Source organism: Pholcus phalangioides, unplaced genomic scaffold (assembly GCF_987345545.1).
Source record: "Pholcus phalangioides strain wild (caught in Gottingen) unplaced genomic scaffold, Ppha-v1.0 ptg000008l_1, whole genome shotgun sequence".
In the NCBI taxonomy this organism is placed as follows: domain Eukaryota; kingdom Metazoa; phylum Arthropoda; class Arachnida; order Araneae; family Pholcidae; genus Pholcus; species Pholcus phalangioides.
Window position 1 is genome coordinate 60,530,117 of NW_028301601.1, and position 72,089 is coordinate 60,602,205.

The 72,089-nt window shown below is 35.9% G+C and overlaps 1 protein-coding gene across 2 annotated transcripts; it reads right to left on the reverse strand.

The window, feature by feature from the left end:
* Positions 1-7,789: 7,789 nt before the first annotated feature.
* LOC149084692 (uncharacterized) lies at positions 7,790-31,352 on the reverse strand. 2 transcript variants are annotated; one of them, XM_089235114.1, is made up of 5 exons: positions 30,932-31,351; positions 28,397-28,529; positions 15,209-15,351; positions 10,851-10,995; positions 7,790-10,157 (listed from the first exon to the last, which is right to left on the reverse strand). In XM_089235114.1, exons 1-5 carry the CDS (start codon positions 31,008-31,010, stop codon positions 9,896-9,898), a joined length of 762 nt encoding a protein of 253 aa, XP_089091240.1. In that variant the 5' UTR covers positions 31,011-31,351; the 3' UTR covers positions 7,790-9,895. The 2 variants fall into 2 exon arrangements, with proteins under 2 accessions (XP_089091240.1, XP_089091241.1); XM_089235115.1 differs by having other exon boundaries at positions 10,021-10,157; positions 10,870-10,995; positions 30,932-31,352.
* Positions 31,353-72,089: the final 40,737 nt, after the last annotated feature.

Consider the following 72,089-nt stretch of genomic DNA (forward strand, 5'->3'; position numbering starts at 1 on the left):
AGAGCACTGAGCACCTTAATGCTAACTCCGAAGGGTAGTTTTTTTTGCCAAGTCAAAGTCAAGTGCGTCTGACCTATGCTGAATTTTGTAGGGATAATGTGTAGGTGATTACGGAGCATGAATATCAATCATATTTGAATCACAAAAATTTGCGAGTACACTACCATCTTGATTTGTTGTGATGCTATTGAAAAGTTGGCTGTTGGAGTACACCACATAAAATTATGTATTTATTCCCGTTGTCTGTAAATATGCTCTTTAATAAAGGGATATCAAGTCGATAAATATCGTGGTGGCTTGTAGAAGGAACAAATTACCATCGGTTGTTGATTCTGGTGATGCATCCTAATGGCGATGGCCTTACATGTTAAGAATTAAGGAAGACCAGCTGTCTTAGTATGGGACCAGTAGGTCCAATTGTCCATTGCTGAGGTCATTCTTGAAGAATGTTCGCAACTCACAGTATAGGGGGAAAACGTTTCTTCATGGCTCTCATGAACTTGCTGATTTTGTTTACCGCCTACGACGTCGACTTATCGAGTCACGTCGGTGAATCTTACAATGGACTGAGTGGTTGCTTCCTTGTTTTTATCTTGGAAGTCTATGAAATCAATCTCTTTTTCCATTTGAGGGTCATTTTCACCCGAAGCGGTGAAAGAAACGGTGTTAGGTTTCCACCAGGGCCAACCCTAAAATTAGCTTCTGTGTCCCAGACCACATCGAGAGCACTTGATCGCGTGTTGGGAACAATTTTGAACCCTGTGTTTTTGTGCGCAAATGCCAAAGATTGCAGAATTTTAAAGCAGGTCCAGGCCAAATCTCTTATATTTTCAGCACATTAACTTTCCCGGGCCGGAGCCTCATCAAGTCCTCTAGCAAATATTTTTATGATTTTATGTTCTCGTATATAATAAATAGATATTATACTATCTATCTTCTTGTTCTTAGACAAAAAAATACGACTATTTGCGTTGGTGTTAATCTCCATTGATTTTTGTTTTATATTGAATTATAGGAAAAATCTCTCTCAATAACAATTGTAAGCACAAATTTCCAGAGGAACATATTTCAGTCATGATTTTTTACAGCCACCAGTAGATGGCGCAACCAGAAAATGTTTTCCATTACTACCAAAACATCCATGCCAGGAAGAAAAAGAAAACCCTTCAAAAACATCCTTATATGTAACGGATAACCAACCACTCATAAAGCAATTATGAGTGAAACCCTTTATACTCATAAACCCTTTGACTACTGGCCAATCATGTAATATAGTACTTTGAAGTACCACCTTGAATAATTTGAACTGACTAATTTTTTGAAAAACATTTTTTTGTCTTTCATTTGAACAAAAACAACCTGCCAAATAATTTATATAATAAATCCCCGTCATGGCTCTCCTTTCACTTTATTTTCACCCGTTGCACCCTTAAGACATCCCATATGGTCCACTGATTCAAATAGCAATAACACAGGCATAAGATGCCTCCGTAACCACTTTTCCAGGTAATCTGAACTGTTTTTCGCTGTGTACAATGTGGAGGACTTTACACCGACTGCATTTTAAACAACATAAGCTTTTATATGGTTAAGCGGGGTGATGTAGCAAATTCTAGACTTCTTTGAAAGTGATTTAAAAAAATAAGTCAGTTCAATCATAGCCCTTGATGCATTGAAATGTGATGTCAGGCGGGCAAACTCCTTAGATTGAAGAAATTGTATATTCATAATTGGAATAATTATTATTGGATCATACAGGGTAATTCAAAACTCGTGGGCAGAAACTTCAGTGGAATGATAGAAATTATCTAAACAAGCGTCATGGTCGTGATGGAAGTGATAAACCGCTAGACGGCACTGCCACTAGATACATAAAGCGTTGAGTGAAATCAGTGAAATCGTTCAAATGATTGTTTTTCCTCGATCTGGCATGTGTCTTGTCGGAAAACATTCCCAGTACAATCTTCAGGCTTTCAGAGCACCATCGTCTGCCGCAATGCACATAAAATGCATGTCCGCCTATTCATCCCTTCTGCAATTCGTAATAGAAATGAGAATGTGTTTCAAAGTCAGTGTTTCATGATTCCAGCGTTAAGCTTCACCAATTGGATTACGAATATTCGTTTGGAAGGGAAATTGTTTCTTTCATTGTGTTTTAACTCTTTGAAGTTTTCCCCCACGATTTCTGAATCACCCCGTAATTGCAACTGGAATAAATTGCAAAACGATTTCGACAACTTTTACATCTTAAACTTGAAGTTCGGGGCAACTAAATCCACTAGACATAGGTGACAAAATAAAAGGAAAAAATATATATACGTATATATTTAAAGAGATGGAAGTTAAAAAAAACAATTCATTACATAATAAACTAAGAAATTCGTAAGCTTTTGTTGCATGAGAAATGGATTGCTGGAAAGTATCCAAGCCTATCGCTGGAGACGAATGTGTCTGCATACGTAGGTATAGCCGACGTACGCACCGCGATAAAGACTTGAATTAGAGGTTGAGAGACATCTGGAAACGATTTTCCGACCCAGTAAACCGAATTTTTCGGAATAAATATTTTTTCTCACTCTACCGAGAAGAATAATAACTAAAAACTATTCAGAAATCCAACGCCTATAAAGTTTATGAAGTTTTCTACAGAAAAATTGAAAGTCAGAACACTATGGTGTTATTTCCTGGCTGAAATTTCCCACATTATTTAAAAGAGAGTAAAAAAAGAAAGAATAATACTCAGAAGAAACTCAACCAACCTTGAATTTTACTTCGTTAAATTTTTAAAACAAATATATTGTCGAATTTTGTTCCAAAATGAGAAATAATTAATGAAATATCTCTTGTTTTAAAGCTAAAACTCCCATTAGTGTTTCTTCGACGTTAAAAATTACTTTTCAAGGTCTATTTTAAAAGAAACAAACTTGAGAAAAATGATTTTGTTTGCCTTGAAAACTCGCATTTACGGAAGAAATACTTCTCAGCAAATGGAAAACAATGAATCATTTTACTTAAAAAATTCAAATGAATTATATATTATCAATTCATTGACAATAGGTTCTTTACACCTACATCTACTTATATTTCATATATTCAAAATTATTTAATGTCATGGATTAATGCTCGTTTTGTTGTCGTTGGAGGGAATTTTGTTCCATAAAATATGGAACGTAAATTGAAATCAACGATCCAATAGTATCCATCAGAGAGAACTTAGAAAACATCAAATTCTCACGATATTCGAACATTAAAGCCGCAGATACATAGCGATGTAAGGATTGAAAAAATTGCTTTTGTCTTTTATAAAATGCAGATTTTTCATTTGAGTAAACTGGAAATACTTGAAGAAAAGAAGAAATTAGAGCCAAAAATAAATGATGTAATTTTAGAAAGAAAGAAATGAGTTTGAAAAGTAAACAAATGAGTATAATTTTTTCCTCAGAGCATATGTTTCGGACATTCAAGACATTAAGATAATGGATATTATTAGATATTTACCGTGTTTTTATGTACCGTGTGTTTTTAGACCATCCTCAATGCCCTCTTCTTTTTCCTTGTACCGCAAGTCTTCTCCGCATTTCTTCTTCTGAAAAGCCCAGGTTGCGATCACCGGCCTCGCTTGCCACTGGGCGCACGTGCAATTATTTCACCCCGGTCATTGAGTTCAGGGTATCCATTTTCAGTCAAATGGCGTGTACGTTACATCGACTTGATAGCTGCCCACATCGGGGAGAACGACGCGAGCGATTTGATACACGCGAACACATTGGGGGCCAGTGATAGAAATACTTTGCTAATTTTTCCCGACACCACCCTGCCTCATTTAAGGTAACGGAAGTAAGTTGCTTTGCATCAGTCCGGGGTTATGAGCGATTCCATCTTACTACTATCTTTAAGAAGAGAGTCCAGCACGATACAAAAAGAAAAAAAAATCAAATTAAATTTCATCTAATGAAAAATTCAAATCCTTCAATTTCTGTTTTCATTAAAATAAGATGAATATTTATTTCAGTACAACGAATTCCGGTCTGTTAAGAACTTGTGCTTGAAATTGCTTTTTTACCAAGACGGATATTGTTCGTCAATGTGAAACAGAATACTGAATAAATAACGTTGAAAGCACAAGAGTTGCCCATAATCGGTCTTGTTGTTGCTACCGTTCAGGCGCTCATTTTATTGTATCGAAGGGAAAAAGAATGTGTGATCAAACCGATATTCTAACTACAAAATCAATCAACATCCTCCATTTTCTCTTGTATTACGAAAAGAGTATCGTTATCGACATGCGATCCTTATCGTTAGTCGCTTGATATGAATTCCGTTGCACGGACATGATGAATGAGTCCCAGTTATAGTAGTTAATTTGATAATATCAATCTTCTTCTTTTATATTTTTATACATAAGAAATATTGGATATTCTCCTGCGATATCGAACCCACGAACATTTTCCCATTCATTTATGTACATGATGTTCCCAATTTTTTTTACCCATGAAACATCACAGTATACTCAGTCCGTAAATCAAGTTTGTAATGATGTGTTTCGTTTGGAAGAGGCCAAAGAAAATTTGTGTTTTTTTTTGTTTTGTTTTCGGGAGGAAAGGCAAAAAGTTTCGTAATGACGACTGTTGCTTGGTGAATGTTTCATAGTAAAATATAAAAAAAATAATCGCCATAGTTGCCAACGATACCCCAAAACAAAACGAGAAAATATTCGAAGAAAACGGACGTTAATAAGAAAACTCGACGAGAATAATGTTTGAGATTTAAGTGTTTGTATATGTTACTGACAAAGCTTGAAATTGACCAATTCGGACATTAGCTGAAGCCCTGGCCAAAGTCCGACAGCAAAAGACATGATTCGGGATCATCGTTAAATTGGCGTATTTTAACCACAGCCACGATGCGGTAATCATTTTTTTCTCTCCAAAGTTTGTGCAGAAAAAACTATATGCATATTTATAATTACTTTTATATAGTTTCTTCTCTCGAATATCCTTTTTTTTTCGCTCGTCACTTGGTTCTAATTCAATACAGCTGATATATACAGGGTAATTCAGAAAAGATGGGTAAACTTTAAGAGGTGAAAGTCCACACTAAATACACAAACAATTGTCATCAAAGAATGTACGGTCTAACATTATACGCAAACGTAATAACGCAAAAACATAAAATGTATTAATTGCCTATTTATTCCACATAAATATTGTAATTTATCTAAAACATCATACCGTGTACTAATACAAATATATTTGTGTCTCATCCTAAAATAAACATTTCACTATTGAACGTAACGTTCTTAATAATTGAACTACTACTAAAAATGTGTATAAAAATGCAATCCTCTATTTTCAGCCTGGATATCAATAAATTAATGTATAGAAGCAAAATAAGCAAGTGTTATGGTTTCGAGATAAATCACGTCTTCTAAAAAGATAAGACAAGAAAAGCTTATTACCTGAAGAAAAACAGAAATTCCCGTAAAAAATGAGGAAAAGCTCTTGACATCGAATAAAAATAAGAATATTTCTGATAAATATCTTGAGCTGGACGAATATATCCATAAATAAATAATTCCTTGCGATAGTTTCAGAGAGCCATTAAAAAATTCATGGACAAGGAGGGGTATTTGGAACGTGGGAATGTCTCCCGTGTCATGTTCTTGTCGTGTGTGTGTTGGCGCTTCGTCACTGATTTTGAAAGATTGCCATGTTCCCTAAACACAGCGATTGGGTTAAAGAAAATGAGGCTATCGTTTTTCATACCATAATGACTCCTGTGTCATTGCACCAGATGACGAGGAGGATAACGAGGCAAATCAGCAGCAGACACGATAAATGTTCAAAATTCGACGGACTGACAGATGCCAAGTTTTATTTCTCATGAATTCGATTTCTTTCATGATAGAGAGACAGATAGAACAACTCACAACCCTGGGCTGATACAAAGCATCTTATTTTCGTTACCTGAAAAGAGGCAGAGTTGTGTCGGAAATGTTAGCAAAGATTTATAGTGGTGTCTCCCCTTGCCCCGTGCTCGCAAGGGGCCATTCAAGTATTACGTAAGCAGATTTTTAGCCATTTTTGGCCCCCTCCAGCAAAACACTGACCCCCGTCCCCCCTCGTCAGCAGCTTATAATATTTCATATCTTAGAAAAGGGTGGTTGGTGACGTAAGCAACCTTCAAACCCCCCCCCCCCTCCCCTCCTTGTCATCAAGAGTCAGCAAATCCGAAACCCCCCTCCCTCCCTCGATGCTGACGTTCGCCAACAATTCACCACTAGAAAATTCAATGCCAACAATGTACGGCCATGTAATTCGCCGCAAAGAAAATTCACCGCCATGAAATTGGTATGTGCAACATAAGCGGCACAATTGAGACTTGACAAATGTGACTGAAACTGATTAAAGAATGCTATAAATTGAGCATCCTAAAAATTTAGTGAACCAGATGAGGAAGTAAAATACGTCACTGCACAGGTGAGCAGATGAGCCTTAATACTAGAGCCTAGACTCTCTCTCATTAGTTATGAATATTAACATTCAATTAAAGCGACAACGCAACCGTAAAATTCGACAACAAACAATCAATTTGTAAAAGTTATGCCAGAAACTCACCTCCAAACTCATTGCAACTTTTCTAGTTTGTGTGCAAACACAATATTTCATGAATATTTCATGAATTCTACATTAAAGGAGATAAATAGAAGAGCTCGCATCAGGATTATTTTCATCGTAAATGCAAATGAAAATGTTCGTCTGAGCAGAAGGAAAGTTTCGATTCGAAAAATAATCGGCGCAGTTTCGATATCCAGACGCCGTTTTATACTGAGCTTCATTAACAAGCAGTTTTTTGGAACATCTAATTAAGGCCCTCGTTAATCGTTTTTATATGCATATCACACGATCATTCATTACTATTTTCAATTAATCAGAGCAAAACAACGCGATCGAAGCTTCGGACTCGTGAAACACTATCATCATCACTACGAATCACATTGTAACGAAGGAAACAAACAAGCAAATGAAAAACCGCCAATTGTTTAATTCTAATACCGTAATTAGTGATTACGCGCAAGATTCGATCATTGGCCGATGATTGTTTCCGTTTTTGAAGGAAATGTTTCCGCTCCATGTGTGATCTTAATTATTAATTAATACGTGTAGTAATCTTTGCAACATTCTGTTGAATATTTGCGAGATAATAATAAGAGAAATTCACAGTGAGAAACTCATTTTAATCTCCCCCCCCCAACCTTCTATTGTCATTATTCTGAATTATTTTCCCCCTTAATTCTCTTTCAGATAATATCAAAATTATGATAGTGTGTGTGACAAATTATTTCGAAATGACAAACAAGTTCAATAAGTTGTTTCAATGATTTTTTTTCAATACATTATGAAGACGGATAGTGTCGTTAAGGTAGATTGAAATAAAACTTACTATTTTCTATCTCGATAGCATTACTGCGATTTCCATTCGTTGTGAATTTAACGAACCCTAAAGGGAGTTTTTTGGTTACTTATGATTGATGGCAATGAGCGACGAAGCAATACGTCACTTATGGCGGAACACTAAACTAATTTTTGATTATGGGTGTGTGTTTCTATCTCTTATAGTTTCATTGCTTTATTTTTCCTCGTGGTTGAAGGCAATTAAAAAAATGTCTCCTAAGTGTCAAATCATTTTTTTAATTGAACTTTCACCATCTTTTGTGAATTGAACATTCAAGATGACCCTTTTCGGGATGAATAATCAATGATGAATTTTCAGATTGTCCAATAACACATGAGGCAACAAATAACATTATTTTATTTTTTCTTATCGGTATATTACTCGTGAATATACAGCACGTTGTGTCGTTAGTGTCATCAGTGAATGATAGGGAATAAACCTAAAAGCACGAACGTAATACATCAACTGCAAGGAAAAAACTTATACAATTTACATGCTAAGATATATTTTGGAAAGACAAAATTCGATTCCCCGCAGGTGCAGTTGAATTTTCTCTCTTTCCAAAATATATTTTCACATCAGCCAGCTGTTAAAAACCTGTGTATGGATAAAGGAGTGACATCACCCTCGGATGGATATTTCAGTCTCATATTAACAGATTCTGCGTAATAACGGAACATATTCGCAACATAACATTTGAATGGAAATTTATTCACTGATCGAAGAAATTAGAATTCCTGATTTTTGTCAATACAAGGAATATTTTAAGCGATCAAATAAGAAAAAACACCCTTCAAAAAATTGCATCGAAACAAATAAACAGTTATGTAAAGTTTATAATATTGAACTGTTATGTTTTTACTACTGAATTTTTGTTTATAAGTTATGTTTATAAAGTTGAGATAAAATAAAACAAATCCTAATTTTTTTCAATTAATATACATGTATATATGTTTAAATTTCTATTATTTACATTTTCAAATATATGACAGTTTTTGTTTTAGTTAGTGAACGAACTACATTTTTAATGGTACGCAGCGTCTGGTCGAATATTCAAGTGTGACCCACCGGTGATGCAAGCCGCCCGATGAGACAGTCCAGTGCGACACACCGGTGATGCACACCGTCGTGAACGTGTTAAACGGCAGCACAACGGCTTCAAGGAGTGTCGCTGTCTATATTTCATTATCGAAAGCAAAAGTAGTATACACTTCAGTTTCGGTGTTAACATGAGTATCGTGTTGAAAAATGTATCATGAATGACATATCTCAGTTATGAAAAAAAATTGTCACACTAGAGTAACCAAGAGATATTACCAAAACAATAAATACACATATAAAAAATATTGTTCTTCAGCCGCTGTGGTGGTCGAGTGGTTATAGTGCCGGACTCGTGATGCGAGGATCCGGGTTCGAACCCCACAGTGGTGGTCGGCTGAAGTTGGTTTTCTGTGGTTCCCAACTTCAAGGCGCAAATGCGAGCCGATCTCCCCGTTAAAAAGTCTCGCCACAGAGAGCAACAGTCCTACAACGGTAAATCATTCAACCATAACACTTCACTCATAGTTAGAAAAAAAAACTGAGGGCAGATGACAGCACTACACATAACAAGCATTACACAGAAACAAAAAAAACTTTACGTCAGGTTGCACTACACGTACAAGCACATTCCCGCATGTACCGATTCGTTGGGGGGTTCCGCGGGGGGGGGGGGGTGGTGCATGTGTGGTGTAGCAGTAGTAGGTAGGGCCTCCAAAAAATGGCCCGGGGATCCATGATGTTCTTAAGTCAGCCACCTCGTTGGGCAATTTGCCTGTTGTGGCGTCGTATTTGTATTTCACATTCTTAGTGAAGAAAATCGTAATGTCGTGCGAAACGCGAAGTGGTTGTTCATTTTCAGTATTTCTCAGCCTCCAGTGGCTTACCATGACATGTATGGAAACAACAAAAACTTCACGTCAGGTTTCACTACACGTACACGCACATTCCCGCATGTACCGATTTGTTGGGGGGTTCCGGGGGGGGGGGGTGTAGTATAGTAGTAGTAGTAGGTAGGGCTTCCAAAAAATGGCTCGGGGATCCATGATGTTCTTAAGTCAACCACCTCGTTGGGCAATTTGCCTGTTGTGGCTTTGTGTATTTGTATTTGAAACTTCTACTGCTACTCTGTTATTGTAATGGTTCTCAAACTGTGCATCACGTTAATTAACTAAGGGATAAGAATGCACAAACCAATTTAATACCAATAAATGGAGCGAAGAAAAATGAGTCGTAAATAAAACTCGTATCGAAAGGTGGTCGCGCTTAAAAATTCGGAGAACCACCGTGTTATTGTATGTGAGGAGCAATATGGAAATTTCATGTAAGAAGCATATCAACATTCTTTTCTCTTCGGGGAGTAAAGAAAAAATTTTAAATTCGTACATCTATTTTATGACATTCACGTTACATCGTTTAAAAACAATCCAACAGTCCATAAAACGACAGTGGAAAATGACAAATATTCCGCCAACTCCCTGTTAGTGATCAGAACACGCGATGAGGACAGACACGAGTCCGTACCGTAAGTATAGTGAGCGCAATGTTCGTGGATAAGCGGACTCGATATGCGATCCATGTGACGCCCCACGTATTCGCCGGCTTCCATTCCACAGTCGATCATAACATTGAAGCTTTTGCATTGCACAAATTCACTGAAAGCACTGAGGGGAAAAGTAAAACACATATTAATTCCCAAAAAGGAACATTAATTTTTACAGAAAAAAAAATTAGTCACAAGTATTTAAGATCGCCATCAAATAGTGTTAAACATCCTATATTCAATAACTTAATAACTCACATGATTGACCAGTCACCAGTGATCTCTCGAAGAGACGACAAGAGAATGGTTCGAAGGCAGAATACGGTTCACTGAAATTTATCACTTAATGTGGAATAATTATGTCCATCTTGTAACCCTTCAGTGTGCTAAAATATTGGAGTTTTTTTTTAAAATTACGTTACCTTCACGTATTTCCAAGGGATCAGCAAGATCCATCCAGGGAATTTGTTAGTGTTAGGTTAGTAGACACCCAAACCGCGATTCGAGCCCAGACCTGCACAGGGAGAAGCTAGTTCCCCACTCGACTGCCAGGTGGCACTTGTTGCTGTTTTCCCCCTGTTTGCAGAATAATTTCGTTTATACCCGCGTATCAAATCACATATTGACATACAAAATGGTGGCCAAAGAGGGGATGTCTACAACAAAGCTGAGTGGGTAAGAGTCAGCTGAGAGTTTTTAGAGAACCACGTCTGTGTAGTTTCATGGTGCCAAAGATGAACCGTATCCCGCATTAAACCTAACCATTCACGAATGATTCAATAACGAAGGGGTGCTTGTGTGAAGTGATTCTCACCAGCAAAATTCTCTCAAACCTTGATCGACGTTTTTCCTCTTCTCGTCCACAGTTTCAGATAGCTCCAGGAGGTGCCGGTACTTAGGAGCGCATTTGTCTTCGGACAGCGATATGTTCTTATAACAAGGAGCGTGCTTCAAGTAAACTGCAAGGAATTTAAAAAAAAAATTGTACCAAAATATAGCTAATAAAGTATACGCAGATAGTGTAACAAGCTACTCGCTAGCTTGTTATATAATTTGTAGAATTATTAATTAATAATTAATTCACCCTAAAATCACTTAATTTTAATGAAGTCTTTTAGAATATAATTATATTTATTACGTCAGACATGTCTGGGAATACGTTCGGACCTTCATTAAGAAATGAGCAAATCCCTGTACAGAAATAGGTGAGGCACCTATATGCACAGGTGTTGCTCCTTGTGCAGATTCTTAGAATTGACCGTTTCGTTTGGGCAGTGGTATCTTGAGAATGAGTGCCAGACGGATTTTATGAGTGGTATTTGGACATCGAGTTCTCACGGTACCTTCTCAAAACTTCTGTTTGAGAAGAGACTTGTGGTCTCTTCTCTCTTTGAGAAGAGAAATGTGGGTGCCCAGCACGCTTCCGCTCCTAAAACTGCAGAAAACCAACTTCAAGTCGCCAACTCCCATCTTATAGAACATTTTTTTTTTCTGTCCAAGTTCGTATTATCTCGATATACATCAGCTTTATCATCATACTAGATTAAAGTGTATATTATTAACCTCAAACTTTTCCAAAGAAACCTGAATAGAGGTAACTAACCAAAGCCACCAACCCTTACCCTTAACGGGTATCGTACCTCCAAAGAGTACTCTCAGAACTATTTATTAAGCCCCAATATGAACATTTGGGAATCTATACAAACAAATCCTCTAACTCCAAACAGGTGATGATTCTTTTCTCTTAATACTTTCTTGTCTCTTTTGTACACAGCCAATGTCTTCCAATGGAACCGATATCCGGGAAAAGTGGGAGAAAATCACTATTGGAGATATTGGAGCAGTTTTTATTCTTTTCACAAAACGCTCTCATTGTAAGCGTATACCGACATTATAGTGAGCGATCGAATTGTCTCAATGCACAAAAAAGAAGAAAAGATAGGTGGTTATGTAACCGTTTAATTGAATTTGTCCAAAGAAAGGTATCTCTAATTGGGTTTTATCGGATTCAAAAGTAGAAATGTTAGATCTTTCGGCCATGACACATTAATTTTTCGTTTCAGGAGAATCTATATTTATTTTTCCTCTTTTATTTAGTCATCTAATATCTGTGTTTTCTTCCAATTGCTTTCAATTTCGGGAAATATTTCCTGACTCTCGATAAGGCCTGAGGAAATCCTGGCTTTATTTTTATCGAATAAATTTCTTGAAATGATTGAAACTATAAACATTTTATTCGAGAAGAATTGTTTTTGTGGGAAATAAAATAAAACGTGTTTAAATTAATAAAGTACTTTACTCACAAAAACTATTAGATGTCGCTTCGATACGTCTGTAAAAATGTTTTTATTTGCATTTAAATGCTCGAAATAACGTGTACGGTGTATGTGTTTTATCTCAGGAAATCTATGAATAGAATTAATGATTATTTTTTTATAATATGACTGTGAATAAACGGAATAGCTTACCTCCGGGGGTCGCGGATTCTAGTGCAATCGGCACATTTGAAAAGAAATACGATGAACATGTTGGAGTAAATCACTATCCATCCTTATATAAGACAACCATAAATATTTTTATGGGCATTGTATCATGTATATATAGTTTTAGTTTTTATGATTGAATTTTCAATTGGGTGCTGTATTTTAGAAATATATGACATCCATATCCGTTATGGGCATCTTTTTCGTCAATCGCTTCGTTAGGCATTTTGAATACTGTGGCCTTGTATTTGAGGGTCGACAGAAAGTAAAATAAGTAAATAGGAGAAACAATTTGAGGACCAACAAAAAATGCATACAATAAATGGGCGAAATAACTTGGAGGCAGTTACAAATAAATGAATGGGAAAAGAAATTCGAGGAATAGCAAAAGATAAATAAATGAAATAATCTCTATATATAAAATTGATATTCTGTCTGTGTGTATGTTCCATATACAAATCTACAATTTTGTATTTATCGTCGCCAAATTTTGCACATATACCAAACAGAACCCGACTTGAACGATAGGCTACTTTAAAATTTCATCAGAGCAGGGCAAATTCCCAAGATGGGCAAAATACTGCCGGACAACAATGGTTCCCGACCTCAACAATCACTTTCGGAATGTTTACTTTGGTTATCGCTGTTCCCTAATACTGCATTTCAGACATGCATATGCCTTTACAGTGGTTTGCCACTTCTTTAATGCTCTGCCAGTATTATGTACAATCACTTTGTGGGTCAGACAAAGGATGATCCCCATAGAAATCAGTGTTAAAATTGACCGTTTTACAGTAGAAATGCAGAAATTTGGTAGAGGTTTTCCACCACATCAATAATTTTTAAAATTTTACCGAATTCTCGAGTTTTGAGATATTGAGTTGGCTTACAGATACGAAGCCGAGAAAATTAAATATAAAATAATTAGCCGGACCTGCGTTTTGAGTTGGATATTCATGCAGGAACAGGGATTTCAACTTTTTATTTATATCTTCTCTAGCATGAAAATTAATGTCTCCATACTGTTTTTTAATATTCAACTGCATAAATTCATATAGTTTAGGATGATATAAAGGTGGAGCCAATATAAAGATGATATAATATATATTAAACCTAAACCTATGTAGCCGCTATATGAATTCGGTGGAAGTAAGGGTACCGGTACAAAATTCCCACAAATTTGCGAGAACCAGTCTTTGACGAACGCTGACGTAGAAGATCGTCACGTATCCGCAGCAAGTTGCATAACACTCGTCCCTTATTCTTCGGGAATCAACATTCTTTCAGGAGAAAAATGATCGTCACACAAAGGATTTCGTAAACGAGGTAACATCCCCTCGAGGAAATGTTTGAATACATCCAAAGCTGATTTCGGAAGAATACATTTTGAACGTTATTTTATAATCTGCAATCTGATCTTGAAGTTTGAACCTGCTTTATGGCATTCTTTGATGGTTCCTGTTATTTTTTTTTTCTTTTCAGGAAAAGTTTCGGAGAACAAGGAAAAAAACTTCTGTTAATTTCTGAGGCTTCGTGTTTCGTCTTTAAGAGGCTTAAAACTAAAGAAAATAAGGAGGAGGGTCTTATAAGTGTTAATGAAGGGCGAAATGTGTGCTTAAGCGAGATAAAGTTCGCTTTTCTTCGAGAAAATCCACCACCAAGAGAGGAAAAAATGGCTCGCGATCGCTCTTAGGGTACTTTCATCTGTAATCTGAAGAATCTTTCCTTAATTAAGGGAACGATATCTACTCCACTTTGAAAGAAAAAGAAAGATGAAAAAAGATGCCTTCACACATCGATTCTACTCATTTTCTTCTTTGCTATTACTTCAAATTAGAACACGGGGTGAAGAAAGACACTCCGGGTGAAAATTAGGAAAAAATCCTCTATTTTTAGGAAAGCGTGATCCACTATTGTTTCAACACTGAAGTGCTATAGGAGTTCCTCCCCCCCCCCATCCGTCGTTTTTTTGCTACTCCCATTGTGGTCGTTCCACATTCGCTCTAATTTCTGCTGCATTGAACATGCTTGACTTGCGATGATGATGTGGTTTACTTGAAAAATAAATTAGAAATAAGGTAATTATTTTTACTTGGAGACGATCGGCTTCATTAGTGGTTCTCGAACTTTTCTCAACCGCGGGCTCCCCCGCCCACTCGTTTGCGGCTCCACAGAACAGTTTGGTACATATTTTCACGTATAAGAGAATCACTTCAATAGGCACAATAGACACAGAAACCAATATCTCCAGCTCTCCCCGATGCCACTGAAAAATGTTGGTGACGCCCCTCGGAGCCGCGACACACACTTTGAGAAACGCTTCTCAATTAGCCAATTAAGTCGTGCAATTCGGAAGAAACGGGGGAAAACAGTGCGCCATTGGTAAGCCATCTCTCTTTCAAATTTTATAGTATTGTAATAAGTTATGCTGTAATTTTTTTCACATTAGAGTAATGGATGTAGGGTTGCGTTGAGAGAGCATCATTGTTTTCATACGGCATGGGTGTGTAGATTAGGAAAATGCTTTGAGTAACAAAAGTAGTATATTGCCCGTATTTTTGATAATACGTGAAACAATTGTTCCGCCCCCCCCCCACCACACACGCTTCCCCCCCTGAAATTTGTATGACGAGCTGTCACTGTGGTCACCTTGCGAAAAACTATGGGAAAAGTCGAATTTCATGCTTACGTTCTTGAGTTGGCCCAGGAGTGCAGAGATCGACGAGAACTTGCCTCGCTCCTGCGACCACGTGGTTGAAAACTTTCCGCTGAGTCGGCGTGAAGCACGATTTCATGTGGTCGTCCACACACTGCACGCTTTGCTTTAGCGTCCTATAAATAACAAGATTAATGATTTTAGAGACATGACACACCATTTAATATATAATGATAATTTCACATGAAAAAAAAAGATTTTATCTACTGCTGTATTCAACCATTTTGACCATATACATACAGGATGTCCTTTGAAAATCTCATCAACTCTACAACCAGCTAGAAAAAGTCATAAACAGCTATACTATGCGCGAAATATTCCTCAGAATAATGCAAGAAAATGTGATTTCTGTAAGTGTTGTCTGTAAAAAATTGTGTATAGGGTGTCCTGTAAGGGCTCGCAAAAGAGCCCAGTTTATTTCATCAACCATCCGTCGTAGAGGTATGATTCAAATCTAAAAGATGCTCAACAGGAGTTCAAAAAGTACCCTGTACCAGTTTCTAGAGTGAAAATACAGCGTGTAACAAAATTAAAAAATCTACATTTTCATAAGTTCCCCCTCTGTGCTCTAACTTCCAATTAGAAAATTGTTGCTCTGTCTACCCTAATGCAAACAAAAAGAAAATCCATGTTTCTAAGTGCAATATTCGCAGTTATATTCGAATTCGAAAACGGTGGAAATTTGGGAAAAAACAGCGTTAAATGTCGGTTTTCAGGTTTTTTGGCATTTATGTCCGTTCTTTCGCAAATTTCTTTCTTTTTTCGAATATCTTAGCGAATATTGCACTTAGAAAGATGGGATTTTTTTTTTTTGGCATCAGGAGAGACAGGGCAACAACTTCCTAATTGGAAGTTAGAGCACAGATTGCCTAAGTGATAGAAGGAGGCTCGCAAAACAAATCTGAGAGACGAGGGAGATAGAAAGGAGCTTTGCTTGTGTTCGTATCTTTAGCGTATCTTATCTCTGTGCATTTCCCACTTGCGAATAGTGTAAATTTTCAGTTTGCGCAAAATATTTGTGACGTCATGCACTGAATATCCGTAAGCTTACTTATTTATTTATTTCGAGTACTCGAAGAGAAATAGACATGTAAACGGCACAATTATGGTGTCATATCTTGTGCAAGGCATGAGGATGACGAAAAAAACAGCGTTAACAATATGTAGGAAAATTTTTCGGAATTGAAAATTCCAGATTTGACGGCATGAATCTTGATTCGAGTTATAATCCGATAATCACGGATCGTGGAGGTACTGGATTGCGGGAAGTGTTTGGAACCTGTAGGTGCTCATCTTGAGTTTCATGTAGAAAATTTCGATTTCTGAAACAATTCTGGGGGTGCTCGGACCCGTTCCAGAAAGTTCCATTGGCACTCCAGAGCACAAAGCACTCCCAGCTCCGCAATAATGTGAATGACGAAAATAGTGATATAAAGAGCACGGGTGACCAGATAAGTGAGCAACCGAAAGAGTGACAGAGCGTGTTCAATAAATTGAGACGGGGGAGTAGAAAATGCGAGTGCGTTTCGAACCTCTGGGTACTCGTCTTAAGCTTTATGTAGGAAATTTCTATCTCAGAATCAATTCTGGGAGAGGGGGATAGCTTGAACCAGTGCCACAAATTGCCTTGGTTGCAGAGCACCTCCAGCTCCGACGCCACTGTAGAGGTGTAAAACTTCATACATTTTTTTAGTCTATAAGCAACTAGAGCTCTCGTTCTTCAGTGTATACCGTCTTACAGTCTGGGACAAGGTGTGTACGATATAGCAAAAATTCATCAACTGACGCTTTGCCATGACCATAGCTCTATTTCATTTTGATTCGGAGGGTGATGATTCGTAATGGACGTAAAAATTCATTCTTAGGCCGGGATTATACTATAAAAGTTTGATAAAAGTACTTTTATAAAACTTGATAAATGCCACCAATAGGATTGTCGGTTACATTCTAGAAAATGTAACCGATGATCATATTCGTAGTATTGTCCCGGATAATTTTTCACAAGACTTCGAGATATTGCAAAACAAGAAGCGGTTCGACGGACAAACATATTTATTTACAGAACAGCAATTTACACGTATTTACAACCTAATCAGAGTGCTAACAACTTTCTCGCAAAGTTAAATCACAACTGACTTTTCATCCAGTCTCTCTCTATTCGAGCCTCGCGTATATCTGCTATCTCTTATTCTTATTCTCCTCATACTTATAGGTCTTCCGGAACTTCGAGAAAAGGAACATTCTACAAAATTTTACTTTGCAGTTGCCAAGTTGGCGGCGCCACCGTACGGAGGGGGCGGAACCTTCTAGAATGTTCCCACCAGTTCTCCGCCAATGGTAAGTATTTCCGCCAAACTGAAACCGGTATCAACCATGGAGGAAAGAATCATGGTACTCTTGTATTCTTTCCTCCATGGGTATCAACCGATTTCGATATTTCTGAGCCATCGCATATTCGCGCCATCTATCGTCTATTGAGAAAAGGAACATTCTACAAAATTATACTTTGCAGTTTCCAAGTTGTACCGTACGGAGGTGGGTAACCATTTTCTGGAGGGGCGGGAACTTCTACATGTTCCCACCAGTTCTCCGCCAATCGTAAGTATTTCCGCCAAACCGAAACCGGTATCAACCGATTTCGATATTTCTGAGCCATCGCAAATTCGCGCCATCTATTGTCTATATATCGTAACAGTATTTTCCACGTTTATGGAAGGACTTTTATCAAAATCTTATAGTGTAATCTCGGCCTCACGCAGACAAAATGTTTGACGCATACGAAGTTTCAGATATAACAGCTATAATACATTAAGGTTTTCGCCCTAATGGTATAGTTGCTTTCAATATACCGTATATACTCGTGTATAAGCCGACTCGTATATAAGCCGACCCCCCCATTTCAGGACTACCACAACCGCAATAAATTGAAAACCCGTGTATAAGACGACCCCAAAAAAATCCGTGCATTTCAGAAAAAACAAATTCTTATATTTTCATGAAAAATGAATATCTTACGGAAATTTACGATAGAAAATGATTCAAATTTTTCAATCCCTTTCTTCTAAGTCTCCAAGCTCATCGTAATCCATCAGATCATCATCGGGGGTGCGGCATCTTCGTTTTTATCCTCATCTAGGGTGTCATCGCCATTGTCACTTTCAAAGAGGATATCATCTTCAGTTCCGCCCATTGCATTGCTTATGCGCAACACTTTTTGAAGGATCGGATGATAATTTTGGCGGAAACAGAATTCCACGCCTCATGTACCCATTAACACAGTAGGCTAATGTCAGATTTCTTCTAGGCACCCCCCTTTTTGTTAGTTTCTTTATCATCGGAACTCATCCATTCGATCCACAAATCCCTCAAATAGTCTTTGAAAGGCTTGTTGATGCTCACATCTAAAAAGGCTATACAATCGACGTTAGCCACCGCCAACCAATGATGTTTCCAATTTCTTTGCTTCGTCTTTGCATTAACGGGGTCTTGAACATATCCCATACCAATAATGTCGGTTTCTCGAACACTGCTACAAAAATGACTACTGATTGTGGGGGGGGGTCGATATTTTCTCATCAAAAACTGACCGGAGTATAAGCCGACCCCCGCACTTGAGGAACAAATTATTCCACAAAAAAACTCGGCTTATACACGAGTATATACGGTATATCTGGCAACTTCTTATGACATCTACATGTTATCTCAAAGAATAAGAGAAGAGAAAACAAAAACGTGTCAACACCGGTTTTGCCTGACGTATCCAAAAAAAAAGTTAGAAATTTGACGGAAGAAAGTGGGTAACCGAATATTCTGGGCGTCGCTTGATGTTGGCTATCGAACTTTCGGCGCTCGAATCAATCATCTCTTGAACAGCTCTATGCAACCGAGAAGGACACGTCCGATCCATCTTATGTCATTTTTTACAACTGGGTTAGGTGGAGGAAAAATAAGTAAAACATAAATAAATAAAATGGTAAATCTCTGAGGGAATTCTTCCTATAGAAAATGTCATTATTTTTCAATGTTCTCCACGTGAATTTCGTATGATTCATGTCTCTGTCAACGGTGGAGAAGAAGCAGCAGCAGCTTATAGTGCATTAGAGAAATTTAAAATCTGAAACGATTCCGTTGTTTTACAAAAGCGATGAGGAAATAATCGTTTGCCAAAAATTCAGAGTTTAAGCTCAGAGTGACATAAATGTTTTCGGAAAATATATTCACATGTTTATATACAAATACAAATACAAATACAACGCCACAACAGGCAAAATGCCCAACGAGGTGGCTGATAAAAAGATGCCCATAAAAATATGGTTGTCATATGTTTCAAAAATACAGCAACCCAATTGAAAATGCAATTAACACAAATTACAAACAATATATACACATGATAAAATATTATACAATGCCCATAAAGAATACTTATGGTTGTCTTATTCTAAGAATGGATAGCTTCTCGATTTACCCCAACATGTTTATCGTATTTCTTTTTAAACGTGTCAATTGTGTTACAATTTACTACCTCCGGGGGTAAGCTATTCCATTTATTAACAACCCTATTGGAGAAAAATTCCCTGCGACACCATAACCTTGCATTGTCCCTCACCAATCGATACTGGTGTCCCCTTGTAAAAGCAGTCGATTGGCGGTGTACTAAAAGTTCATGGTCCATCCTATCCATCCCATTGAAAATTTTGAACACTTCGATCATATCTCCTCGACACCTGCGTTCATCCAATGTAAACATATTCAAAAAATGAAGTCTTTCTTCATAACTCAAGCCCTGTGTGCCAATAAGGACACGCGTAGCTCTTCTCTGCACCCCTTCAACCAAGTCTATGTCCCTCTGTAGGTATGGTCTCCAAAACCTTACAGCATACTCCAGTCCAGGACGAACTAATCCTCGAAAAAGCGGAAGAATGACTTTAGAAGAACGCGAAGAGACCTTTTTGAAAATGAGACCAAGCATTCTATTCGATTTTTTGACAACCGCTGAACAATGTTCAGAAAACCTAAGTCGCTCGTCAATGAGAATTCCCAAATCGGTGACTCTAGTTGCATCCGGGATAGTGACACCATTCAACTCGTAAGAGAACCGTGGGTTGTTCGAACCAAAATGAGCGACCATGCACTTATCTACGCTAAACGTCATGCTCCATTCATTTGCCTATATATATTCATGTATCACTATAATTCTGACAATGTATGCAATTCTGTGAAATGTAGGTATAGAAAATGTATGCAACACCTCTATTTCGATATATAAGACAAAGCACGTAAGGATCCCAACTTGATATATGAGGTCAGCGTATGTAATATGTGTAGAAAATTCTCATTTGTAAATACAGTATACAGGGGCACCTCACTACCCTCTGGTTTAGGCAGGGCCGTCATTTCAACTTTTTTTCGGGGGGGGGCGCAAAGAACATGTACTCAATGTATGCATATATATATATATATTAGTATATATATACCATTTTTAGTGTATTTTCAGAAGCCAGGGGAGCAACGGCCCCCTCCGACCCCTACCCCTTCCATAAATGACGGGCCTGGAGTTAAAGTGCACCCAAACCGTCATTATCTCATTTCCTCTCCCTCTTTAACATATTTAGAAACCACATTTCTTACATCGCGAAAAACAACACGTTTAGTTTCTTTCCTTTCTTGGCTGAGAAGTTGAGTTTTCCTAGACTCAGGTTTTTCTACGGTGAATGCAGCATAAGAACGCTGATTGGTCAAACACACGAATTTTAAGGCTTTTAACCAATCAGCGTTTTCACGTTGCACCTGTCGCTGCAATTCTACTCCTTGGAAATTCCGGCTTCAGGAATTGTAAGACGCACTCCTTTTATATACAGGGTGTTCAAAAAGTCCGAAGCAATTTTAAAAATTCGTAAAAACCGGAAAAATAACCGAAATAGGAAACGGTTTGCAGGGTTAGCATCGCTAGGTCACGGGAAATTTTTAAGACTGGGAAAAATAACTAGAAAACAGCGGATAGGTGGCGCTGGCGTACACAATAAAAGATACGCAAATAACGAACAGAATGCCTCCAAATCGTTTATTACAGCAGGATGCGTTCCACGTGACCACCACCACCACAGGGGATAACACATTGCAGTCCGCATCCAGCAATGGTAGAGTGCCGCAGGTCCACATGCACGGTTAAAACGGTGTTGCAAACCGTGTTGTATACAATCATTTGCATATTTCCGCCGAAGTCGCTCGTACCAGGGCCCCCCGATCGGCAGTTTTTTTTATTTATTTTTTCTATCTTAAAAATATTCCCGTGACCTAGCAATGCTAATCCCGCAAACCGTTTTGTTATGTCGGTTAATTCTCCGGTTTTTATTCATTTTTAAAGTTTCTACGGACTTTTTGCCCACCCTGTATATAAGGTAGGTACAGATTGTCTACGACGTAGCTGCCTATCAACGCATTTCTACAGAGAAAAGAACATCACGTTACTCTTACACGTTCCCGTTAAAACCAATAAAAACATTGGTAGCTGCCAGGCGGTCGTACTCAATTAATGAGAAGAGTTTCCAAGCGATTGAAAGTTAGCACTCGCCGTGCATTTTGGCAGAGAGAAAGAGTAGCATTTTTAAAAATGCTGTAACACTTTCTCTCTCTCGCGACCCGGGGGGATGGCCCCTAATGATGATCAATGGTTGAAGAATTTTAATCGTCCATTAAATTGAACCCTCATAGGTGGAGATGAGGGATGAGTGACCATCTTTTGTAATCTGCTGGGAGTGTATTTAATGGATAATTTTTACGGTATCGAGTTATTAATTTGTAACGTAAATCTTAAGAAGTAAAACTGAATAAAAATAGGTGTTTACAAAATGCGGCACGTCTAAGAATATTATTTAATTATGATGTCTAGTATGTTCATATATTGTTATGTTCGCGGATACGTCCATAACAAGGCGACTCCGAATTACATGTAATGCAGGGTCGGAAATTCTTTCCTGACGCGTTACATTACGTTATATAGGCGCGGTGGTTCCGGGCGTTTGGTGCATTGGCCTTCTAGATCACCGGATCTGTCATGCCTTGATTACTTCTTCCGCAGAATGTTCGCATATCAAAACATTGGTGTATGACACCAACTGATTCCGTTGACACCACTGAGGAATTTGTTGCCTTCATTGCAGGAAATTCCTAGCGTTTTAGCCCGGAATCTTCCGGGATGTCCGAAATTCAATTCGTCTGAGATGTGAGACTTGCATTAGAGCTTGTGGATGACATTGGAGGGCTTTTACCTCTCTGTTAATTTTTTCACAGCAAGTTTGAAATAAAAATGAGGATGATTTTAATCGTCGAATGTTCAATCAGGACCTTGATTAAGTGCTCGCGAGCACGAAATCGGACATGGGCATAGAGCACTATGAGTGCTTCAGAGGTTCATGCCTGGCTTAGAGGTTCGAGTCCGCGGGGTCCCATGGGGTTCAAGTCCCCGTAAGGGGAGAAATGAATTTTCCTTTTTCCTAAAACATCAATATCTCTCCACACAGCCAGTATATTGTTCAGCTCCTAGAGATAGAAGGCCTCTGCCCGCTGCTCGTGACGTCAGCAAGTGGTCCATTTTCCCTCAGAATATTCAGGGGAAAAAATTCCCTGCTCGTGCCACTACAATCGCTGTGCAAATAAAAGTGATCGGCCACAGAATTGGCGAGTTATATACCCCAAATCCAATCACCCTGCGGTATTTGTGAGCCAACCAGGAAGATTCTACGCCAAAATAAGAAGGAACGAAATAAGATGCTGTGATTCAAAATGTAGCAAACTTGCTAGGTACTCTTAATCCCGTTACGGATGTACTTGAAAACCCGTGCGGTGGCCGTCTATGTCTAGGCGGTGCTGAAATAGTTCCGACTTAATTCATACACGATGTGTATGCTATAATTACGGTTTCATGTATGAAGCCCGATGCCTGGAAAAACTCGAACGATGCCTGCAATATTTCCAATTTGATACAAGAGGTTTCAAAGCCTGCAGTAATTAGGATGCAATGCATGAAGCCCAATGCTTGATATAATTACGATTCGATGCCTGTAACTCCGATGTCTGCTATATTCGGATTCGCTTAATCTACAGTACGCACAACTTTTAACCGAACGATGGCGATATCTTGGGTTCTATATATTGTAAGAAATAAAGAAAGGTAGCATTCTTCTTCGTTTATGATTTTCAATAAGTGTATTAAGTTCATTTTTTTCCTCTTAAGGTATCCGACTACGTAGAAAACGTCATTTTGGAAGAAAATATGTATTTTAATTAATTTTTTTTTTAGTTTTTATAAAAGCCCTGTTTGTTGTGTTTCCAAAACAGGCCTTGTTTTGTTTATATGATGCTTAGAATCGAAGTTACGTTCACTTTAGTGTTGCATTTTTACATACAAGTAATACGCGAATAAAGACTTTAAACGTGTTTTACGAAGAATGATATTTTTGACATTTTACTTCACTTTGTGACATGATTTGTAAACATTGATTCATTGCATCCTTACGAAATTTTAATGTGACATTTTGTTATACATTGTTGAGGTTATGAATCAAAATTTAAGGTCTATGGCATATATTTCTTGAACTACAGTGTTTTATAGACAAAATGTAGGATGAAATTTCAAAAAATTCACACACGTACATAAACATATTTTGGTGTAACTTATGAGCATATCATGCAATCTTTTCAATTTTTGTTCATAACCTGCAACAGTACTAGCTAAATACACTGTGAAAATTACAAAGCATTTCATCGACAAAATCTTTTGCAGTCATGTTTCGAATATTACATTAATTTTTCCTAAAATTTGACATAAAAACGTTGTTCTCATAGAAAATGTCATAGGTACACCGAAATTTATCACAGTTCTCACCATTTCAAGACACCTTCTATCAAAAAATGTTATTAAGCGTAAACTAACTAATTAGTCATTCACGTTTTGAGCGTAGCGTAGAGATAGTTTATAGAACAAAATGTAATTTTTTTTTTGGCCTTTATAGTCTTCTTAAAACTGACGATTCAATTCCTGTCTGATGCATAGAATTCATAGACAATGCATGCAATAACTCAATGCATGAGAAAATGTAGTAAACTAGAAATAAGTAGGTAACACACATTCATACATCGTTTAATAACTACCATATTCAAATTACGGAACATTCCCTTAGTTTTAATTTCCGAATTCACAGCCAACCGAACACTCTAAGAATAATACACTGTAGCGTGAGTACCTAGTTTTCCAATCAAGTGATTCCATGGTCCATGATAATCCACACAAACGATTACAGAATATAGTGAGTATATATTTAAGTACAGATTGGGGCACAAGAATCGGGAATTAATGTGCAGCGTAGTCAAAATTATCAATCAATTACAACATTTCACTAATGGTTAGAAAAAATTGGCGGCAGATGACAGCACTAAACGTAGCAAGCATTACACAGAAATAAAGTCCCCGTTATGCTCACAACACGTACACACACATTCCGGTATGTATCAATTCGTTAGAAATGTCGTAGAGGAATGTATACGACGTACATATACGGTTAAGCAGCAGTAGTAGTAGTGTAGTTAAATTAATTCTTGGGATTTCGAAATAGGATTTTGTTTAGTGCTATTTTTCATTACAATTCTGATTTGTGTTTTCTTCATATATACTGAAATGAAAATGATAATGTATTTCCGTATTCTGAATGTTGCGAAAAGACATAAAAAACAAACTATAACTTGAAAAAAATATCCTAAATTACACGAAAGGCAATGTATGAAAGAAAGCTAAAATACACACAAATTCAAAATGACTTTCTTTGTTTTTTTACCTCAACTTCTTAATACACACACTTAGAAACATCAAGGAGGAAACTAGAAGAAATGAACCTACGGAATAAAACATCTTGCAACAATCTGCGGAGAACTTCACCTCTGATGAAAATTTTATAGACTAGAGAAAGAAATTGAATTTATCACACGGAGTTTTCTAGAAGAAACGGCAACTTCATCGCTCCCTATAATTAACAAAGATGCGGCTTGGCGGAACCCTGTGCTTTTATCACTTGTTTAAATTTATATTTATTTTCTCAGTGTGTTTTATTTATATGCGTGATTTTTCTTCGGGGATGAAGCACTCAAGTTTATTGCTTTTCTTTTTTTTATTTCTACAGCTTCATACACCAAAATAACAAGTTATATAAACATGTTTTCGCATCCGAACCCACTTCAGAAAGAGAATAATTCATGACTTCACATGCGGCGAACGGTCTGTGTTCGTAAGAAAACAACAGCTGGAAATACATTTCCGAATCTGGAGGGGAAAGAAAATTAAAATTATTTGTAAATGAGCGATGTGTGTTGTTGCTGATGAAATAGAGATGTGTTTGTTTATAGGTTTCTTTGGTGAACAAGTTCTAATATTATACTTATCATTCTGAAAAAAAATAGGTTTCTATTAAAATACTTGTAATTGCGAAATATTGAAATCATCCGAGTGAGTTATTTAAAAGAAACGAATAGAAAAAGTCTCCACAGAACAAGAGTGAACAAAATATTGTAAAAGCAAGTGTAGGAGATAAAAGGATGACATGCTCATTCACAAACTCATTTGATCACTTGATTACACATTGACCTTCATGTACAGCAACTGGGCTGTTCCAAAGAACGGAAAACCTCACTTCCAGAGAAAGGATATGTACTCTAATGGTATTCATAGAAGAAGAGAACATGTCTCTTATATATATAGTTAGCATGAAAACGTTAAAATATAACTTTCGAGAAAAAATATTATATGTCCTTATTATACAGTATATAAAATGCCCGAAAGGGATAAAAATTCTGATTGATTCTAAAATTGTATAAAATATATTTATGCCGTACATCTCTTCGACTAAAAATTTTCGGAAAGAAATATCGATCACAAAAATAATGTTGTACTCTTTCTGCCATCTATCGAATAAAAACTGTGTTATACATAATTTTTTTGAGTAGGGTTACTCGCAGGTTTTCAACCAGTACGCAGCATGAAAATGAACGCAATGTGTTAAGGTATTGTATATTATTTATTTTATTTTGCATATCGGTGTGAATTTTATGTGTCAAAATGCCAGTACATATTTTAATGGTAATCCCTGGATGACTTTTTTGTCTACGTTGACACAAAAGCAGCTGCTATCCATATTCAGTGACCTCTTGGTACAGGTCAGTACATTCTACATAAATGTAATGCACTTTATATATGAATATATACATAATGTGTGTAAATGTTTGTTATGTACTGACTGTACGTTTTGAAAATTTATTACGGGACAGACCGAGCACGACATTGCCCGGAGAGCGCGGTCATGCCGAAGAAACTGCTGAAACACAAGAAAAAATTTATTACGGATAAAGGAAGTCCAAGAACATAAACTTTGTCACGGGAATTATGTAAATAGTTCTTATTTACAATTTATTATGTAATGTTTCGCCTGTAAGTAGTCATTATCTTATTAAGTAAAAAATGAAAATTAATGAGTTTGTGAATATCACCAAACTGGCAACAAACATTAGCTTCGATGTATTGGCAACGTCGGTGACACACCTGTGCGAACTGCTATCAGTAAATTTCAGCAGAAATGACTTCTTTGTCCAGTGAATTTTTCTTGCAATGAATTGTTGTCGGCGCTTAACTTTCCGGACACAATAATTTTACTATTCAAGGTTATTTATTTCATATGTTTTATTACAAACGAATATTTGTAGCTATGATGTACATATCATGTTCATAAAATTGCATGGAAAAAAAGGTAAACATATACAAAATAAATAAATTTAATTCACAGTAAGAAATATAATAGAAATAAGGAATTAGCCGAAAAAGTTAAAAAAAAATGGAATTTAGAAGAAGAAAATAGAAATATGAGAAAATTTAAAAAAAATATGGAAAAGGAAGCAAAAATATGAAAAAAGAAGCAAAAATATGAAAAAAAGAGAAGAAATATAGGATAAATATAAAAGTACAGTGCGCATAAAAACAAAAAAAAATTGAGAAATCTCATAACGGAAAGCAAAGTATAAGGATTTTGTGTATGAAAATCAAAATCAAAATGTGTATAAGAGTTTGACACGTATGACAGAGGAGGAAGAAGGAAAAGTCCAATATAATAATTTCGTTATCCCTTGAGCACTGTATCAATTGTCATAGAAAAGATTGTATTAAAGATAACGTGTTGGACACCGACAACCTCGTACGGATTGTCAAAAGCAATCCACCCCTTCAATATCGGCGAAGGAATTTTTCCCAAAATTCGAATTGACTCTATATTTTTCTATTTTTCTTCAATTTTAACATCATTTTTTGGGTATATTTTTTCGGAGAACTAGATGTATAGTAACGCCACTCGATAAAAGGTAAACTGTAAAAATGTGAAACTACGTTTTCCATAATGGTTTTTTGTCTTCTTTATGAACAGCAAAGAAAGTCGAATACATAAGAATCATAAAAGAAGAGAAAAACATTACGTGAGCGTCATTATCAACCATCAGTAATATCGTTACCTAATCGTTAAAAATCGATTTTAAAATTTCTCACCATTCGTGAGCAAAATTGAAGACCTCTTTTTTGAAAATAATATCAAAAAATTAAAAATTCTTTCAAAACACAACTACCCAAGCTCCACACCACATTAAATGTATTTTATGTTAGACACAGTATACACAATAAAAAAAACAACAATTGTATTACAAAATTTATTTTTAATTTGAAACGAGAGATATTGTAAATATTGTGTATGTTATTCCACATAACCCAAGCAGTCATTCAATTTCTTACAATTTTAAAATATGTAAATTTAATACATACGTACATGCAATGCATTGTTCAGTTTTCGTCCCTTTTCCACTCGTTTTTCATTTTTTCATAACTTTTCTCATTCATTTCCTAGGGCTTATCCCTACCGATATTTAGTAAAGCAAACGTAATATGGAGAAGATCAATGAATGTCTGAGACGAATTGAGAAAAGGATGGATTAGTAAAGAATGATCAAAAACTGCTCATGAGCATGTGGTAATTTGGGAAAGTCAAAAATACTGAGCGTCGTAATCATAATCATTATCATTTCTGAAATTTCAATGCAAATATATATATAGAGAGAGAGATATGGCCTATATCAAATTACCTACAAACAGCTTCAAGTTCGGACCGAGTAGCAGCGAACGCCAAGTCAGTGCCCTGAGTCACTGACTGGAGAGATTGCAAGCAGCTGTGGAAATCGTTCAGGGTGCATTCCGGGTTGGCGTTCGGTGTTATTGCTGAGAAATAGAAAATATTAATGATAATTTCCGACGTAGCACTAACACAAAGACTTCAAAAACATAATTTCGATTGCATTGTTACCGTATTCACAGTTCTTATTGACGAAGTTTGGCTGAAGATGCATTTCAGAACCGTGAATTTGTCTAGGCAGAGCTTTTTAGGGTTTTAGCACTGAGATTATAGATGGTACATATTAACGAAACCAGACATGGTCCTGTAATCTCGTTTTCATTTCATCTCCTTGGTATTTTTGTTTTTTCAGTGTTAGTTTAATAATTTAGTTTAAAGTTTTACGCTATGCACAGGTGCAATTGTAAAAAAAAAAATCACACAATTAATATTAGAGGTGCCAGGAACGGATTAATTTGCATTACGCTGAATTCTATGGAAGAAATTGTTTCGGTTAACGAACGGATTTCAAGAACGAAATGCGTTCGTTCAACCGATGGTTGATTGAATCTCCAAAGTTTGCCCGATATGAAGTAGGAATGCGATTGTTTAGTGCTATTTGGCAGTAGTAAATACTCCAGACGAAGAGATTGTCGATGATGTCTTAAACTACCAAGATGCGAACATTAGGTGACAGAACCAGAGAACAGTGACCCAACATGCGCTTATGAGTCCTCCAGATCAACTGTGACCCTCGCTCTGTCCCCCTATGTGATATAAGCTGGTTCGTCTCAGGAGCCGTGGGCCACGGGGGAAAACGCTTATGGGTCCGGATTCCAAACAGCGTTCTACTGGCTCAATATGATCTCGAAATAGTGATTTGCTATTAATCACTGATTGTAGGTATTTGTAGGCCGCGCGGCCTACAATAGTGTAACATAACGGAATCTAGCTAGTCAAAACATTGTGCACACATATTCTAAATCACATGCACATGAAACCAACATCTAACAACGTCATGTTCATTTCAAAGAAGAAAATAAATGTCAATAAAAATAATATTATAAGGAAGAAAAAAACCCATTCCAGAAAATTTTCTTTTATATACACATACATACATATATATCTTTTTTATATGCATATTTTCCTTTTTTTTCATTTTCTTTTATTCAGAGAGGCGAAATGTAACAGAAGTATTGCTTTTATTCTGCCTTTGCAAAAAGTTTTGCTGATATTTTATTCAAAAACATCTTTCCTGTGATGTTTCCGCAAAAGTATCGACAGGAAAAGAAAATCTCTCGAATAACGAACCTCAGAATTTCCGGAGACTTTTGACGAAATTCATCTGAAATTCCATTATGTTCCCTCGATGCTGATATCGCAAGAATGTCGAAGGGGGAAGTTTGGAGATGTGTTCAGAATTCCTTTCATACATTTACAACATTCCGGCCTCCGGCATTTCTCTCTGTATATTAGAACTATGTTTTGCATAAAAGTACCCGTAATAGATTCGGAAAGAATTCCAAAATTGAAATACAGAGACTGAAATCGTTTCTCTTACACAAAAAACACAAAATAAAACATGTAGTCTTTGAAATTCCGAAAGTAAATAGATATAGTATATACATAATATGCCATGCTCAAACAATGTTTTAACATATCTCCAATACTTATTTTATAGAAAAATTTCACACATTTAGAAACAAATGTATTGCCAACACCTAGCATGCATAATAAAATAGCAGAGCATCAATGTAATTGAATTGAAAATTGTTTCAAAATTAAGTTAACTATTAAGTGCATCCAACGAGGAAAGATATTTGAGATCCATTCATAAGTATGTTATTTATGAAAAAAAATATTCCTCAATATTATTTTTCAATCTGAATTTTAAATTTTATTTTAAATATATTTTAAATATGATTTCGTCAACCAAATTACATTATTTTGCCTCGTATAGCGAACTGCACATGTTTCTTTATTTTGAATCGAAATTTATTAAGTTATATTTATGTCGTATATTTATTATTATATTAAGTTATATTTTCCCTCAATGTTTGAAAATTTGCAGAAATGCTGTACATATTTTACTAAACATACGCGAAAATTTGCTTTCGCATGACATAGCAAATACAAACAAAAATAAGTGTACCCAAATTTAAAATAAATAATATTTATTAATATTTCTAATGATTTTGCTACTAGAGCACAGTTTTTGAGACTTTTATTTATGTTAAAAGTTATGAGAACCCTTGAAAATTTGCACTTTGTTCGATTACTATCCCCACTAAAATCACGCTTCATATCTAAATTGGTAAATGCCATTACTTCAAAAACGTTTAAAGTTTCTACCGCAAAAAAGTAAACAACACAGACACAATTCATGGATTTTGCGGATATATTTGTACATTTGAAATTTTTAATTAGCTTATAGAGAGCATTCGACACAGTAGAGACGCCAAAGAAATTAAATAAAAATATAATTTAGAATCAAAATATCAATTATCACCTGTTATGACTCCAATCATGACTTGCAGGACAGATATCAACGTCGGACGGATCATCCATTCGGTAACTTGTAGTTTCATAAAAGGACTAAAATACGGAGAGAGAGAACCCTTAAACTTATTCAAAAAAAGAAATGCTATCCGTATAATCTTATTGGGAGAGACGATCTATTCTGTGAATTGGTCTCTCTGCACGACGTGCTGAAACTGCAAATGTTTTCTTTTTCAATCTGTGAATTTTGTCCCGGAAGAACGGGAGAGAGACGTTTTCAGAAATAACGACGAGTGAAACTCCCGGAGTTCGATGCCAGCGACAATCCGCGACCAATGAGATTGCATCCTGCGAATCTCTCACATTACTACTCGACTGGAATCGGATATCTCTCAGCAGTAAGTTCCTAGACCTTCTGCAGTCACGGTTCGTTCTCCGGGACGGAAAATATGAGGAATCTCAAGCTATGTTTTAGAATTCACTCCGATATAAATATATATATAATCTAATTTTATTACTGCCTATTGGAAAATTCAGATAATAAGATGAAATTAAAGTGAAAATCCCGACGTGGAAATTTAAAAATGAAATCTAGTCGGTATATATTGTGGTTAATAAGTGGTCTGTGGTCGTTAATAGGTGCTGAAATGCATCGAATCCTAAATCATGGGGTCTAAATAAAGCTTTTTTTGTTAACTGCAGGTAGCGGCTAACGGGAAGATCTCACTGTAGTTTATAAAGCTGTCCGATTCTTTTGCGTAATAACCAACAGCTGATTAAATTCTTTAATGTCTGAATCAGGTGAAATTCGGATCTGGAAATTGAATTTCACCAACGGAAAAATTTCAAACAATATGCGAAGATAAAATATTTGTTGGGAAAAAGAAATGCAAAATTGTCACCAAAACCAATCTGAAAATTAAGAAAAAAAAATTAAGAATCAAAATATGAATTAAAGTTGAGAAATAAAATATAAATCAAAATTTTATTGATTACGTCATTTTAAAATTCTATTTTTCAACGTAATTGAGGAAAAATTCAGATTTCCCTTTGATAAAAGTGCAAATAAAAGCACTAATCATTGAAAAAACTATATTTCGATTCCGGTTAAGACAGGTTTCCGTCCCATACAGTGTCCGTCTTAGACAGGTTTCACTGTATTTGTATTTAGTTCTAGATTTTTCGTCACAAAAGCCACTTACGGAACAAAGTAGATAGAACGAAAAAGTAATTCACTGGATCTCTTGCTGACTAATTCGCTTTTGACGGGGAAAAAAGAACGAAAATACAACAACGAAACGAGATCGTAGTCGAGAATGAGTTTCGGAAAGAATAAAATGCAGAAAAATTTCTTATTTTTCCCGATACGGGGAGACCAGAAGAGTTATTTTTGATCCCCACTTAATGTTTTATTCCCAACAAAAAGCTTTGAGACTTCCTCGAAACTGTTTTCGAAAAATAAGAGCAAATACAGAATAACTAAATAATTCTGTGGGAAGAAAGAATCGCAGCGATTAAAACAAGAAACTCATGAATAAAGTGAAATGTTTTGAAAAAGAATGTTGCGTCTCTCTCCTAATCTCAAGGGGAAATGATTTCGCAAAACCAAACAAAAGTTGCTTCCCACCCACTCGGATGTTCATTCAGAGAAGAATCATGCAATATTCATGTTTTCGATTCCCACTTCGTTCTTGCATCTGAACAGTCCTTAGCGCACAAAGTTGTTAACCATTTAAATATTCAAAGTTCAGATTTAAGGGAAATTCACCGATCGGAAAATTAATTTAGCGACGAAAAATTCACCGACGGAGAAAAATCAACGCTGTGCGAATTCGCCGGCAACAGCTTGTTGACCGAGTGACTGAGCGGATAAATTAATTTATGAGAGGGTTTCCGCGGAATGAATAACTAATAAGCTGGTGAGTGAACGAGTGAGTGCCCGTATGAGTAAATGATCGAGTGCGTGAAGGATTAGGCGAGCAATTGACCGCATGAAAGACCGCCTTGCTAACCAGTTAATTAGTGAATTGTCGAGTGAGCGTGCCAATGAGCAAGCGAACTAGCGGTCCAGTAATAGTATCATTGACCTCAATGAGTGAAAGATTTACCTAAGAAGTGAACGAGTAAGAGGGTGCGTAACAGTACAAATTGACCGAGTTAGCAGTTGAGTGACTGAGGCCCAATATTCGCCGACGAACATTGGGCCATGGTGGGCCAGCCTATGCCACTACCGCTTCTTTCCGTCTGCGGAAGATAGACATGAGCCAGGATTGACACGCGTGTGAACCTGGCTTAAGTAGCCTATCCAACGTTGAGGCGGCAGATTGCGTGTAATGTGTCGTATAGACTCCTTGCTAACCAGGGCAGACAGCAACCTTGGACCAAAAAGTGGAAGTCGAGTCTAGTCGGTCGAACTATTTCTGCGGAGTCGCCTATTTGCTTCGTATCGAACACTCTGAAACATAAAAGATCACAGCCGCCATGTCGAGCGATGAGAATTTACTTGCGCTACATATTCCAATTCTTTACAATATCATTTATAGGGTTTAAATATTTCTATTAACCGTTTAAAGGCCGAACTATGAACAAAGTCACTTATTGTTTTGAAATTTGGAATTCGAGGTCCTTTTGCATGCCTATACACAGATCAACTTTGAAATTTGATGAAAAAAAATTGTTTCTTTGTTTTTCACGATGTTCCATAAATGGAACATTGGAACTTGGGGAGAGGTGAATGCAGAAAGTGGTATCGCCTGTATTCTAACGATTATTTATTTCTGGAGTACAGTTATCACACGAAATTTTTGTATTCCCTACTACAAATTCAAATTCGTAACACGCATTGGTTTTTTCAACATAAAAATGTTAGTGAATGCAGAAAATTCAAAATTGTTTCTAATGTGAGAAAGGAAAGAAAACATATATATTTGATGGACCCGTTTGTCATATCGGTAGCATTTTTACACATTTTTGGCAAACCGCACACCGTCCATGCATCGCAGACACAATATAATGGCCATCAGATGACCTGACATATTTTTTTCAGTTGACAACGTGGACCTGGATAAATAATTAGCCCCTCCTTCGTTCGTAGAATGTCCATTGTCACTTCTCTTCGGAATTTCAAATGCGAAATACGATCCGCTTCTCGCAACTCTGAATGAATTATCCTAACGTGCTATAATGGTCATATGGCAAATATTTTCCAATGGAATCCAGAGCCGAGGTTTCGATCGGATTCTAAAAAGAACTTTTTATCCCATGCAATAATTTCTTTTTCTTTCGGATCGCTCAAAACTGTTTTGCCTTTTCTTGAAACTTGAGCGTTACACTTACATTTTGCTCCTTTTTTTCTGCCCGACATCTTTTGAAGAACGCATTTCAGGAGTTTTCTGACACTTCATCCTCATTGTTGCAAAATTACCTAGCATTTCACGCACATCAGTTGGAACTGTTGATACTAGATCATTTTCAACAATATCATCTTCATCCATGATGCTCATTTTCATTAGCACGTAATTCGCATATATCCTCTAATTCGGAATCTGAAAGAATTTCTAAATATCCTACAGCTTAATCTAACGTGAGATATCTTTTTGATATGGTTACACTCAGCTAAACACAACAAGGCTATCTAGGATTGTCGAACTCGGTTTGATTAGTCTGAAGTTCGCAAAAACATACATTTCTAATAATGCAAGAATAAAAAAGTACTCGCCCAATTTAAACAACCCACCCCAGAGAGAGTACATTCCTCTGTGTCATATTACCCAGAATTAGCCCCTATACACATGCCGAACGATGACAACAACCTTATATTCGCACGGGAAAATCGAAGCAGCGCACTAAACATTAGATATCCCTAGAATCCCACTCTCTTGAAAGGCCAATGTTCCATAAATGGAACATGCACATTTGAACACGCGTAGCTCTTTAACATTTAGTAGCACAAAGAAACTAATTAATTTACATTGGTTGATATATTAAGTGGTAGAGACACACAAAATAATTTTCAATTTACTTCGAAATTGAAATTTTGGCAAATTTTAATCCAAATGGGGAAAAAATGCCCAGAAAATTTCAAAATTCTGTCAAAAATGTTTATAACAATCTAAAGTTTCCAAATTTATTTCAAAAAATACTTTGAACTCTTCTCTATATACGATAAAAACCCGGGAATGTCACTCATAGACGGCGCAGCTCATAAAAAATTCGAAATAGCAATATCTACAGGAATGCCGGACGAGGTGGGCCCCTCTTAAGGACACGCTCGGGTTGATTCCCACCTTTTTTCCACCTATAAATTCAATATGGAAATCCGGGGGGGGGGGGATTCCGCAGATCCCCACCTGCAAGATCGACCTTTGATTGGGGGGGAAGCACAAGGAAATATACTGCCCATAAAAAACTATGGTTGTGTCCCATCTAAGTATGTGTGTGTTGGATAGCTTCTCGATTTATCCCAATATATTTATCGTATTTCTTTTTAAACGCGTAAATAGTGTTAGAAATCACGACCCCCTGAAATAAGCTCTTCTATTTATTCTCTACCCTATTAGAGAAAAACTCCCTGTAACAGCACAACCTGTAATTGCCCCTTACCAATCGAAACTGGCTGTCTCCTTGTCGAAGCAGTTGATTGACGATGTATTAATGAAACGGACGATGTATTTCATAAAATTGAAAGCACTCTCTGATATAGATTCAAAAATAGAAATGAAGAAAACATCGCTTCCTCGCATTGGCAACCTACACGTGATGAAGGTATCCACTAAATTCTTCGATTTTATTCTGTGTGGTGTTTTTGCCTAAATTAGCAAGATATCAATTAAAAAATAACTTTTTTGTTTTGATATTCTGCTTTTTTTTTAAATATTTGGTACTTATTTTCTACATTTTGAATCATCTTGTGGGCAGGCACGAGCTCTGTATGCGCCTTCCTTTGCGTACACCGCTGCCTGGGGACCCCTCTGTAGGAAGTAGGTTATGGTAACCAACACCATACTACCAAACACCAACTCTGGCCATATCGCAATTAATGAGATGGGTTGGAAATGAAGTCGCTGCCTATCGGTGGCCGATTCGAGTTCATTATGGAAAATAAGTATAATAATATATTATAGCCCCTATTATTATAAGTATAATAATATATTAAGCACAGTTCCAGAGCACTTAAGCGGCCCGGAAACATTTCCAGAGCACTTGAAGGATCCGTAAAACATTTAGAGATCATTAAAGTGGCTCTGTAGGTGACTTATCAATAGGTTCAGGTGCGCAAATAACCTTCGAAAGGTTTTTTTCGTTTTTGGGACACCTAATAAGAATATTTCATATTTTCATAAATGGGGGTTGATGACGTAAGCATCATCCAAACCCCCTTCCCCATCAAAAGTCAGCAAATCGTAACCCCCCCCCCATCGATGCTGACGTAATACTTGAATGACCCCTTATCTATATCCTCCTTTGGGTTTGAACCCGGGACAGTGACAGCAATCTTCTCGGTGGCTGACGAGCAACTTACCACCACGTCACTAGGGCGCTGAGTGACTGAAAACAAGAATCACAGAAGTGATCGAGACTTCCGCTATCGATGTTAGTAGATACTCGGACAGCAAATGCAAATTCCGCTACTTTGGAAAAATAAATATAAAAACATCCCGTGCAGGCCACAGCAGCAAATAGACCCAATACACATGTGAAAATACCATTAATCAGTAATGAAATCTTAAAGAATGGAAGTGTCTGCCCGTCATATTTTCTCAAAAAAAAAAGAAAAAAGAAACGACTTTATAACTTTTCTACTCGCATCTAAAAACGTATTTTTTACAAAATAATTGTAAAGTATTTATTTCCATTCCAACATGTGAAAAAAGAAATGCAGAAGATGAGATGCCGCAGCATATAATCCGCACTAGGATATTCTGATGTTTCTTTGAAGCATCAGAGTAATTGATCATTAATATACATTTCTAAAATATAGACTTAATAACACGAGAGCAGAGTATTTTTGAGGCAACAACAGTTAGAGAAAACTCAATTAATTGAAAGTCGATTTTAAAGGTTTTCTACGCAAGAATGAGCTTTTTTCTTCCATCTGTGGGAATTTTATCGAAGTAATCAAATATGTCTTCTTTTTTTTTATAATTTAGAGAAAAGTTGACAGCCTACGAATTCAATAAATGGGGATTTCTTTCCTTCTTTCGTCCGTATTTAACGAAAATGAAGAAATTAATTATCGAATTTTTCATTTCCGTAAGAAGTAATTGATTTTTTTGCATCTCGCGTTGAGAGAGGATAAAGCTCAAATGCATTCTTTTCCCCCATTTTCTCGTTTCATTTAGACTTATTTTCCACATGGAAATATTAAAAATCAAAGAATTTCTCTGGATTCCATTAAAAAAATATATTTTGTGTTCATTAAAAATCATTCAGAATCTGGTGAAAAATGTGATCTTCCAAAGTTTTCACAAAAAACTTTATTACAAACAGCGATAATGAGATCTAAGGAAAAGCAAATTATGTGACTGTTTTGAATAGTGTAATAACATTACAACTTTTTAAAAGACTGTCATATCTACATGACATCATCCATAAGACCTAAATGTTATATTTTTTTATTTGCCATGGCTCAGTACATTATTATATACATTTTACAGAAACTACTGCTTTGCAGCGTGTCCGTGCGAAAACGTTTAATAGATAATGGAAAGAAAACTTCATATTTCAATCTTGATTGCTCAATGCAATTAATTGAAAACTCACTATATTTAATTACATTGCTGTGTTGATATATTATTTCATAAACAAAGATGGTAACGCAACACCCATTCACATCAGTATTTATGAAAAAAAAAATATATATTTTTTTTTTGCATTACGTTTTGTGGCGGTGAACCATACAAGGTTAGTAACATTGACAGATTATTATTGATATTCCACTGAGATGTGAAAATGTTATCAATTACAATTTGATAAGTGACGTGTACGTAGACACGTAATTATTAATTTCATACGTTGATTTTTGTATACGAAAGATGTAACAAAACTACACGCGGATTTCACTTACTTGTAAATAACAAAGGAGTCGCCAAATGACATTGACGTATAATTATAGGGTTTCGAGAGAAGTGAATTTTTTACCTTTAAAATGAAGAAAGAAAAACATTTTTTTAATGTAAAAATACCATAGTGTGAGTGTGTGCATAAATTTTTACTACGTTTAACCGATAAAATCTTGCTTAGCAAAGTTGAATAGAGTGTGTTATTGCCTTCAATTTCATTTTCAGCTCCTTCAATTTGATGCAATTTCCAAAGTCTCCGAAGACGTAAAATTTCAGCAGCTCTCAAAAATTGAGGAAGACTAGTAATCACCTCTTTTCTGAATGACAAATTAGTGCACATATATCGTCAGATTTTGTACTCACATGACCTGTTAAAATTCTAAAACAAAAATATCAGAGAAAAAATGAGTGTAATCGATTCTTTCACCATGTATTTACTAGCTATATTAAAATTATATCGAATCATAGAGGCTCAACATCAGAGACCCGTTTAAAATCGATATCGAAATATGTTGTCAAATACAGATTCAAGTATTTTGCTATTCAATTCGTGAACAACTTCTGGATCTTCCGTTAAACTTTGAAATTTAATATCTAGATCATATTTCTTGTACGGCACTGAAAGTTGTTTTGAGAGGAAAAATATGTAAATGTATATGCTTCTGTTTATCAAATATAGACCAATTATGAACATGTATTGGAAAGAAAAGTTTCAATTTAAAATAGTTATTTTTCAATCCGAGTAGTGTAAAACTTCGTGCTCAAAGTTCTTTCCGCCACAATTTATTCAAATTGCATTTATAGCAAATTTTGTCCATTCAATGAAAATGATTGAATAAAAGATTCAATTCTATGCATTGAAAAAGATTTTCCCTCTTAGTAATCGAAATTGCACGAGCTTAAACAAAAACAAAAAAAACACATTGTTAGTATTTACTTAAAAAAACACGGATAATAATTGGAATTAATAGCCATTTTAAGCTTCTTTCGAATAATTGCCGTTTGAAACAGAAAAAGTTTCGCGTCATTTTTTTTATATGTAATTTCTCTTATTTATAAAACCATTAAGAAAAGTCCATTAGGGGGAAAAAAAAATTCGAAGAAGCTTCTCTGAATTCGGAATAAGCCTCGTATTTCATTTTTATTACTTGGTACAGGCATTCCAAACTGTTTTTTCTAGCTTCGGTTCCATCTTAGTATCCTCGTAAATATTTTTGTCGTATTGTAATGATGCCCCGAAGAAGACGAAAAAAATATAATATAGTATACAATTCACTCAGAATATGATATAATGCTGTTAATTTTTATTTTCAATTTTTCTTGTTTGGATGAGATCATAAAAAAATGCACCAACGATGTCTCGTTAATAGTCTGAACCTCTCTGTTATCGATTACTGAACATAATTTTTGTTTTCTTAAATACGCAAATGAACTTATTTTTGTTGTGTTATTTATAATAGGATAATTTTCTTTATTATCCGAAAAAACTGAAACGCAAATTCTCCGAAAAATTAGGTACATAATTTTTTTTATATTGTTATATCTCCGTTGAAAGTAAAAATGGAGGCATTTTCGAATTCGGTCAAAAGTTTTGTTTCATGAAGTAAAGACTTACTAAGAACAGGTTTTAAAATTCGATCCCTAAGGGGGGTCGAAAAAGCGGGGGGGGGGTGTTCCAGATAGTAACATAGATAAATCACTCAAAGCCGAAACCGCCGAATCTATAGCCATGAAATTTGGTCACATTTTGTCCTTGATGACGCAAAAAACTCACTAAGAAGGGATTTTTCGAAGTTCGACCCATAAGAGAGGGTCATGGAGAAAAGATTAAAAAGTAGAAGATAAATCGTACCAAGTCGCAACCACTGAAGCTATATTTATGAAATTTGTCAGAAGGTTTGTTTCATGAGAAAGAAAGGGGTATGGAAGAGTAAGAGGGGTTCTCGGAATTTGAAGCGGTTATTTGCCTATAAGCGGGGTAAAACGTAAGATAGAGAAATCATGCCGAGCCGGAACCCCTGAAGCAACTTTCATGAAATTTGGTCAGAAGTTTTGTTTCATGACGTGAAGACTGAGTAAGGAGGGAGAACTTTATGAAATTCGACACGTAAGGGGTCACAAGAGGGGTGAAATGCTACTTAGAGAAATCAAGCCGAGCCGAACCCGCTGGAGCAGACACGACATTTGGTCAGAAGTTTTATTTCGTGACGTAAAGGTTAACTAAGGAGGGTTTTTTTTTCGAAATTCGACTTTGAGGGGTCATAAGTTGGCTCAAAGACAACAGAGAAACTACGCCGAGCCGAAATTGCCGAAACTAGAATTCATCAAATTCATCAGTAGTTTTATTTCATGATATTGGCATTCCATATTGATCACCTAACTAAAAACGGGTATTTCGAAACGGGGTTTCGGCCCTTAAAAACCCCCAACACGTGTAATGGGGATATTCATATATACTAGCCTGGGTTCGCGTCCCGGTGGAGACCAGATGCCACTTCTTGACATTCATCTTCCTCTTTTCATTGTCGTCGCAGTTGTGGAAACGAAAGCCCTATCATATGCAAAAAACTTACACAAAGTCCTTCGGAAGAAACGAGACAGTTTACATGACAGGATGGCCAAAATGACGTGAAAATACGGGATGTTCCGAGAAATACGAGACGTATGGTCATCCTTAATATAACAGCATAGTAGTATTGATTGGAAAAATAATTTTAAAAGTGCAATAAATGTGGCGAAGGCCACTTTTGTGACAACCGTGGAAATGTTATTGAAAATATAAATCAGCGTTTTTTTCATCTTTTCAGGGAAAGTAAAATGTTTGAAACAATTCGACGGACCACCAATTCACGGCATATTATCAGTAGGGCAACCACATGTCCCGTATTTCACGGGACATTCTCGTGCTTTTACGTAAATTTGACTGTCCCGACTTCATTAATGCAATTTTAATGTTTATTACAACGAAGCTAATTTGAATTTAAAATGTTTACTGAAATCGTAAATGAAGGTGATTTTTTATGAATCATAAAATATTTTGATAACTATGTGACTATAATAATTATTAAATTCTCATCTCGCGCGTTTGCCACACGCTCAGCATTTTTTCGGTTAATTAAAGTTCAATTCACCGCGATTTCCATTATCCCGTCATTTCTCGCCCCTTTTTCAGAAATTTTAACACAGTTTGTAATTTTGCCAACATTCTCAGTGATGTCCCGTATTTTTCTTCATAAAATTCTAGTCTTCCATATTTTTCTAACGAAATATGGTCATCATGCCGTGATTTGATTAGGCGATGGCAAGAACCAACACAAACAGATGTCGTGACAGTGATTAGTTAAAAACCGGGACGTCTGGCCACCTTTTATAAAACTAGCAAGAAACTTGTGTTTCGCACTGGATGATCATTTAGGAGGTACGCAGTGCATTTACAGATAAATAAAATGACCCGAAGCACATTTACAGATCATTTAAATGAGGCAAAGCACATTTACAAATAAATAAAATGACCCGAAGCACATTTACAGATCACTTAAATGACGCAAAGCACATTCACAGATCACTTAAATGACCCAAAGCACATTTACAGATCACTTAAGTAAGTATATAGAGCGAGACAAGATTATCAAAGATATACCGAGATGCAGAGTAACAGAAACAAAATTCTCCAAACAATACTGGTGCGTTCCGCCACAAAACCAGTCTTTATTGGGGGCGACTGGAACTCCAAAGACCCACTCTTTCACAGCAAGAAACGAAACAAACATGGAGCCGCCCTTAGACGTTACTGCACGAATAAATTTCTTCAAGTACACTCGACCCCCATCCCAACACACATTCCCAGCTGCCCCAGGATATCATTGACTTTGGGATGTCAAAGAATTTTCTACACGACATTCACACACACACCAAGATAATACTAAATTCACCACATAACCCAGTCTACTTTGAGATTGATTACAAAATACAAAAATTTCATTTCAAATGAAATGCATAGAATATCTTTTCCGCAATTCCTCCCATAGGTCACTCATACGGTCAATCACTCGGTCACTCATATGGTCAATCACTCATATGGTCACTCATACAGTCAATCACTCATACGGTCAATCACTCATATGGTCAATCATTCATATGGTCACTCATACAGTCAATCACTCATACGGTCAATCACTCATATGGTCACTCATACAGTCAATCACTCGGTCACTCATACGGTCAATCACTCATATGGTCAATCACTCATATGGTCACTCATACAAGCAAACACTCGGTCACTCTTACATACAATCACTTGGTGACTCATATAGTCAGTCACTCACTTGGTCATTGTGGTGACCTTCCTCATCGCCCCCACATTCTCGATTGGATATAAAGGGACAATATTGTGTGTTAGTTATCCTTTATATGTGTGTTATTATAATCTATTTCTGTTCATTTCAATGCTATTCGACGGGTAAGTACCTCGAGTGACATGTGTCACAGTTTTAAAGCACTTAAGCGGCCCCCAGTGTGGTTCTATATTGCTCAAATTACACGCGAAACAATCCCAGATTGCTTAAGTGATCCGTGTTATAATTACGGATCACTTGAGTGATGTGTGGCACAGTTGCAGAGCACTTAAGCGGCCAGGAAACATTTCCAGAGCACTTGAAGGATCCGTAAAACATTTAGAGATCATTAAAGTGGCTCTGTAGGTGACTTATCAATAGGTTCAGGTGCCCAAATAACCTTCGAAAGGTTTTTTTTTCGTTTTTGGGACACCTAATAAGAATATTTCATTAAGAATATTTCATATTTTCATAAATGGGGGTTGATGACGTAAGCATCATCCAAAGCCCCTTCCCCATCAAAAGTCAGCAAATCGTAAACCCCCCATCGATACTGACGTAACACTTGAATGACCCCTTATCTATATCCTCCTTTGGGTTTGAACCCGGGGCAGTGACAGCAACCTTCTCGGTGGCTGACGAGCAACTTACCACCACGTCACTAGGGTGCTGAGAAACTGAAAAAACAAGAATCACAGAAGTGATCGAGACTTCCGCTGTCGATGTTAGTAGATACTCGGACAGCAAATGCAAATTTCGCTACTTTGGAATAATAAATATAAAAACATCCCGTGTAGGCCACAGAAGCATATAGGCCTAATACACATGCGGAAATGCCATTAATGAGTAATGAAATCTTAAAGAATGGAACAAAATAATTTTAAAGTATTTAACATGTGAAAAAAGAAATGTAGAAGATGAGATGCAGCAGCATATAATACGCACTAGCATATTCTGATCTTTCTTTGTTCTTAGCGTATAATCCCCGCAGGAGAATATTCTGAGTATTATGTCCTACATTTCTAAAATATAGACTTAATAACACGAGAGCAGAGTATTTTTGAGGCAACAACAGTTAGAGAAAACTCAATTAATTTAAAGTCGATTTTAAAGGTTTTCTACGCAAGAATGAGCTTTTTTCTTCCATCTGTGGGAATTTTATCGAAGTAATCAAATATGTCTTCTTTTTTTTTATAATTTAGAGAAAAGTTGACAGCCTACGAATTCAATAAATGGGGATTTCTTTCCTTCTTTCGTCCGTATTTAACGAAAATGAAGAAATTAATTATCGAATTTTTCATTTCCGTAAGAAGTAATTGATTTTTTTGCATCTCGCGTTGAGAGAGGATAAAGCTCAAATGCATTCTTTTCCCCCATTTTCTCGTTTCATTTAGACTTATTTTCCACATGGAAATATTAAAAATCAAAGAATTTCTCTGGATTCCATTAAAAAAATATATTTTGTGTTCATTAAAAATCACATAGGATAAACTTATACAATTACATAGCAAAAACTTAGACTCCAAAAATATAAAATAATAAATAAATTAATAAACGTTAAATGTGTAAAAAGTGGTCCACTGAAATCTGTGCTGTCGTATTGAGAACTGTGAGATACCTTCCAGATTTAACCCTCCGAGGATCTCAGAAGATTCACAAAATGGTTTGAAAAAAAACACTTCACCTTCAACAAAATGTTTTCAAAAGTGGCCAGCTAGAAAATGCTTTCCCCCCTTCTGCTCCGCAGGACATCGAGCAAGGGGTGCTAGGGATTTGACTGAAGTGACATTTCTGTAACGCCCACTTAATGCCTCTATTCTTTAGGCTGAACAATAGTGCATCTGTGGATTTTTGTCGAACCTGCTCAATCGTACTGACAGAGTAGAGAGTTATCTACTTGTTCCGGTTAACTATTTAGAAATATAGATGAGGGAAATGTGCTGAAAAATCTGTATTTTAGATGTTCTGCATATGAGATAATTTAATTTAGGTGTTGAAAAAATAAAGGAGGAGAAGTGTGTATAGAGATCTTGAACGTATAATTTATGCTTGATTTTTTTTTTTAGATCATCAATCCATTTTAGGGGTTCCTATCGCATCGGCTTCAGAAATGGGTCATACAAATCCATCTAAATTATAAATACCTTATATTTGCTGTTCCACTAATGTCACAAATAATTAAAATCGAACATTTTGTTTGTATAGGTGTGTACAAACTTTGTTATAGGCGTTTGTATTGGTATTTAATAGGCGCTTTCAGATACAAAATATAAGGCTTCTAAAGTTGATCATTCTGTTGAATTTGCGTTACGGCTAAAAAAGAGTAAAAAAACTCCAATTTAATTTAATACTATGTCATTTCCGTTTTCAATACTCGTATTTTTTAGTTCGGCGTTTCTCAACCTTCCTGAACCCAAGGACCACTGAGATGTCTCATACAATTTTTCGGACCACATGTGTCCCCTATTACGGGACATTCCTATAATTTTGTTCCGATTATTTTTTTTATACAATTTGTTCCGTTTTTTTCAACGAGGCTTTATTTAAATTTGTAAATTTACTGAAGTCGTCAATGCACAGACACGCATTCATGTTGCAAGGGGTACTATAGTTATTAAAATATAAAATTTAACTTTCTATACGGAGGACATACTATGCCCAAAAATCAAACTAGAAAGTTGTTGTCCTGACTCTTCTTATGATGTCACAAAATTCCACGTTTGTAAGTGGAATATTCACTGAGATATTCGAATTAGAAAAATGGGGAATGTTGGGGGAAAAATAGCACTGGAGATGTGGGTAAACTGTTTTACCTCGTGGAAAAGTGGAATTTGTTTTTGTTGGCTGCAGTAGAGAGACAGACAGGGTACAACTTTTTAATTTGATTTTCGGCCACAGGGTGTCCGTACAAAAACTAATGTGTTTTATTTTTGTAACTAACAACCCTTTGGAACATGAACGACGTATCTCAGTAATGTTCGCTATTTGGATACTTTTTCTAATTGCGAGTATGCCTCTAGTGACAACGTTCGCCAGTAAAATGCCGTTCGTACCGTTACCTGTGCCCCCCGTATATATTTTATGGTAAATGCAAAAAATTCGGTTATTATGCATAATTCTAGACCATTTTGACAAATTTGTTAAATTTTCCGAATTTATCACATTTACCGGTGATAAATAGACAAATACCGATGTTCAAGACAAAGAGTCAAAAAGTCCGACTCTTTGTCTTGAACGGCGAGTAACTCCAGCTATAAAGATTATTTTGTCTTTCCACTATTTGTCTCTGCTACTGAAGAAGGAACTTCATACAGTTCCGGAACGTATCTAGCTGTTGTTCTCTTCTAATTTTTGGTATGCTCACGTTGTTTTCCCTAGTATATTGTCTCACCCAAAAGGTAATTCCAACATTCTAAAGGTAACATTCTAACGATAGCTAACATTACAAGATTGATAATAATTTATATGTTTTTATCATTATAACATTATTTTAATTTAATTTCTCCCATCACGTACGGGAAAACTGATAAGTGGTTGAATTTGGGAATATTTCTGCATAATTTGTTCCATATTTATGTTATTTATAAACTACATTCGGGAATTATGCGTAATCACTGATAAAAGTAATAAATCTAGGAAAATTAATCTACTTTATACTGACGCGATTGGTGATTACGCATAATAACTGGCGATTATGGGTAATCACCGATTTTTCATATTTACTTACTGCAACATATACACATGAGTTCATACCATGCACACAAAATGAATTTTGATAGCTTTTCGATGAAATGTTTTCTCTAACATACAGATGTGGGGTAAACGAAGTACTTGAAAATTATAATGAATATCAGAAAGACACCTGAAGTAGCGATTATTAAATTTGTGAATTGAACCGATAGTAGAAAAATAAAAGAATGAGAAAAAGTCCCCATAAAAATACAGTAGGTAACAAAAATTCAGTAAAATGTTCCGCATTGCAAGGCATTGAGAACTAGCGGCACATTTGCAATATTAATAATATTCTCGCATATTTCTCGAGGATTTCTTGCATTAAGTTTTCACCAGTCCATATTACATCATTTATGTCTTCCTCTTCCGACTCGGTAACGGATTATTTTAGATGATTCATTTTTTGAGCTTGATAAAAGCTCTTCTCTGTCACTCATTTTTTTTTACTTTGTTTCAATATTTTCGCAAGTGAAAATGAAGGTGATGAAGCAGTCAATTGATTATAGGCAACTGAATAACCGTTTTTGAGATAGTTTCTTATCAGGAAAGAAACAATTTTAGCTAACAATAAAAATAGGAAAAAAAAAGAATTTCAGGAAGAGAGGGATTTAAAGGGGAAAGGAACGTTACGTTTCTTTCAAACTTGCTAGTACAATGAATAGGAATGTATTTTGTACAGGTAATACGGGGTATTTATCTGTATTTGAAGAATGGTCTACTTATCTCAACGCAAAGCTAATAAAGCTGAATAAATTCCTAAAAATTATATGTTGAACCCCCCCCCCCCATTCCCCCGTGAACTTCCGTATCTCTGCTCATTACTATGTGCAAGATTACAAGAAAAATAAATCTGAGATCAAAGGTTCCTCCTATGGACCCTTTGTCACCGATGTTCAAATGATGAATTTTTTTCACAGAGTAATTTCTCAATCACAAACGAAAAACTCCTTCTTTACGGTCACTCCTCTTTTACGGACAAGTTGGTTTGTTCTGCAGGGTGTCCACAAGAGAGGGGTTCTCACTGTATTTCATTCATAAGCGGATGCAGGTACTTCGAACGAGGAGGAGGGGGCGGATTTTCCTCCTCCACTCTCCGCCTATGATAATACAGATTTATTTTTGGGGAAACGGAGGGTGGTAGGGGCAAAGGGGCAGGGAGGCTGACCCGTGCACCGACCCCCCAAGCCCATTAAAAATTGGGAAAAAGAAATTATACAGTGAAACTCCTCTAAGACAACAGGTTGGCCGCTGATCGCATACAGAGGTGGCCGCGAAATAGGGGTTATTTTTCTATTATGTCTATGGAGCCTATTTTCCGTTCCGAGAAAAACTTGCCGCAAAGGTAAGTTGGCCAGAGAATAAGGTTGGCCGCTTATGAAAGTTTCACTAGATTTATGAGAAAAAAATTGAAATATAAAAAAAAATACTCTCTTTATATGTTATATTTAAAAATTTCTGTTAATATAAATGCTTTTTGAAGGGTAGTAACTCAGAATTTCTCAGGAAGAAAATTTTTGTGCCCCTAAGTCTTTTATGCCTCTCCCGAAAGTTGATCCTGCGTACGCCACTCGGTAGAGGCGACCAGTCCCCTCTGTTTCCGCTCATGATTTTATTGCTCTGCTACAACATTGCTATAGGTATTTAATTTTCAATTGCAACACACAATTATTGAAAGGTTGCATAAAATTTCTAACAAATACAAATACAAATACAATGCCACAACAGGCAAATTGCCCAACGAGGTGGCTGACTTAAGAACATCATGGATCCCCAACCCATTTTTTGGAGTCCCTACCTACTACTGCTACACCCCACATGCAACACCCCCCCCCGCGGAACCCCCCAATGAATCGGTACATGCGGGAATGTGCGTGTACGTGTAGTGCAACCTGACGTAAAGTTTGTTTCGGTGTAATGCTTGTTATGTGTAGTGCTGTCATCTGCCCCCAAATTTTCTAACTATGAGTGAAGTGTTATGGTTGAATGATTTACCGTTGTAGGACTGTTGCTCTCTGTGGCGAGACTTTTTAACGGGGAGATCGGCTCGCATTTGCCGATCTCCCCGTTAAAAAGTCTCGCCACAGAGAGCGATAACGATACCGAGCGATCTACGATAAACACAACGTTTAATAAAAATTGGCGACATTGATAAATTGACAGAATGAAATATGCTACAGTCTATCAAAGTCTTTTACAAGAAAATCTGTTTCCCTTTGTTGACGGGAATTATCTGATATCCAAGAATGCTTCTACAGTATATCACTGCTGTGTTCCTAATACCTCCCCAACCCAAAGTAGTCTTCGTGGTAATCCTCGAAGAAAACCGATGCCAAACAACACTCAATTGTTCATTTGTGTTCGTGTATTTGTGTTATCAATGTGTAGGAAGGTACGTGTGCCCCACAACTCTTCTTTTCCCGTGTCCTTTTATTTTAGAGATCTCCAAGTGAGGGGCAGTCTGAAAGATTAAAAATGGAGAAAGGAAAGGGGCGTATGACATGACAGTATTAGTGTCCGGTGCGATACAAAAGAATGGGGGAAGGAACTGGTTTTCTCGACGCAGATGTGCGTTCCTGGCACTTTCGAAACCATTTTCGGTGAACGCATATGTGAGTTGCTGCCCCTTTTGGTACACTAGAGTTTTGACTCACATATGCGTCGCGGCCCCTCAGCTGGTTAATAATAGTACTGCGTATTTTTTTTGATGCATTAAAAGGGCCGTCGTAACGAATTGGTGGCCGAATTCAGCATACAAAAGTCGAACATAATTACGGAATTTATAGAAATGCTGAAAAAAAAAACACGTTTATGAAAGAAATAATTAGTGAAAAAATAATGATTTCCCTAATTGACGCAAATTTATAATTAATGAAAAATAGTTACGGAATCAGTGGTAACTGCGGAACTACTAATAGAAATAATTTCAGAATTATTGAGAATTGTTAATTGCGTAATTTTTTTTTCTTTTTTTGGAGAAAATAATTTCATAATCGATGAAAATTTAAAATTATGGCAAAAATAATTTGTCAATGTTATCGGCACAAATTTGGGATTTAATAATAAAAGAAATAAGTGATTAACAAATTATTTAATTAACGAATGGAAGGAAAAAGGAAAAAAAAAAGTTCAAATTTAACGGAAGAAATGAATTCACAGTAAATAAAAGTGTAGATAGAAAATAATAAAATTGCAATAATTTAATAGAGGCTGTTTTTATTCGCCGATAATACCAACCACGTATTGATTCTAAACGCAGAGATCACAGAAACGGAAAAGTTGTTTTCTTCGATTCCAACTGCCAAAATGCGGATTGTGACGATAGCAGCAGCGATTCATAAGACGAAAGCTCGGCCGTCGTTTCTCCGATGCCAGAGATGTTTTGAAAAACAAGGCATGTTATGGCGCGACGACTTTTCGTCACGATTATGCTGCTTTCACATATTGGAGTCGATGTTGTTGATGAATCCGACCAAGTTATATCTAATATAAATGAAATGAATGCACCGTGATCCTAGGCGTGGGAAAGAATGTAGGAAGATGTTATAACGAACATGTTAACTTCAAATTAATACTTTGAGGGCTGCTTTATCATGACAGAGACGATGTTTGAAATGTAGCTTTTTTTCCTGCCCGTGGGAATGGTGCGCGATTATGACTATAGAGTGCAAATGAAAAAAGAAGACGACATTCATCTTCCTCTTTTCATTGTCGTCGCAGTTGAGGAAAGGAAATCCCTATCATATGCAAAAAACTTACACAGAGTCCTTCGGAAGAAACGAGACAGTTTACATGACAGGATGGCCAAAATGACGTGAAAATACGGGATGTTCCGAGAAATACGAGACGTATGGTCATCCTTAATATAACAGCATAGTAGTATTGATTGGAAAAATAATTTTAAAAGTGCAATAAATTTGTTGAAGGCCACTTTTGTGACAACCGTGGAAATGTTATTGAAAATATAAATCATCGTTTTTTTCATCTTTTCTGGGAAAGTAAAATGTTTGAAACAATTCGACGGACCACCAATACACGGCATGTTATCAGTAGGGTGACCACATGTCCCGTATTTTACGGGACATTCTCGTGCTTTCACGTGAATTTGACTGTCCCGACTTCATTAATGCAATTTTAATGTTTATTACAACGAAGCTAATTTGAATTTAAAATGTTTACTGAAATCGTAAATGAAGGTGATTTTTTATGAATCATAAAATATTTTGATAATTATGTGACTATAATTATTAAATTCTCATCTCGCGCGTTTGCCACACGCTCAGCATTTTTTCGGTTAATTACAGTTCAATTCACCGCCATTTCCAGTATCCCGTCATTTCTTACCCTTTTTCAGAAATTTTAACACAGTTTGTAATTTTGCAAACATTCTCAGTGATGTCCCGTATTTTTCTTCATAAAATTCTAATTTTCCATATTTTTCTAACGAAATATGGTCATCATGCCGCGATTTGATTAGGCGATGACAAGAAGAAAGGAAGGCAGTGTCGTGTATCCACTGGTGTAGGTTTGCGTGGTGGATTGCAAGAGGGCCTGGGTTCGCGTCCCGCTGGAGACCAGATGCCACTTCTTTCCGAGTTCAATTCCACATAATATCCAGAAAAAATTCGTTTCTTTAACTAAATGTATTCCTCGCATGTAACAATCCTTTTTAACGGTTCAATTCAAAATTCATTTCCTGTGTTTGTTTCAATCGGTAGTCTTCTAAGTGCTAGAATCAGTTCCTGCAGCAAATATATTTTCCTCCGAAGGGGGCTCAAGGTGATCTCGGGGGACGTGGTACATATATACAAGGTGGTAATTATCGACCGCCCAAAAATTACTCACGTGATTCCTCGTGAAAAACTGATAGAAAATTGTTGTCCGTTTTTGGATCGGATGAATATTAAATGAGTTGCAAAGTTCTGAAATTATGTGACGTGTCATTTTTCAAAGTTCCAAACAACAAACATTCGAATGCATTTGTGTGTGCAAATCTATACCTCTAAGCGATTAATCTCCGTCCTATTTATTGCGAATATAACTACCAAATGTTATTCTAAATATTTTTAAGTTGTTTCTGCGTGTCAGTGTTTTTGATTAGAATCTTCTTTTAGGGGACAAAACAACTTTTATGAAAGCTTCAAACCTGTTCTTACTCGTGCCTGGAAAAACATCGTTAACAAAGTCACGAAAACACCAAAGTACTTAACGTGATGATGACGACGTTGCGTCCGTAAGAAAAACTAAGATGAGGATGGAAGATGGCGTCACGCAACACGACAAAAAAGTACAATAATAAATGCAATAGGGGAGGAAAAATCGCTCAGTCTTTTAAATAAGCTTTTCGAATGGAAACAAAGTGTCAAATATCGACAAAATATGGGAAAATATGGCCGATTGTCATGGATTATACAAAAACAGGATTATAACATACCGTTTATACTCGTGTATAGGCAGAATTTTTTGTTCAGAAATTCTTTCATATATTAGGAGTGCCGTCTTAAAAACGGGTCAGTTTTTTTTAGGAAAAATAAATCAGTTCGAGCTCTATCAACTCCTCCCCTATAGCGAAAATCACTAATTCTGGCCCGCAAAGTCCGTTCAACTCGGCCCCATGAAAATACAAAGCCGTGTTTCACCACCATGGAGGACTATCAATTCATTGAAATCCCTACATATTTGACACAATTTATGGTAACTGCTATGCAAGATCATCCATGGCCTCTCATGGCCCAGAGGCGGCAATACGCAGGTGAGCCCATGCATTGACACACTTACATCAAATGGGTTTCCAAAAAAGTATCATTCCACACATGACGAAAACTACAACAGATTGTGATCCGCGGACGGCAGCCATCTCTTATATCCGGCCAGCAGAGTGAAGATTTTGTACAACCGTGCCTTTTTGCCAGCGCAATAGGCATTGATTACGGTAGAAAAACGTTCTAATTCTATATCTTAAATTTGAGAGTGAGTATGGCGGGGGGATATTTTTTACTGTCTAGAAGACTATCCCTAATACTGGACGCATCCCGGGCTTTCTTCAATTACTGGGGGATTGAAAAAGTTACAAACCATTCAGTGCCGTCTTAACGCATAGGCAACTTTGAATTTCAAACAGGCAAATGATTCTGTTGAAAAATTCGTTCAAAATATTTCTTTTCGTTGTCCGGGAAAAACCCAGTCGTTAACCGTAACGATCTTCATTTCGCAGCAATGACGAAAAACGATTGCAGTCATTACATGCAAGCGTTATGCTGTAATAACGGCATAGTATCATCATCATAGTTATGGGGAAGCAAATGTACTTGCATAACTTTTAGTTCATTATTTTAATATAAGAAGCCTGAATTAGTATTTGGATCCCGTTATTCTACAACCGGAAAAAGAACAAATGAGGGAATTCCGTGTTTAGTGATTCATGAACATAATTTTCATACCATATCATTACGGTTATGATTATTATCATTATTACCAGATATCATTAGCTCCGGGGAAGAATATGTGCACCCATGTTGTAACCTAAAATAATTGATTCAATACATAATACGCTACTGTGGATTGGGTTCTCACATTAGAATGCGAATTTATAGTATTAAATTGAGTTGATACGTTATAATAGTATTAGTTGGATTCACAATTATTCTTCGATGATGCTTCTGAGTTTGGATATAGTCTGAAAATGAAATAACGTGTACAGGGAAGTACAAAAAATTTCGAGGCACAATATTTTTTTGCACGCGTCTAATAAGGTCCATTTTTCGTGGGACTTCACACTTGAAGGCAGATTTGTGAGTAATAACTTGCAGGTGACGAAATATGCTAAAAGGTCTAAATTCAGGAGCAATATTTCATTTTTTTTGTTCTCGCATCATTAATGATGAGAATTCGTATTTTTCATTAAAAAAATTCAAGTATGAGATAAAAAGTAACATTTGAAATCTGTAGCAGACGTTTCAAGAATTTCGCTGTGTTCAGCTCAGATTGTTATTCATATCCGGGATTGCACGCCGATTGCAACGATTTCCCGTGAATGCCCCATAACTCCATTATTTTGTCTTAATAAGGATAGAAGTTTTTGGGAAAAACATGCTTGTGTGTGTTTACCGAAGATGCACATTTCTACAGTTAAAATATTTTTGGTATAAATGAAAAATAAATCTTCGAGAAAACGAAGTTTTACCCTTTCCGTAATAGAAATCCCTAAACCCCTTTCTAACTTTGAAGTACATATTAATATATAGAGATGAATATACAGGGTGATTTTAAAAAAACTATCCCGACATACGGACCCCTAACTATTATACCATTCACAGAAACTGAATGAAATTTTGGCATAAGGTATTTTGAGGTATGCGCTCAAGAATGATATGGAAAACAACAGCGTCACTCTAACAGTTACGGTTACAGTGAGAAAATATCAAATGGCAACACCAAGTTTTTTGTATTGGAATGTGATCTCCATTGTGAAAAACCATAAATAGCGTTCGAACGGCAACTGTAGCATGAAAATCACCGGCGGTAGATAGGCTAAAAGTGAGGACAACCAATAAGGACAGAGAAGCAGCATAAAATAAAGCATTTTATTGTGTTTCACAAATTTTCCACATGACCTTGTGGAGGACTAATCAGGCTGGGAAACTAATCAGCCCAAGAAACGGTGTGACGAATGAAACGAACATTAATGCTCTGGTGCAAAGTCCTTTTTACTTTTTCCTTGTCTAGCTCCGGGGATTTTCGTGCTACAGGTGCCATTCCAACGCTATTTAGTGTTTTTCAGTATGGAGATCGCATTCCAATGATACGATAAAGATTGATACGTAATGTTAAGATGAGTTTCTTTTTTGGTATAATTTTTTTTCAAAATATCTGAAATCGGGTCAAGAAAAAAATAATTTCGTCACCTTCAAGTTATTACTCACAAATCTGCCTTCAAGCGTAAAGTCCCATGAAAAATGGACCTCATTAGACGCGTGCAAAAAAATATTGTGCCTCGAAATTTTTTGTACTTCCCTGTACACGTTATTTCATTTTCAGACTATATCCAAACTCAGAATCATCATCGAAGAATAATTGTGAATCCAACTAATACTATTATAACGTATCAACTCAATTTAATGCTATAAATTCGCATTCTAATGTTAGAACCCAATCCACAGTAGCGTATTATGTATTGAATCAATTATTTTAGGTTACAACATGGGTGCACATATTCTTCCCCGGAGCTAATGATGTCTGGTAATAATGATAATAATCATAACCGTAATGATATGGTATGAAAAATATGTTCCTGAATCACTAAACACGGAATTTCCTCATTTGTTCTTTTCATGATAGTTAGGTTGAATGGTATGATAGTTAGGGGCCCATATGTCGGGATAGTTTTTTTATAATCACCCCGTATATACATTTGTATTTATACCCAAAATCATAAGTTATAAAAACCCTCATTACTAAACATTTTAGTGAGCATTATTGAATTTAAATAAACATCATTGAAAAAACGGGACAAATGGATAAAAAGAAATTCAGAACCACTAAAAATACAGAAATTTACCTTAATACGGGATGCAAGTGGTCCTTCCGATTTGTTGCAGACATTTCACTGGTCCTTGGTATCGGAGAAATGTTGAGTAACGATGCATTATTTTATGACTTCTTATCACGCTTTTAAATGTGATCGCTGCCACCCAGCATTATGAACGGGGGCTGTGTTTGATTGTTCCCGCCGCTCTTTTATAGTATAGTGGTAACTTTGTAACTTGAATAGTAAGTTTTTGTAAAGGAGATATTTTTTACAATTGCTCCAGGGAGCAAAAATCGTATAGTTTTTATAAATGGTATTATACATACACCATCGTTTTTGTTCTTTATCTTTTGTTTAATAAATGGGCTTTATGAATAAGTAACGTTTGTTTTGTTTCTGAACCTTTATTTGATGGAGCTGGCATTATCCTTAATTTATGGACATGAGTGTAATTTAAAACTTAGATGGGAACAACCATATTTTTTTTTTTGTAAGCAGTGTAGTGTACTTTTTTTCCTCAGTTTTTAGTTTCTTCGTGAATATTGCTTGTATAATGCGTTACTGAATTTTTATAGAAATTGGGGGCATCCATAATTTTGACGATGTAACCACATACTTGGACATTTTCTTTGTTAGGACACGTATATTAAAAAAATGCCTGCAAATATTTTCTTTCAAGTCGATTTCTATCATATTCATGAATAAATAGCAAAATTTTGATATATTTCTTAATCGATAAGAGACAAAATATCAAGCGGACGTTCCGCAATGTGTCTGTCATTGGTGGTCTCTCAGAGGATTCCATCGATATTGGGTGAAAAATACTAATTTCATAATTTTATTTCATCTTGAAAGAAAATAATTTCCATCGGTTTCTCTTCCTTCTCGTGGCAACGAATTTCGCCTTCAGGTAAAACAGAAAAAGACAAATTGAAATGAAATATATTTTCTTTCATTTATAAAAGTTCAAAATTACTTCTTAGAAGATTCGGAAAACGAAATTTTTTGTTTCCATTCTCTCCCTTCGTTTTCAATTAGCATTTCGTACGAAGAAGAAAATGGATTTTTGTCACGAAACAGAAGAAATAATCTTTTTCCGGTTCTTTGTACAAGTCGGTTCCATTCATACATGGAATTTTTTCTATGTTTTTTTTTTATATACATAATTCCCATGTCCGCTTGAATATTCCCGAAAAGTTCAGTTCATTACGGGGAGGGGGAGACCTCCACTGTGAGCTACGGGTATAACATAAGATCCTATGGGCTAGATTGTGTTGAGGGCGATGGGAGAAAAAAATTTCTGAAGAAAGGGATGATGGGACAAAAAAGGTTGGGAAACTATGGTCCAAATCGCAATGTATACAAATTATGTATATACAGCGCCCCTATTGTGACGGTAAACGAAGAGACAAAGTCGAATCAAACAGAACCTCCGTTCACAGTGCTGAGCATTCACATTTGAATTATTCACATATATTATTTACATAGTATTAGTTTCTCTTTTTTACATAATTGGGAATGCACATAAACGTTACTATAAATACAATACATACTGGGAGCAAATATTATGTGCTCATACAAATATTCATGGTTACGAAATTTTAATCATGCCATGTCAGTGTATATTAAAACATTTGTATCATTATTCCAGTTGTTTACGACAGGGTCGCTGAATGTGTTGTTTTTAAAATAGGGTGTGTGTGAGGACACTAATTCTTACTTTCAAAAATTGCTCTTACACAGGTGTCCTTGATTCGAGATGATTGATATATTATCGTATAGGAGCCTAAGTTGGCCCATTTAACTCGGGTCTGCTTCTAATGGTTAATGGAGCAGAGAAATTTGATTCGGTTCATTGGCAGCTTTAGATATCGGGAATCGATTGAAATATATATGTGAGTTTTATCGATAAACGATAAACAAGTCCGAAAGGAAAACATATTTGCTTTCACTATTTTGAAATTAGTTTCCATTGTGGAAGGGAAAAAAACCCCATGAACTTCTATATGGAATCGATTTATTTTTAAACATATTTTATGCTCCATATTTTTTAATAACCTGAATAAGTATTCATGCTAAACTATCGAAGCCATCCATGTCCGTTGTGAAAGGCACTTCCTCTCTTTTCCAGGAAATCTAGATTTCTCCTGTACGTTCTTTTCAGAAAATTGAAATCGTGTGCATAATACGAATACGAAATCAGAAACCCCAACCACAACAGGCAAAATTCCCAACATGGCAGCTGGAAAAAAGCACAAATAAAAATGAAGAGCATTAGAAAAAATCGCTTAAAACTGATTGTCGCCGACTAAATACAGCTACCCAAAACTAATAAGAAAGGAAAAGTAACTAAGCAGGTAAATCATCTGCCCATGGAAATATGGTTATCATTCTTTAAATATGGATAACTTCCCGAAACTCCCGCTCATCTTATCATATTTCCTCTTGGAAGTGTTTATCATGGAGGAATTCACGACATCAGAATGTAAGCTATTCCACGGATTCACAGCCCTGTTGGAGAAAAATTCGGTGCGACATAATAACTTCGATTTATCCCTAAGTAATCGAAACTGGTTTCTCCGACTCGAAACAATTGAAAGCCACCGTAACAATTTTTCATGATCCATCATATATCGACTCCCTCCCCGCCTCAAATTCTTAAATACTTCAATCACATCTCCGCGACACGCTATCAATTCTTCAGAACATATTTCTCCGATTCATTCTTGTGCTTATTCAAGTGATCCTCACCAAGAAAAACAAGGTATTATCATAATATTCACATGCGGCATTTTAAAGGGTTTCGAATGCCTCTATGTGTCAGAGGTCTTCAACCTTTCTCTAATCGCGAGCACTGCCTGTACCCATCGTCAAAACAAGAGCACCCTCAAGGTAAGTTTGGTGTACGAATGTACGAAATAAGGATATGATTTCATTCCTTGTTTAATTAGAACGTTAAGCAAGTGCTATCGAGCACGAAATCGCTCACGAGCAATCTGTGGGCTTCGGGGAGCACCGTGGTGCTCGCGAGTAATGGGTTGAAGATGCCTGTTTCATATGTGAATAATAGAAATGTTTTTTCTTCACCAAAACCTGCGGAACATCTCGTTCATGTGAAAAGAAGGTAAGACTGAATATAATATGTACGTGAGAATTGAGCTATTTTTTGTTAAAATTTTTCCATTTCCAGAAAAAGAAAATTGATCACGATTCTAGTTTTTATAACAAATATTTTTCTTAATACTTCAAAGAAATAAAACAATGATGACAATAAGGCAATAAATACCCAATATAACAAATATGAGGTTAAAAATCGGATTTTTAGTGTCATTAATGTATTAACAAGATTTTGGTTCAAAAACAAATATTCAGTATTTGATTTCATTAAGAAAAAATACAATTTATCTACCGTACATAAAATCAACCACGAAAATGAACCAAAATTTAATAGATAAAACCATGTGTGATTCACAATTTATCGAAGGAAAGAAAGACAAATGTTGCGCTTACAACGGGGATGTTTCTAGCGGACATATTTTATTGCTGCAAATTTCGAGATGAACTCTCCCTCTATCTTTCTCGCTCTCTCTTATGAGTCATTTTCCAAAGAAAGAAAATCCTTTTCTAAGAAACTTTTTGCTTTTTCTACGGATTTCATTGACCATTTCCATCTCGTACGTTTTTTCTTGAGGGAATAAAATATTTTGTTGCCAAAACAAAACTGTAAAAAAATATTCCCCGTAATCATTATATATGGAATGATTTATTGCTAAACAAAATAAAACTTCTACCTTTAATATATATTGCCCCCCTTTCTTTCTCTATATATATACAGTATATAAGTTTGATACGTATTGCGTGAGACGGAAATATATTTCATTCACGAAGTTTCATTTTGCTTCTTTACACCGAAAACTTAAAATAAATCCCACGTATTTCATATTACGTTGCTTTTAAAACCTTCGAGGAAATTATTTTATTCATCTCGCCATAATAATGCTCTGTTGTACAGGTACATAATTCTGGATGAAAATGTGAAATCGATATGAGATGCAGAAATCAGGAGTTTATTGATCAATAAAAATTTATGGATCGTTCGTATTACTCAAGAAAGACCGATAATCAATCAATTTATTGATTGCCATGATAAAAAAAGAAGCGAGAAACTGCATAATAAAATTATTAAATCATCTTATTTTAAAAAAAATCAGCAATGAAAAAAAGCTGTAAAAACACAAATTACCGTAAATAAAAAGGAAAGAGGAAAAATGCAAAATATTTTTGGTACAAAAGTGAAAAAATAAGTTACCAAAATGAATTTAAAAATCAGGAAAAATATTTATGAAATATTTTGAACATTTGATTAGGCAAAAAGTGAAAATAATGATCAAAGAAAAAAAAGACAATGAAATAAGGACATAAGACAGTCGGATCCCGTTTAAACAAATACCGTTATAGCGAAAATATCATTTTCCTAATCTCCAGATAAGTTTATACTTAGAAACTTTTTATTATTAAAAACTCATTTCTTACTTACAAAAAATGCAAAAACCCGGAATTCCGTTGTAACGAAATTTCGTTATAACGAAGTGATTTTTCCGGTCTCTTGGAGTTCGTTACAATGGGATTTGACTGTATGACAGTTGTGCCACAAGTGCCACGTCATGGTATCAGAAGTGGCACGCGAACGCTTTTCAAAATGTTAAAGAAATTCTCTACAACTTTCAAACAATCCTTTTCTTATCAATGATGGTCTTGTAGGCTACCAAAGCTATATTTAGTATGATGGACACTTTTAAAATAATAGTTATGTGATGAATTTCATCCAATGTGTTTTCTATTCGTTTTTTCATCTTTGGGCATAGTTGCTGTATGTCCCATGTGTGTGCGGGATTCAGGATCGACCACATGGGTTACATGCATTTTACATCCAGGAATTCTGGGGGGGGGGACCCTCTTACAAAGTTTATTGGGGAGGTGGAGCCCAAGCACCGTGAGTCCTCAGGTTAAGATTTTTATGCCCGATATGGTGTAGGTAAGATGTGCTTCAACCGATATACGTACATAACAATCTGCATTGCGGTAATCGAATTTATCACTCAAGACTAAAAACAATTTAGGACTCAAAAGGGTGAGAAATTGAAATTTTTTTTGAATGAACAATATTTTGTAAGAGTGGAGTATAACCCATGTACCATAAAAACGGTGCGTATGGTCTGCGAGTTGAAATACGTAGAGTGGCATTCGAATCAAAAATTATCTTGATCATGGCACAGCTTGGCAAAAGGTTAGCCTTTCCTGTAATATAACAAGGTACACAAAATGTGTGTAGAGATTGATTTTGTACAGTGTTTTCAGTGGTGGATGTTCAATATTTAATTCTATTTTTCTTCGAAGATTTCTTCATAAAAGTATCCTTCGGCTTCAGATAATCTCTTGAATTTAGTGAGATAACGCACATGATCAAATTAGAAGACGAAAGTGATTTAGTGCCGCAAAACCAATATATATACAAAAGGAAATTAAATTATAAACCAGACTTATTTAAGAAAAAAATCACATTTTTGTATCTTTCACGCTTTTGAAATGTTGTGATTTTTTTTTTCAGAAGCAAGATTAGATACAAAAGTGACACATTTCCCCCCACATATTCGCTGGATCTTGGAATACATTTTCCCCCCATGAATTGGTTTTTAATCCATTTCTCAAAGAAAAGAAAGTACTCTGTGTGCGTGTGCAGCCACTAAAATGATCATAAAATATTGCGGATGAGAGTTATGTAATTACGTATATGCAATATTTACACACAATGACAACTAAATATAAAACATATTGAATTTATGAAATTTCACGCATATGTCATTAGAGTTAGAGGACCTCTTCAAATCCCTGTAGTTGATAAAATAGTTATTATTTAGGGAATTTCATAATTTTTAGACGTATATACACCTGATATTTTTCGGATAAAGACCATCAATACTTAGACATGATATAATTCACTTTTAGCTCGCTCATTTTTTCCAATGTTCCAAAACAGCTTCCGATATTTCTTAAAAAATCAAGAAAGAACGTAAGAGAGAAACTTCACTTTTTCGCAGAAATGTTTTTTAGTTGTTTTTCGTAACGGAAATGAAATTTCCAAGAACAAACTTTCAATGATAGAAAAATATTATTTTAATGTTGTTTGGCACATACATCGTAAAAATAACACTTTTTTACAGCCTCAGGGGTATTTTTCTACTTTTATTGTTCGAGTGTTTCTTTTTAACACCAAAAAATCGCCATAAATTATTTTCCTTAAACCAAAATTTCTCAAAATGTTATCCATTCAGTGCCTTTGACTTAATTTTGCAATAAACACTTGTTCGTGTACCAATGTTTTTAACTTTAAGAAAAGGGGTTTCCCATGAGAAAGTCTAATTCAGTGTTTTGTTATTTTAAAGAGGATTCACTATGGTTTTTTTTTCAATGCTTGTAATTCGTAGCTTCATTATCAATAGGCGGTCCATTGACAAGGTTTCAAGTCTAATATGTTTGAGAAATTTGTGATATGATTACATATGTGGAATTTAAAGAAACGTGAAATCCTGAGCTATGTAAAGTATAAAAGCATGACAGCTTTTCGATACGATCACATTGTGCACTAAATAAATTCATTTCGTCAGAAACATCAACGACATTCATTAGTTGAGTAATAAACTTTCGTAATTTCCCGTTCTGAAATTTTCTTTGTCCGTGATTTCAATTTTGTGTGTGTGCACGGTACTAAAGACCTAGATTTTCTCTGATTACTAACAGTAGCATTATTTTTTTCTCAGTCGAAAACATTATATGTTATAAAATAATGACTCCCCACCAAATCCAGTAGGGTCCACTAGGCTCAAATCTGTGGTTTGGCCCCCACATTTATACAGCATTTATAGTGTTAAGAAGTAGAAAATGATAAGAATCATATGGCCTCCGGGCTGGACGCCTGTCTATGGGCAAAATAGTGAGAAATTAATATTCATTTCGTGTGCGGCATTCTTCCAGCGAATTCAAGTACAAATACATAGTGGCCAAAAGATGACTGAGGAAAAGGATGCCCATAACAAAATATGAATGTCATATATTTCTAAAATACAGCAACCCCCAATTAAAAACGAAATTATGAAAACTATATAGCTATATACTAATAGCAATGCAGTAAAAACACAAAGATCCATAGAAACATTAAATTAATCAAAAAAAAAATACGACGATGGCCTTTTTAAAAGTACCTTTAAATGGGACAAAATGGGTACTGGAGAAAGGAAAACACCATGATAGAACACCTGTACTTTTAATATTAATGTGCGCATAAGAAGATTCAGTTTCAGCATGTTTTGCAGTCATATCAGTTCACTTATCAATTTACTTTTGTTGCTTTTGTCGGAAGCGGCGATATGCAACTTGTTATTTAATAATATTTCCGGACAAATCCATCCTTCGAGAACACATCCATATATCTCTGAGAGATGTGAAGTGGGGTGTGTGTGTCTGGTCCTCCAATATTCAAGCATATTATTTGAATATCTCTAAAGCGGTCAAAATGATCACTATTGTCATTCCAGATGGAACTTTATTTATCACTAAATTAAGAAACCAAGAATATTTCAGGAATTTAAGAGTTTTAACAAGATGACAGTCGTGGAATTTCAAATACCTGAGATACCTTCCGTCGTTCTGGTGTTAATAGCCAAAAAAGAGTGAGACAGAGAATTTTTACCCTTAAGTTTGTTAAGAAAAGCCTCTGAAAGTACCTCGAAAAATATTTGAAACGGTTTTCTTTGAAATAATTTAAGATTATTTTTTTATGGTAGACTTACGAGGCTTCTATTGAATAACAGTGTTTTTCCTTTTCTATTTTCCCTGAATTTTAAAATTTTATTCGACTTGTATGCAGGAAAATAATGATTCACTAATCATGTCCTTAACCACTTTACGATCAAGGACGTAATATTGCGTCGAAAAGCCCGTGGAATAAACTTGAACAAGCTCTCAATGTTTTCGTTTCTCTCTCATGATCGCGAGGCTTTGTTGTAACACTACGAGATTGTTCTTTTCATTTTTTTTTAATTTCTATACAACTATTAGTGATTTTTTCCCACACATATGATGTATCCTTCTACTATATACATGTAAGAGAACAAAGAGAACATGCAGGGTGGGGAATAAAAGAGAAATCTGTACTTGGTATTCCTACTCTTTCTTTTATCTCTCTCTGTCTTATCTATTATACTGCTTTTCTTTCATTTCTTTCTTTTTTTTCCTTCCTTTTCTTCTAGTTTTCTCCCTCTTTCCTTCATCTCCTTTCCTTTTTTCTAACGTGCGGTTAGGAAAAACTGTTGAGCCCATACTAAAAGTAAATGGAGTCTGGTCGTTATTCAATGCATTCTTTTTATGACTCAATAGAAATATAATTATAGAGAAAATTTTTGTATTTCATTTTGGTATGGAACTATTTTTTGACCCCCCCCTTTCAGGGGGGGTGGTGGAATTTCAAAAGGTGGAATTTCAAAAAATCCCTTCTCTTTTTTTTACTTCATGGAATATCACTTCTGAACAAATTTCTTGAGTATAGCTTCAGTGGTTTTGGCTCGAGATGATTTCAGTATGTTAGATATGAACACTTTTTTGACTCCCTTAGCGGTCGAATTTAAGAAAAAAACCTTTTTAGTGAGTCTTTACGTCATAAAACAAAACTACTAACCAAATTTGATATTTATAACTACAGTAGTTCCGGCTCGGTGATGATGAATCAGTGAGTCAGTCAATCAAGACATTATTATATATGTATAGATATGTGACAAAATAATTCAAGGATTTCACCCACTAGTAAATAACTAACGAGTAACACCAAATGACAATAAAGGGGAGAAAATTAAACTTAAATTATTTTGATTTTGATTTTTACATCTTCCACTCAACTTCTGACACTTTAAATAATGACTTCTCAGCAACAAAAAGAACGAAAACCCCCACAAACTTAAAGAATCTGAGAACATTTTGGTCTTCGTAGCATTAACATTTGTTACTGCAAGGATAATCTTTTTCTATATATAATAGGATTTGAGAGAAGTTGGATTTTTTAATTAAAAAAAACCCGATTCGTTTATTTATGCAATATTGGTTGGCCGAGGCATATTCGTTTATATAAAAGTAACAAAACACGAATGCTTACTTCATTTAAAATATTTTTCATAATTGACACTTTTTATCTACGACAAACTATCCAGAAAGGCCTGGGTAAAGACTTTGTGGACACACTGTGTAGCATTAATAATAATAAAATGCATTTGACCAGCTACCAACCCATGATAAATACTTTAGGCTATGCATCCTTTAGGCTCAACCAATGGTGACATATTGATATGACATCATTTCCATACAAGCAGTACGACTAACTATACTTATTTAAAACAGTAACATAATTTGTTTTTCCATTATAAGACGTTTCACCATCGCTATTAATATGGAATATGTATCTTTTTTCTGTGTGAAAACTTTGAAATATGATATTTTTCACCAGATACTGAATGAATTTTAATGATCACAGAAATCGTTATTTTTCCTTTTCTGCAATTCAGATTCTTTCATTTTTGATATTGTAACCTGGAAAACAAAACTAACTGGAATGAGATGAGGGGGGAAAAAGGAATTTCAACGTTTTTTCTTTCTCTCAATGAGACGAAAAAATCTCATCAATTTCTTTCGGAGATGAAAAATTCGGTAATTACTGTTTTTTCATTTTTCAAATATATTGAGGAAAAAAAAAAGATAATATCACCATTTATTGAGTTCATAAAATGCCAACTTATCCCAAAATAAAAGAAAAAAAATATATATATTTCATTACTTCGATAAAATTCATACACAAAAAAGCTAACTTTTGCGTGGAACCTTTCATTATCGCGTTTTAATGAGTTCCATTTTCTCTCACTGCCTTGAAAATAATCTGCACTCGTTAACTTTGGTGTTTTTATCTATATTTAAAATGCAATTTACATCCATTGAAAATGAAGACTAAAAGATTTGTAGTATTCTCTTGAGTATAAATCCGTGGATTATACACTTAAATAAAATCAGAATACCTCAGCGCGGATTATATGCCTCTGCGTCTTATCTGCAGCCATTGGCGTACGCAAGATTCAAGCTGTGATTATAGTGTTATTTTGCAGGAAAAAATGTCAAAAACTCCCCTTGAGAAGAAAAAAAATTTGACAACCCCCAATGCTGCGTACGCCTATGTCTGCAGCCATTAGTCAGATGCGGCAAGATGAATAAATATTTTAAAATATGTACAGTAAAAATCCGCTATAACGACAGTTCACAATCAGAGAGGAAAATTGTCGTTATAACGGACTTGTCGTTATAAACGAATACTAATTTTTTTTTGCAATGTAGAAACATATAAATGGGAAAAAAACAAACTAAGATAAATTCTGTGTGTTCACATGGCAAAATGTTGTGGTTTTTTTTTTTCAATTTCACGACGGCAAATTTCAAATAATATCTTGCCAACATGAGATAGTGTGGCTATTTTGACTTAATACAATTTCCTTTCGTTGTTTCCTCATGAACTGAAATAGAAAGACGAAATTTTGCATCCTTCCAAAATTTTAACGAACGAGACTTCGGAAATCGAACAACTCAAATTTTTGAGAAAAGTGACTTTTAACATTTTGCCATCCGAACACAAAATTTATTTTCCTTTTCCCTTTCATTCTGAAGTACATTTGCAGAAATATGCATCTACACAGTTAACTTCTTATTCATGCGCAATGTTTTGCACTATGTGGAATGCAGCAGTTTCTCTCACTGGAGTATTCGTTGCAATATGAAAGCGTTCAATAACATTTAAGGCAGGGAAAATACCTGTTTGTACTGTGTCCAGTTTTGGAAGATTCCAAGAATTCCAATATCAAAACCACAGGTCATGCCCAATATTGGACATGCCCAATCGACACACTTACAGATAATAGTGACGTGGTTTTCCATGTCCTATATAGATAACAATAAGGTGAGATACAGCCTGTGGTATTCTTACCTATAAAGAGGTGCTGAGACGATTCGTTTATGAATAGGTTGAAGAGATTTAACGAAAAAATTTCACTCTTTCATTCTTCATTTTGTACATAATTATTAAAGAAGGGCTAATCGAAAGATTCTTTTCGAGAATTTCCGTCGTCGTTGTGCGTTATTATGTTATAATTGCCATTCATAAAGAACTCGCTATAAGCGAATATTTTATATATCCTTAACATAATCTTTTTTTGATTTCTCAATCAATTTTCCTGAAACTATTCATCAGTCATATACAGGGTCACTACAAAAAAATTTATTTATCAAGATTAGGTATTAAAAGAGTTGTTAGAAGTGGCAGCCACTGACGTCATTGCACAGTCTACAACGACGTTAAAACGATTCCCGGACGCGCGCTCGAAGATACCAGGTATGATTTTGATGCCCGTTTCGTCGTCCGCAGTGTGTGATCCTACCCCAGCGCATGCGTTTCGCGACGCTGCTTACGTCAGATATGGTGAGCAAACCCAAGAACGCATTCATCGATCTACTGACATCCACCTTTCGTCTCCTCTGGACCCAGAGCCTGCATGCGCTTTCCGCGATTTTCACCCTCTCAACGTGCTTTGCGACACCATGCTCCATTGCAATTTTTGCCCCTCTTGATGCTTACTAACAACCCTCTGAGTTTGTCGGTCCATTAACAGAACACCCTGTATATTATTGCCAAAGCCCGAAGTGCGGCCAATTCGCGAAGTGGCCAGCTCCGTCTCAAATTGGCCAAAAGTTTTGGCCAAAGTCTGAATCGCAGAAGTTATTCGAACTTTGTTCTGCCATTTCGCGAAAAGACTGGAGATCCCTGGCCAAACCTCGGTGTGCTGATGCAAGACGGCACGGTAGGAGCCAAATACACTTTTTTCATCGCAAACACAAGATGCATCTCTATATATAGCAGCTGTATTGGATTAGCGCCATGTGACGAGAGACAAAAGGGAAATTTGAGAGGAAAAAACCTATGAAAATAATTATATAAACGTACGTAGTTTCTTCTTCTATAAGTTTTTGAGAGAAAAAAATGATCAACGCATCGTGACTGCGGTGCGATGGACCACCATAACTAACGTGGACATGATTATCAGGAAAAAATACGACAACTTGACGGTGATTCCGAATCATGCATTCTGTTATCGGATTTTGGCCAGGGATCATCGGCCACTTCATGAACTGGCCGGCCAATGCCCGAATTTCGGTCAATATTTAAGTAAATTGGCCAATTCACAAAGTTGCCCACCCTGCCACGAAGGGGTCAATTTCGGGCTTTGGCAGTAGAGCGCCGATTATCTGAACCTGTCGAGACCGGCCCTATTTCGGATAAGCAAAATTTTGGTTAATTGAACAGGCAACTTAAGGGATATTCTTGACTATATTGAAACTGTTGGAATGTATATTTTTGATGGTAACGGTCCTTTTAATAAAGCAAATGCGTGTTTTTATCAAATTTAGTAGTGGATAGGTAGTTTCAAGTGTCCAGATTTCTCATTTCATCCGTCGCGGAGAATGAACAGTGACAGCAGAAGGTCCAGGATTTAATGCCGACAGATATCTCATTCTAGTCGAGTAGCAAGCAATGTGGAAGATTCGAAGGATAAAACTCTTATATCTTATTGGTCGCGGATTGGCGCTCGCGTCGATCTCCGGGAGTTTCTCTCGCCGTTACTTCTCAAAAAGTCTCTCTCCCGTTTTTCCGAAATGGAATTCGAAAATTGAAAGAAATAAAAAGTCAAGGAATAAGAAACATTCGCAATTGCAACACGTTGTGCGGATTGAATTATTCACAAGTAACAGAAGAGATTGCCTCTCGCATGGAGAATACATGCAGCACATTTCTACCTTGAATTCTTTTATCTCGCTTCGTATTTTAGTTCTTTCTTGAAACTACAAGTTACCGAATCGATGAATCGTCTGGCGTAGATTTATCTCCTGCAAGTCATGATTGGAGTCATAACAGGTAATGATAATTCTGAATTAACTTCTTATTTCATTTTTCAATGTCTCTATTTCATCGAGTACTCTTCATACGTTTGGAAAAGTAATCAAATATATTCTTTAAATCCATGAAGTGCTACCTGTTTTGAGATTTATGTTGTAGGAAATTAATCATCTAGATTCAAAGAGCATCATTTTCATGAGAAACTGGTCATACGAGCTGGTGTTACACTATAAAAGTTTGATAAAATTCCTCTTATAAAAAAATCCAACCATTCAAACTAATAAGTTACATTCGAGCAAATGCAACCGATAAGCTTATTGCTTCAATTTTTCATATTTTATAAAAGGACTTTTGTAAAACTTTTATTGTGTAATACCGACCTTAAATAGAGTAGAATCTCTGTCGTCCAAGATGAAGAAAACTGCACTCATTTGAAAAATCTCGGATGTGTATTAATGTACTTGTACATCAGAAAACGGGCAAAGTAAGCGATTGGTCATTGCAGACATGAAATATTGTTGCATTTATAAAGTTTTATATAAAACAACCTCCTCGAAAATACAGCCAAATTAGGTTATAACGCCAATAATTGGCTTTCCCCTCTGATTAAATATAGAATAACTGTATGGAAGAGTAGTTGACCTTAATAATAATACTAAAAAAAATCACCATTATTGATGATATTTTTTTGAGTGGAATAACTATGCTTACCACGACGATGAGATCACAACAAACTAGGATAAAACAACCCTTTCTCAATTTTTGTATTATTTCTCCAAAAAAGATTCCTTTAATAAAAGCTGACCACGTTAGGGGAATGTTCTTCTAGGAGAATGCGCCTTGGGCAATAGGGGGAGGAAATGTTTTTCTCGATGAAATATGGAGACCATAATCACACACACACACACACACATATGATGGAATAATTTGATGTATAATATTTGTACAATTATATGGTATAATAATTGGTTTTATCTGATTATATTTTTTTCACTCTTGAAAAATCCTGAAAATTTCAGTTATGGTCATGCAAATACAATAATTGTAAAGATATCACTTATTTTCCGAAATAAACATTTTTTCTTGATAATTAAACATTTAAAAACATTGAAAGTGAAACACTAAAACACTATCATGCACATCATTCAGCGCCATCTGTGATTTATTATATTTAAAAAAAGTATGCATATATATGTATGTATATATATATATATAGATATAAATAAACTATAACGTCCAGACACTGCAACTGCAACTTGTTGCAGTGTGACAGCTTCGGCCCTCTTTGTGGCGAATAACGATAAGCAATAAGGACGGCTTTGGCGGTTAAGGTTAGAAGTGATAAGAAATACGCATGCTATTTTCCATTTCTCCTTCGCCGGAAATACGGGACATCAATACGGGACAAAAAGGTTATAATACAAGGAAGGTGACATCAGGCACGGAAATTGAAGCCGTTGTGGCAACCCTATGGGGTGACAAGTAACCCCAAACAAAGGATTTCTCTAATTTTCATAAATTTGGAAACTTGTCATTTATTAATCACCACAATCTCGATGTTCATCAAGATCATAACTAATTAGCTACTTAGTCATTCAAATTTATGAAAATTGGTAAAATTGCGAATTTCGAAGTTTTTATGAATTTGATAGCTTGTCGTTTATTAATCAGAACGATCTTGATGCTAATTCAGAAGTACCAAGGCCATCCATGACCCGGGGCCTCATATCCATAGAGGGCCATATGGCCTATTGCTGAACGTCGTTTTTTGACATCCTGTAGGTTTGTACGGGGAAAAAAATACAGTAGGCTGTGTCGAGACACGGCCGCAAGTTTTTAATGTGAATATTAATAAAGCATTAGTGCCTTTGAATATTTGGGATATCCCCACAAGTAAGTCGCTGCGTCCGTTCAAATCCTTCTAACTAGTCATATCTCACGTTATTTTGAGAAAAATAAAATTGATAGGTTGACAAGGCCACACGTTTTGACTTAAACACGTTCTTTGGGCATTGAATCGAGCGGTTGCATCATTGGATTTGTCTCAAAAATATGCATCAGACGATACCATTGGGTTTTATTTGCGTTGGGAACTCCCAGAGATGTAGCAAGAACAGCTTCGTTACGAATGGGGGCCGCGAGCCTGGTGCACAGACCGGGATATATTTTAACACACGTAGGGTGTCATCGGATTTTTCTTTGGGATGTATAACATATGATATCGTTGTCTTTTATTTGCGTTGTCAACCTTCCGAGATATAGCATATAACAATTTCGTAATGAAAATGGGCTGTGGGCCAAAGCAAAAGGGTTATTAAAATCAGAGTGGAATCATTGGATTTGCGCGAACAGAATCTACCCGCACGCATAACACTGATATATTCTGAAAATTTTCTGAGATTCATCGCAGCTCAAAGGGTTTCATTACGCAACTTTTTGCCAATTCATCTAGTATCGTCAGAAGATATAAAAAAGGTATTAACGTCAAAAAGAAAATCTCCGGTTTTGGACCATAATTTGTTTTTAAAATGTTCCTCATTAGCTTTCATTCCACTTACGTTCTTGTAGAATTTTCTAAGAATAGTCCCCAATGAAATTTACATAAAGGGATAGCATGCCGGTGTCTCAAGTTATATCGATTCTTGATGGGTGACGCGACAGTTTTCTTACATTAGATCCGTGACACCATTGTGTTATCCGAAAACACTGAGATTAAACACTTATTACTAGAAACTTCATTTTAACGAGATATTAAACATTGCCTTTTCGCATTTGCTGTATAATAGTAATTCGGATCCAAAATCTAACCTTCTTTCGTGACGATCACAAATCGTGCCGATTTATAAGACATCAAAATTATTTGTCTTGGGCAGCACGACTTGAATTTCTAGATTCCATAGAACTTTGATGCGCCAACCTTTGACCTTTGAAGACCGGGCACACCCCGATGAGATTTCAGAAATGAAGTAATATAATAAAAATCTCGACAGGATATAAACGGATCGTGACCCTTTGAGTCCCTGTAAGTACGCACGCGGGATTGTATTTTCTCACTGTATATATTATTTTTTGTACTTTCAGGAGTTCCGATCTGACTTCAAGGACAATGAGTGTTTTATTGGTGAAATCGGGATTGAATGAACTCTATGAGATTAGAAAAATAATATCTATATATAAGTGCACTTTAATTCGAAAATCTTTAGAATTTCCTTGTGATAACATTCTTCTATACATAGTCAATCATACGCAGTTCCAAGTAAAAATCATTACCTTATTTCTACTTTGATTTTAATTTGAACAAACACTTCGCAATCGCAAGTGGTGGATATTTAATAGAGCAGAAATTATAGTCAACGTGTAACGACCACAATGGGAATTGCAAACCTAACAACAGGGGGAAACGTCCAAAAAAAAAACTATTAGGACACTTCAGGGTGGAAACCAGAGTGGATCACGTTTTCCTAAGAAATTGAGATTTTTTTCCCATTTTTACACTTTTTATTTTTCTTCACCCTGCATTCTCAATTGAAGTAATAGCAAATAAGAAAAAAAAGGAGGAGTAGAATCGGTGAGGAAATCCTTTTTTTAACTCTTTTCCCTTTGAAGTGGAGAAGAGATCGTTTCCTTAATTAAGGAAAGATCCTTCGGATTACAGATGAAAGAACCGCTAGAGCGATCAAGAGTCATTTTGCCTCTTCTGGTGGTGGTGGTGGAGGAATTTCTCGAATAAAAAAAAAGTGAACTTTATCTCGCTTAAGCACATTCCACCCTTCATTAACACTTATAAGACCCTCTTATTTCTTTAGTTTTAAGCTTCTTACAGACGAAATACGAAGCCTCAGAAATTAGCCAAACTTCGTTTTTCTCCGAAAACTTCTTAGCGAAAAGGAGACAAAAATAAGAATCATCAAAGAATGTCGTAAAGCAGGTTAAGAAAGAAATTATGGAATAGTGCTTGAACTGTATTTATTTCGAAATTAGCTTTTGATTTATTCGAGCGCTTACAGGAGGGAGGGAAGGTTTTCTCATTTCCGAAGTCATAATTTTTCATTCATCATTGTGCCGGCCATTTTTTTTTTTTAATTTTCTCGTAAAATGTTGGTGCTTCCCAAAGAAAAACGCATGAGCGTTATGCTACTTGGCGCGTGTACGTGATAGTCACGTACACGTGACTATCATCTACATCAGTGTACGTCACCGGCTGGTTCGCGGACCGATGCCGGTATGTGGGGATTTTCCATCGGTCACCATCCTTTCTCCCAATTCACAAGCACCCATAATTTCAAATTTAATGAATATTAAACCGTATGTACGTAAGTAAAAATATACGAAAATACAGTAAAACGTCTCTTTTGGAGAAAAGAAATTCGTCCGTAAAAGATTGATGACCGTTAATCAGTGGGTGGAAATGCATACTTTTTTTATAGAAGGAGTAATTAATATTTGACCGCGAAAGAGGGGTAACCGCATCTGAGGGGTGTCCG

Excerpts from the sequence above, each read along its gene's own strand:
- LOC149084692 (XM_089235114.1), bottom strand. The coding sequence starts at position 31,010 with ATGAAACTACAAGTTACCGAATGGATGATCCGTCCGACGTTGATATCT. Across the intron at positions 28,530-30,931 it reads CATGATTGGAGTCATAACAG|CAATAACACCGAACGCCAAC; the intron begins GTGATAATTGAT and ends TCTATTTCTCAG. Across the intron at positions 15,352-28,396 it reads GAACTTGAAGCTGTTTGTAG|GACGCTAAAGCAAAGCGTGC; the intron begins GTAATTTGATAT and ends TGTTATTTATAG.